General features: G+C 44.5%; 1 long non-coding RNA gene across 1 annotated transcript; it reads left to right on the forward strand.

The window, feature by feature from the left end:
* The first annotated feature begins 17,677 nt into the window (after nt 1-17,677).
* Nucleotides 17,678-52,641, forward strand: LOC141074862 (uncharacterized). Its single transcript, XR_012227228.1, has 3 exons — nt 17,678-17,860; nt 35,828-35,987; nt 52,364-52,641. It is a non-coding gene; the product is annotated as an uncharacterized lncRNA (long non-coding RNA).
* Nucleotides 52,642-72,089: the final 19,448 nt, after the last annotated feature.

A 72,089-nucleotide genomic window follows, 5' to 3' on the forward strand; every position in this document is an offset into this window, starting at 1 on the left:
GTAGCATGCATGTAGTATGTATGTAGCATGCATGTAGTATGTATGTAGCATGCATGTAGTATGTATGTGGTATGTATGTAGCATGTAGTATGTATGTAGCATGCATGTAGTATATATGTGTTATGTATGTAGCATGCATGTAGTATGTATGTAGTATGTATGTAGTATGTATGTAGTATGTATGTAGCATGCATGTAGTATGTATGTAGTATATATGTGGTATGTATGTAGTATGTATGTAGTATGTATGTAGTATGTATGTAGCATGCAGTATGTATGTAGCATGTATGTAGTATGTATGTAGTATGTAGTATGTATGTAGCATGTAGTATGTATGTAGCATGCATGTAGTATATATGTAGTATGTAGCATGTAGTATGTATGTAGCATGCATGTAGTATGTATGTAGTATGTATGTAGTATATATGTAGTATGTATGTAGCATGTAGTATGTATGTAGCATGCATGTAGTATATATGTAGTATGTATGTAGCATGTAGTATGTATGTAGCATGCATGTAGTATATATGTGTTATGTATGTAGCATGCATGTAGTATGTATGTAGTGTGTATGTAGCATGCATGTGGTATGTATGTAGTATGTACGTAGTATGCAGTATGTATGTAAGCATGCATGTAGTATGTATGTAGTATGTATGTAGCATGCATGTAGTATGTATGTAGTATATATGTGGTATGTATGTAGTATGTATGTAGTATGTATGTAGCATGTATGTAGCATGCATGTAGTATGTATGTAGTATGTATGTAGCATGTATGTAGCATGCATGTAGTATATATGTAGTATGTATGTAGCATGTAGTATGTATGTAGCATGCATGTAGTATGTATGTAGTATGTATGTAGTATTTTTTTTTTTTCTTTTTTTTAACATTTAACACATTAGCCGGATGATGGGACTACTACTGTCCCATCATTGGCTAATGTGTCAATCACTGTCATGGTAGCAGGCATCGCCAGATGGGACTTGTAGTCCCATCGGACGATGCTTGCACAGACCCCCGGACATCAGCACAGCCCCCCGGCAGGCCGGCACAGCCCCCCGGCAGGCCGGTACAGACCCCCACAGGGTGCACAGACCACCGGCAGGCCGGCACAGCCCCCCGGCAGGCCGGGACAGACCCCCACAGGGTGCACAGACCACCGGCAGGCCGGCACAGCCCCCCGGCAGGCCGGTACAGACCCCGGGCAGTCCACACAGCCCCCCGGAAGGCCCGAAATGATGGCGCATCATGATGCGCACACACCGCGCATCATGATGACGTCATTTCGGCTGTCAATCAACTTTGAACTTCCGATTCCGATGCCGATTTCCGATATTGAAAAAATATCGGAAGTCGGTATCGGAATTCCGATACAGCAAGTATCGGCCGATACCCGATACTTGCGGTATCGGAATGCTCAACACTAGTGACCACTCTTACAGTACACAGCTCTATAGTGTGACCGCTCTTACAGTACAGATCTCTATAGTGTGACCGCTCTTACAGTACAGAGCTCTATAGTGTGACCGCTCTTACAGTACACAGCTCTATAGTGTGACCGCTCTTACAGTACACAGCTCTATAGTGTGACCGCTCTTACAGTACAGAGCTCTATAGTGTGACCGCTCTTACAGCACAGAGCTCCATAGTGTGACCGCTCTTACAGTACAGAGCACTATAGTGTGACCGCTCTTACAGTACACAGCTCTATAGTGTGACCGCTCTTACAGTACACAGCTCTATAGTGTGACCGCTCTTACAGTACAGAGCTCTATAGTGTGACCCCTCTTACAGTACAGAGCTCTATAGTGTGACCGCTCTTACAGTACAGAGCTCTATAGTGTGACCGCTCTTACAGTACAGAGCTCTATAGTGTGACCGCTCTTACAGCACACAGCTCTATAGTGTGACCGCTCTTACAGTACAGAGCTCTATAGTGTGACCGCTCTTACAGTACAGAGCTCTATAGTGTGACCCCTCTTACAGTACAGAGCTCTATAGTGTGACCCCTCTTACAGTACAGAGCTCTATAGTGTGACCGCTCTTACAGTACCTAGCTCTATAGTGTGACCGCTCTTACAGTACAGAGCTCTATAGTGTGGCCGCTCTTACAGTACAGAGCTCTATAGTGTGGCCGCTCTTACAGTAAAGAGCTCTATAGTGTGACCGCTCTTACAGTACAGAGCTCTATAGTGTGGCCGCTCTTACAGTACAGAGCTCTATAGTGTGACCGCTCTTACAGTACAGAGCTTTATGGTGTGACCGCTCTTACAGTACAGAGCTCTATAGTGTGACCGCTCTTACAGTACAGAGCTCTATAGTGTGACCGCTCTTACAGTACAGAGCTCTATAGTGTGACCGCTCTTACAGTACACAGCTCTATAGTGTGACCGTTCTTACAGTACACAGCTTTATAGTGTGACCTCTCTTACAGTACACAGCTCTATAGTGTGACCGTTCTTACAGTACAGAGCTCTATAGTGTGACCGCTCTTACAGTACACAGCTCTATAGTGTGACCGCTCTTACAGTACAGAGCTCTATAGTGTGACCGCTCTTACAGTACAGAGCTCTATAGTGTGACCGCTCTTACAGTACAGAGCTCTATAGTGTGACCGCTCTTACAGTACAGAGCTCTATAGTGTGGCCGCTCTTACAGTACAGAGCTCTATAGTGTGGCCGCTCTTACAGTACAGAGCTCTATAGTGTGACCGCTCTTACAGTACAGAGCTATATGGTGTGACCGCTCTTACAGTACACAGCTCTATAGTGTGACCGCTCTTACAGTACAGAGCTCTATAGTGTGACCGCTCTTACAGTACACAGCTTTATAGTGTGACCTCTCTTACAGTACACAGCTCTATAGTGTGACCGTTCTTACAGTACACAGCTTTATAGTGTGACCTCTCTTACAGTACACAGCTCTATAGTGTGACCGTTCTTACAGTACAGAGCTCTATAGTGTGACCGCTCTTACAGTACAGAGCTCTATAGTGTGACCGCTCTTACAGCACACAGCTCTATAGTGTGACCGCTCTTACAGTACAGAGCTCTATAGTGTGACCCCTCTTACAGTACACAGCTCTATAGTGTGACCGCTCTTACAGTACAGAGCTCTATAGTGTGACCGCTCTTACAGTAAAGAGCTCTATAGTGTGACCGCTCTTACAGTACAGAGCTCTATAGTGTGGCCGCTCTTACAGTACAGAGCTCTATAGTGTGACCGCTCTTACAGTACAGAGCTCTATGGTGTGACCCCTCTTACAGTACAGAGCTCTATAGTGTGACCGCTCTTACAGTACAGAGCTCTATAGTGTGACCGCTCTTACAGCACACAGCTCTATAGTGTGACCGCTCTTACAGTACAGAGCTCTATAGTGTGACCGCTCTTACAGTACAGAGCTCTATAGTGTGACCCCTCTTACAGTACAGAGCTCTATAGTGTGACCCCTCTTACAGTACAGAGCTCTATAGTGTGACCGCTCTTACAGTACCTAGCTCTATAGTGTGACCGCTCTTACAGTAAAGAGCTCTATAGTGTGACCGCTCTTACAGTACAGAGCTCTATAGTGTGGCCGCTCTTACAGTACAGAGCTCTATAGTGTGACTGCTCTTACAGTACAGAGCTCTATAGTGTGACCGCTCTTACAGTACAGAGCTCTATAGTGTGACCGCTCTTACAGTACAGAGCTCTATAGTGTGACCGCTCTTACAGTACACAGCTCTATAGTGTGACCGTTCTTACAGTACACAGCTCTATAGTGTGACCGCTCTTACAGTACACAGCTCTATAGTGTGACCGTTCTTACAGTACACAGCTTTATAGTGTGACCTCTCTTACAGTACAGAGCTCTACAGTGTGACCGCTCTTACAGTACACAGCTCTATAGTGTGACCGCTCTTACAGTACAGAGCTCTATAGTGTGGCCGCTCTTACAGTACAGAGGTCTATAGTGTGACCGCTCTTATAGTACCTAGCTCTATAGTGTGACCGCTCTTACAGTACACAGCTCTATAGTGTGACCGCTCTTACAGTACACAGCTCTATAGTGGGACCGCTCTTACAGTACAGAGCTCTATAGTGTGACCGCTCTTACAGTACAGAGCTCTATAGTGTGGCCGCTCTTACAGTAAAGAGCTCTATAGTGTGACCGCTCTTACAGTACAGAGCTCTATAGTGTGACCGCTCTTACAGTACAAAGCTCTATAGTGTGACCGCTCTTACAGTACAGAGCTCTATAGTGTGGCCGCTCTTACAGTACAGAGCTCTATAGTGTGACCGCTCTTACAGTACAGAGCTCTATAGTGTGGCCGCTCTTACAGTACAGAGCTCTATAGTGTGGCCGCTCTTACAGTACAGAGCTCTATAGTGTGACCGCTCTTATAGTACCTAGCTCTATAGTGTGACCGCTCTTACAGTACAGAGCTCTATAGTGTGACCACTCTTACAGTACACAGCTCTATAGTGTGACCGCTCTTACAGTACAGAGCTCTATAGTGTGACAGCTCTTACGGTACACAGCTCTATAGTGTGACCGCTCTTACAGTACACAGCTCTATAGTGTGACCGCTCTTACAGTACACAGCTCTATAGTGTGACCGCTCTTACAGTACAGAGCTCTATATTGTGACCGCTCTTACAGTACAGTGCTCTATAGTGTGACCGCTCTTACAGTACAGAGCTCTATAGTGTGACAGCTCTTACGGTACACAGCTCTATAGTGTGACCGCTCTTACGGTACAGAGCTCTATAGTGTGACCGCTCTTACAGTACAGAGCTCTATAGTGTGACCGCTCTTACAGTACACAGCTCTATAGTGTGACCGCTCTTACTGTACACAGCTCTATAGTGTGACTGCTCTTACAGTACAGAGATCTATAGTGTGACCGCTCTTACAGTACAGAGCTCTATAGTGTGACCGCTCTTACAGTACAGAGCTCTATAGTGTGACAGCTCTTACGGTACACAGCTCTATAGTGTGACCGCTCTTACAGTACAGAGCTCTATAGTGTGACCGCTCTTACGGTACAGAGCTCTATAGTGTGACCGCTCTTACGGTACAGAGCTCTATAGTGTGACCGCTCTTACAGTACAGAGCTCTATAGTGTGACCGCTCTTACAGTACAGAGCTCTATAGTGTGACCGCTCTTACAGTACAGAGCTCTATAGTGTGGCCGCTCTTACAGTACAGAGCTCTATAGTGTGGCCGCTCTTACAGTACAGAGCTCTATAGTGTGACCGCTCTTACAGTACAGAGCTCTATAGTGTGACCGCTCTTACAGTACAGAGCTCTATGGTGTGACCCCTCTTACAGTACAGAGCTCTATAGTGTGACCGCTCTTACAGTACAGAGCTCTATAGTGTGACCGCTCTTACAGTACAGAGCTCTATAGTGTGACCGCTCTTACAGCACAGAGCTCTATAGTGTGACCGCTCTTACAGTACAGAGCTCTATAGTGTGACCGCTCTTACAGTACAGAGCTCTATAGTGTGACCCCTCTTACAGTACAGAGCTCTATAGTGTGACCCCTCTTGCAGTACAGAGCTCTATAGTGTGACCGCTCTTACAGTACCTAGCTCTATAGTGTGACCGCTCTTACAGTAAAGAGCTCTATAGTGTGACCGCTCTTACAGTACAGAGCTCTATAGTGTGGCCGCTCTTACAGTACAGAGCTCTATAGTGTGACCGCTCTTACAGTACAGAGCTCTATAGTGTGACCGCTCTTACAGTACAGAGCTCTATAGTGTGACCGCTCTTACAGTACAGAGCTCTATAGTGTGACCGCTCTTACAGTACAGAGCTCTATAGTGTGACCGCTCTTACAGTACACAGCTCTATAGTGTGACCGTTCTTACAGTACACAGCTCTATAGTGTGACCGCTCTTACAGTACACAGCTCTATAGTGTGACCGCTCTTACAGTACACAGCTTTATAGTGTGACCTCTCTTACAGTACAGAGCTCTACAGTGTGACCGCTCTTACAGTACACAGCTCTATAGTGTGACCGCTCTTACAGTACAGAGCTCTATAGTGTGGCCGCTCTTACAGTACAGAGGTCTATAGTGTGACCGCTCTTATAGTACCTAGCTCTATAGTGTGACCGCTCTTACAGTACACAGCTCTATAGTGTGACCGCTCTTACAGTACACAGCTCTATAGTGTGACCGCTCTTACAGTACACAGCTCTATAGTGTGACAACTCTTACAGTACAGAGCTCTATAGTGTGGCCGCTCTTACAGTAAAGAGCTCTATAGTGTGACCGCTCTTACAGTACAGAGCTCTATAGTGTGACCGCTCTTACAGTACAGAGCTCTATAGTGTGACCGCTCTTACAGTACAGAGCTCTATAGTGTGGCCGCTCTTACAGTACAGAGCTCTATAGTGTGACCGCTCTTACAGTACAGAGCTCTATAGTGTGACCGCTCTTACAGTACAGAGCTCTATAGTGTGACCGCTCTTACAGTACAGAGCTCTATAGTGTGACCGCTCTTACAGTACACAGCTCTATAGTGTGACCGCTCTTACAGTACAGAGCTCTATATTGTGACCGCTCTTACAGTACAGTGCTCTATAGTGTGACCGCTCTTACAGTACAGAGCTCTATAGTGTGACAGCTCTTACGGTACACAGCTCTATAGTGTGACCGCTCTTACGGTACAGAGCTCTATAGTGTGACCGCTCTTACAGTACAGAGCTCTATAGTGTGACCGCTCTTACAGTACACAGCTCTATAGTGTGACCGCTCTTACTGTACACAGCTCTATAGTGTGACTGCTCTTACTGTACACAGCTCTATAGTGTGACCGCTCTTACAGTACAGAGCTCTATAGTGTGACCGCTCTTACAGTACAGAGCTCTATAGTGTGACAGCTCTTACGGTACACAGCTCTATAGTGTGACCGCTCTTACAGTACAGAGCTCTATAGTGTGACCGCTCTTACGGTACAGAGCTCTATAGTGTGACCGCTCTTACGGTACAGAGCTCTATAGTGTGACCGCTCTTACGGTACAGAGCTCTATAGTGTGACCGCTCTTACAGTACAGAGCTCTATAGTGTGACCGCTCTTACAGTACAGAGCTCTATAGTGTGACCGCTCTTACAGTACAGAGCTCTATAGTGTGACCGCTCTTACAGTACAGAGCTCTATAGTGTGGCCGCTCTTACAGTACAGAGCTCTATAGTGTGGCCGCTCTTACAGTACAGAGCTCTATAGTGTGACCGCTCTTACAGTACAGAGCTATATGGTGTGACCGCTCTTACAGTACACAGCTCTATAGTGTGACCGCTCTTACAGTACAGAGCTCTATAGTGTGACCGCTCTTACAGTACACAGCTTTATAGTGTGACCTCTCTTACAGTACACAGCTCTATAGTGTGACCGTTCTTACAGTACACAGCTTTATAGTGTGACCTCTCTTACAGTACACAGCTCTATAGTGTGACCGTTCTTACAGTACAGAGCTCTATAGTGTGACCGCTCTTACAGTACAGAGCTCTATAGTGTGACCGCTCTTACAGCACACAGCTCTATAGTGTGACCGCTCTTACAGTACAGAGCTCTATAGTGTGACCCCTCTTACAGTACACAGCTCTATAGTGTGACCGCTCTTACAGTACAGAGCTCTATAGTGTGACCGCTCTTACAGTAAAGAGCTCTATAGTGTGACCGCTCTTACAGTACAGAGCTCTATAGTGTGGCCGCTCTTACAGTACAGAGCTCTATAGTGTGACCGCTCTTACAGTACAGAGCTCTATGGTGTGACCCCTCTTACAGTACAGAGCTCTATAGTGTGACCGCTCTTACAGTACAGAGCTCTATAGTGTGACCGCTCTTACAGTACAGAGCTCTATAGTGTGACCGCTCTTACAGCACAGAGCTCTATAGTGTGACCGCTCTTACAGTACAGAGCTCTATAGTGTGACCGCTCTTACAGTACAGAGCTCTATAGTGTGACCCCTCTTACAGTACAGAGCTCTATAGTGTGACCCCTCTTGCAGTACAGAGCTCTATAGTGTGACCGCTCTTACAGTACTTAGCTCTATAGTGTGACCGCTCTTACAGTAAAGAGCTCTATAGTGTGACCGCTCTTACAGTACAGAGCTCTATAGTGTGGCCGCTCTTACAGTACAGAGCTCTATAGTGTGACTGCTCTTACAGTACAGAGCTCTATAGTGTGACCGCTCTTACAGTACAGAGCTCTGTAGTGTGACCGCTCTTACAGTACAGAGCTCTATAGTGTGACCGCTCTTACAGTACAGAGCTCTATAGTGTGACCGCTCTTACAGTACACAGCTCTATAGTGTGACCGTTCTTACAGTACACAGCTCTATAGTGTGACCGCTCTTACAGTACACAGCTCTATAGTGTGACCGCTCTTACAGTACACAGCTTTATAGTGTGACCTCTCTTACAGTACAGAGCTCTACAGTGTGACCGCTCTTACAGTACACAGCTCTATAGTGTGACCGCTCTTACAGTACAGAGCTCTATAGTGTGGCCGCTCTTACAGTACAGAGGTCTATAGTGTGACCGCTCTTATAGTACCTAGCTCTATAGTGTGACCGCTCTTACAGTACACAGCTCTATAGTGTGACCGCTCTTACAGTACACAGCTCTATAGTGTGACCGCTCTTACAGTACACAGCTCTATAGTGTGACAACTCTTACAGTACAGAGCTCTATAGTGTGGCCGCTCTTACAGTAAAGAGCTCTATAGTGTGACCGCTCTTACAGTACAGAGCTCTATAGTGTGACCGCTCTTACAGTACAGAGCTCTATAGTGTGACCGCTCTTACAGTACAGAGCTCTATAGTGTGGCCGCTCTTACAGTACAGAGCTCTATAGTGTGACCGCTCTTACAGTACAGAGCTCTATAGTGTGACCGCTCTTACAGTACAGAGCTCTATAGTGTGACCGCTCTTACAGTACAGAGCTCTATAGTGTGACCGCTCTTACAGTACACAGCTCTATAGTGTGACCGTTCTTACAGTACAGAGCTCTATAGTGTGACCGCTCTTACAGTACAGAGCTCTATAGTGTGGCCGCTCTTACAGTACAGAGCTCTATAGTGTGGCCGCTCTTACAGTACAGAGCTCTATAGTGTGACCGCTCTTATAGTACCTAGCTCTATAGTGTGACCGCTCTTACAGTACAGAGCTCTATAGTGTGACCGCTCTTACAGTACAGAGCTCTATAGTGTGACCGCTCTTACAGTACAGAGCTCTATAGTGTGACCGCTCTTACAGTACAGAGCTCTATAGTGTGATCGCTCTTACAGTACAGAGCTCTATAGTGTGACCGCTCTTACAGTACAGAGCTCTATAGTGTGACCGCTCTTACAGTACAGAGCTCTATAGTGTGACCGCTCTTACAGTACAGAGCTCTATAGTGTGACAGCTCTTACGGTACACAGCTCTATAGTGTGACCGCTCTTACAGTACAGAGATCTATAGTGTGACCGGTCTTACAGTACAGAGCTCTATAGTGTGACCGCTCTTACAGTACACAGCTCTATAGTGTGACCGCTCTTACAGTACACAGCTCTATAGTGTGACCGCTCTTACAGTACAGAGCTCTATATTGTGACCGCTCTTACAGTACAGTGCTCTATAGTGTGACCGCTCTTACAGTACAGAGCTCTATAGTGTGACAGCTCTTACGGTACACAGCTCTATAGTGTGACCGCTCTTACAGTACAGAGCTCTATAGTGTGACCGCTCTTACAGTACAGAGCTCTATAGTGTGACCGCTCTTACAGTACACAGCTCTATAGTGTGACCGCTCTTACTGTACACAGCTCTATAGTGTGACTGCTCTTACAGTACAGAGATCTATAGTGTGACCGCTCTTACAGTACAGAGCTCTATAGTGTGACCGCTCTTACAGTACAGAGCTCTATAGTGTGACAGCTCTTACGGTACACAGCTCTATAGTGTGACCGCTCTTACAGTACAGAGCTCTATAGTGTGACCGCTCTTACGGTACAGAGCTCTATAGTGTGACCGCTCTTACGGTACAGAGCTCTATAGTGTGACCGCTCTTACAGTACAGAGCTCTATAGTGTGAACGCTCTTACAGTACACAGCTCTATATTGTGAATGCTCTTACAGTGCACAGCTCTATAGTGTGACCGCTCTTACAGTACACAGCTCTATAGTGTGACCGCTCTAACAGTACAGAGCTCTATAGTGTGACCGCTCTTACAGTACAGAGCTCTATAGTGTGACCGCTCTTACGGTACACAGCTCTATAGTGTAACATAGTAACGTAGTTATTAAGGTTGAAGGGAGACTTTAAGTTCATCTAGTTCAACCCATATCCTATCCTAACTTGCCCTAACATGTTGATCCAGAGGAAGGCAAAAAAAACCCATGTGGCAAACAGTAAGCTTCACATTGGGGAAAAAAATTCCTTCCTGACTCCACATACGGCAATCAGACTAGCTCCCTGGATCAACGCAATATTAAGGAAACTAGTGTATATACCCTGTAATATTATACTTTTCAAGAAAGGCATCCAGTCCCTTCTTAAATTTTAGTAGGGAATCACTCATTACAACACCGCTCTTACAGTACACAGCTCTATAGTGTGACCGCTCTTACAGTACAGAGCTCTATAGTGTGACCGCTCTTACAGTATAAAGCTCTATAGTGTGACCGCTCTTACGGTACACAGCTCTATAGTGTGACCGCTCTTACAGTACACAGCTCTATAGTGTGACCGCTCTTACAGTACAGAGCTCTATAGTGTGACCGCTCTTACAGTACAGCGCTCTGTAGTGTGACCGCTCTTACAGTACACCGCTCTGTAGTGTGACCGCTCTTACAGTACACCGCTCTGTAGTGTGACCGCTCTTACAGTACACAGCTCCATAGTGTGACCGCTCTTACAGTACACAGCTCCATAGTGTGACCGCTCTTACAGTACAGGGCTCTATAGTGTGACCGCTCTTACAGTACACAGCTCTATAGTGTGACCGCTCTTACAGTACAGAGCTCTATAGTGTGACCGCTCTTACAGTACAGAGCTCTATAGTGTGACCGCTCTTACAGTACAGAGCTCTATTGTGTGACCGCTCTTACAGTACACAGCTCTATAGTGTGACCGCTCTTACAGTACACAGCTCTATAGTGTGACCGCTCTTACAGTACACAGCTCTATAGTGTGACCGCTCTTACAGTACAGAGCTCCATAGTGTGACCGCTCTTACAGTACAGAGCTCCATAGTGTGACCGCTCTTACAGTACAGAGCTCCATAGTGTGACCGCTCTTACAGTACAGAGCGCTATAGTGTGACCGCTCTTACAGTACAGAGCTCTATAGTGTGACCGCTCTTACAGTACAGAGCTCTATAGTGTGACCGCTCTTACAGTACAGAGCGCTATAGTGTGACCGCTCTTACAGTACAGAGCTCTATAGTGTGACCGCTCTTACAGTACAGAGCTCTATAGTGTGACCGCTCTTACAGTACACAACTCTATAGTGTGACCGCTCTTACAGTACAGAGCTCTATAGTGTGACCGCTCTTACAGCACACAGCTCTATAGTGTGACCGCTCTTACAGTACACAGCTCTATAGTGTGACCGCTCTTACAGTACAGAGCTCTATAATGTGACCGCTCTTACAGTACACAGCTCTATAGTGTGACCGCTTTTACAGTACAGAGCTCTATAGTGTGACCGCTCTTACAGTACACAGCTCTATAGTGTGATCGCTCTTACAGTACAGAGCTCTATAGTGTGACCGCTCTTACAGTACAGAGCTCTATAGTGTGACCGCTCTTACAGTACAGAGCTCTATAGTGTGACCGCTCTTACAGTACAGAGCTCTATAGTGTGATCGCTCTTACAGTACAGAGCTCTATAGTGTGACCGCTCTTACAGTACACAGCTCTATAGTGTGACCGCTCTTACAGTACAGAGCTCTATAGTGTGACAGCTCTTACGGTACCCAGCTCTATAGTGTGACCGCTCTTACAGTACAGAGATCTATAGTGTGACCGCTCTTACAGTACAGAGCTCTATAGTGTGACCGCTCTTACAGTACAGAGCTCTATAGTGTGACCGCTCTTACAGTACACAGCTCTATAGTGTGACCGCTCTTACAGTACACAGCTCTATAGTGTGACCGCTCTTACAGTACAGAGCTCTATATTGTGACCGCTCTTACAGTACAGTGCTCTATAGTGTGACCGCTCTTACAGTACACAGCTCTATAGTGTGACCGCTCTTACAGTACACAGCTCTATAGTGTGACCGCTCTTACTGTACACAGCTCTATAGTGTGACTGCTCTTACAGTACAGAGATCTATAGTGTGACCGCTCTTACAGTACAGAGCTCTATAGTGTGACCGCTCTTACAGTACAGAGCTCTATAGTGTGACAGCTCTTACAGTACACAGCTCTATAGTGTGACCGCTCTTACAGTACAGAGCTCTATAGTGTGACCGCTCTTACAGTACAGAGCTCTATAGTGTGACCGCTCTTACTGTACACAGCTCTATAGTGTGACCGCTCTTACAGTACAGAGCTCTATAGTGTGGCCGCTCTTACAATACAGAGCTCTATAGTGTGACCGCTCTTACAGTACAGAGCTCTATAGTGTGACCGCTCTTACAGTACAGAGCTCTATAGTGTGACCGCTCTTACGGTACAGAGCTCTATAGTGTGACCGCTCTTACGGTACAGAGCTCTATAGTGTGAACGCTCTTACAGTACACAGCTCTATAGTGTGAATGCTCTTACAGTGCACAGCTCTATAGTGTGACCGCTCTTACAGTACACAGCTCTATAGTGTGACCGCTCTAACAGTACAGAGCTCTATAGTGTGACCGCTCTTACAGTACAGAGCTCTATAGTGTGACCGCTCTTACAGTACAGAGCTCTATAGTGTAACATAGTAACATAGTTATTAAGGTTGAAGGGAGACTTTAAGTTCATCTAGTTCAACCCATATCCTATCCTAACTTGCCCTAACATGTTGATCCAGAGGAAGGCAAAAAAAACCCATGTGGCAAACAGTAAGCTTCACATTGGGGAAAAAAATTCCTTCCTGACTCCACATACGGCAATCAGACTAGCTCCCTGGATCAACGCAATATTAAGGAAACTAGTGTATATACCCTGTAATATTATACTTTTCAAGAAAGGCATCCAGTCCCTTCTTAAATTTTAGTAGGGAATCACTCATTACAACACCGCTCTTACAGTACACAGCTCTATAGTGTGACCGCTCTTACAGTACAGAGCTCTATAATGTGACCGCTCTTACAGTACACAGCTCTATAGTGTGACCGCTTTTACAGTACAGAGCTCTATAGTGTGACCGCTCTTACAGTACAGAGCTCTATAGTGTGACCGCTCTTACAGTACACAGCTCTATAGTGTGACCGCTCTTACAGTACACAGCTCTATAGTGTGACCGCTCTTACAGTACAGAGCTCTATAGTGTGACCGCTCTTACAGTATAAAGCTCTATAGTGTGACCGCTCTTACGGTACACAGCTCTATAGTGTGACCGCTCTTACGGTACACAGCTCTATAGTGTGACCGCTCTTACAGTACAGAGCTCTATAGTGTGACCGCTCTTACAGTACAGCGCTCTATAGTGTGACCGCTCTTACAGTACACCGCTCTGTAGTGTGACCGCTCTTACAGTACACAGCTCTATAGTGTGACCGCTCTTACAGTACACAGCTCCATAGTGTGACCGCTCTTACAGTACACGGCTCCATAGTGTGACCGCTCTTACAGTACAGGGCTCTATAGTGTGACCGCTCTTACAGTACACAGCTCTATAGTGTGACCGCTCTTACAGTACAGAGCTCTATAGTGTGACCGCTCTTACAGTACAGAGCTCTATAGTGTGACCGCTCTTACAGTACAGAGCTCTATAGTGTGACCGCTCTTACAGTACAGAGCTCTATAGTGTGACCGCTCTTACAGTACAGAGCTCTATAGTGTGACCGCTCTTACAGTACACAGCTCTATAGTGTGACCGCTCTTACAGTACAGAGCTCCATAGTGTGACCGCTCTTACAGTACAGAGCTCCATAGTGTGACCGCTCTTACAGTACAGAGCTCCATAGTGTGACCGCTCTTACAGTACAGAGCTCCATAGTGTGACCGCTCTTACAGTACAGAGCTCTATAGTGTGACCGCTCTTACAGTACACAACTCTATAGTGTGACCGCTCTTACAGTACAGAGCGCTATAGTGTGACCGCTCTTACAGTACAGAGCTCTATAGTGTGACCGCTCTTACAGTACACAACTCTATAGTGTGACCGCTCTTACAGTACAGAGCTCTATAGTGTGACCGCTCTTACAGCACACAGCTCTATAGTGTGACCGCTCTTACAGTACACAGCTCTATAGTGTGACCGCTCTTACAGTACAGAGCTCTATAATGTGACCGCTCTTACAGTACACAGCTCTATAGTGTGACCGCTCTTACAGTACAGAGCTCTATAGTGTGACCGCTCTTACAGTACACAGCTCTATAGTGTGACCGCTCTTACAGTACAGAGCTCTATAGTGTGACCGCTCTTACAGTACACAGTTCTATAGTGTGACACCTCTTACAGTACAGAGCTCTATAGTGTGACCGCTCTTACATTACACAGCTCTGTAGTGTGACCGCTCTTACAGTACAGAGCTCTATAGTGTGACCGCTCTTACAGTACAGAGCTCTATAGTGTGACCGCTCTTATAGCACAGAGCTCTAGTGTGACCGCTCTTACAGTACAGAGCTCTAAAGTGTGACCGCTCTTACAGTACAGAGCTCTATAGTGTGACCGCTCTTACTGTACACAGCTCTATAGTGTGACCGCTCTTACAGTACAGAGCTCTATAGTGTGACCGCTCTTACAGTACACAGCTCTATAGTGTGACCGCTCTTACAGTACACAGCTATATAGTGTGACCGCTCTTACAGTACACAGCTCTATAGTGTGACCGCTCTTACAGTACAGAGCTCTATAGTGTGACCGCTCTTACAGTACACAGCTCTATAGTGTGACCGCTCTTACAGTACACAGCTCTTACTGTAGAGAATACAGAGTGTTTCTTCTTTGAGCGCAGATGTGATGAGACCATTCCATCCTCTGATCATTAATATAATAATAACTATGAAATTTTTCTCTATATTATGATTATCAGCTTTCTGTGAAAAGCCGCGAAGAATTTGCCATAAATTAGCCACCTGTGGGCATTCGTGAGGCCTGTTCTTGCTATAACATTTTTTGTATTGTGTGGGGACTGTCTTGGATGAGAATACCTTGCTAAAACCTCTTAGATGCCGCAGTCGATTTTCTCTTCAGCATGTAAGTGGTTAACATTGTATTCTGTGCTCTCTTCCTTTGCATTGTGCCACAATCTTCCTTTACATTTCCCTTTGGTGTCAGTAGAGTATATAATATATGTTATACATGCTGCTGTTCATATTGACAGACCCCGACATGAGGATGAGCCCCTTCTATAACCGTCCCCCTGTCTGACTTCTGACACAGTGAGCTAAATAGGATAGGAGAATTAGTGTATTAAACATTTCCAAAAATCAATATGAAATTACTTTTTTTCTTTCAGCGAGTGTATATTTCTATCGATGCCCCGGAATGCCATATCTTCCTTACAATGTGATACTTCAGGGTTTGGCTCTGATTTCGTTATTATCAGCAGTTTATAATTTCAAAAAATTTCACACAAAGAAGACCAAATATGCCGCCATTACGGCTGGAATTATATCCATAGGTTTCCATATTGCAGGTAAGACAATACGATTTCCACCCGGTTATATGCTACTGCTCTGACCATTTCACCCTATTACCAATCGATTATCTACCATAGCGCCTCACCGTTCCCGGGACAGTCCCGATTTTGAGATTCTGCCCCGCTGCCACGGCTGGGATCTACCCATCCTGCACTGTAATGAGAAGCAGCAACCACATCCCCTCTAGCTCCAGGTCATGCCCCTTCATCATTAGACCACGCCCATCTAACCTTCAGGCCACGCCCCTATGAAGACCAGTTAAGCAATGTTCACACTAGTCATTTTTGCAGTTTTTTTTTCTGCAGCGAAACCTGATCCCTTGGCAGGAAAGCAGCTGCTGCAAAAATGCAGGTTTTGCTGTGTTTTTGTTACTTTTTTTTCTTGCAGTTTTGTCATGCTACATTTGTCTCTTGTGCATGCTGATAAAGTTTAGTGCAAAAAAAAAATCTTATTCTATTTAATCAGGTTTTGGCACAAAAAAACACAGCAAAACCTGATGCCTGTGTTTTTGGTGCAGATTTTCACCCATTACTTTCAATGGGTGAAAAACGCTTGAAAAAAGTTGAAAGAAGTGACCTGCTCCATTCTGTAAAAAGAATGCAGCAAAGCACAAAATCCTGCTGAGAAAGAAACCAAGCTGCATGCATGAGATTTCTGAAATTTCATAGACTTTGCTAGTACTGTAAAATGCAGCTGAAAATTTGCATAAAAAATGCATAAGTAAAACGCCCAGTGTGAACATAGCCTTACACTCCAGAGCGCCCCACATCCAGCGATTGTGTCCTCCTGCGAGTGAGCTAGCTAGAATCAGCAGGTAGAGCGCTATTTGCGAGGAGAGGAGCGTGTGTGCATTGAAATGGTATCTCGCACATGCGCTGTAGTTTTTTGTCTTTGCCCGCAGTTGGGCAAAGCATACTGCGCATGCGCGAGATGCCATTTCAATGCACACACACGAGATAGAACAAAACAATATAAAATAGCAATCAATTAGAAGACAAAGTTGAATAGTTGATATCATAGGTGTAACACACAGGGTCCACCGGTATTTTAGTATAAGGGGGTGTCACAATCCCATCACTTACACGGGTATGTCAGCGGACGGAGGTATGTGACGCACTGCCAGCACACGGCTATCACAGGCACAGTGGGGGCTTATCTTAGTTATCCCGCCGCTGGCACCATGTGACAAAAATATACAGAAAGCTAATCTTGCCCTAACCATTTATCGCAGGGGGTTATTTTGGATGCCCCACCACTGCTAACAACCTTCCAAGAACTGTGGGGATTTATGGATATCCCACTTTCTCAGTTCCACTTTGGAACTCGCAGCTCTCCGGTGCCCCCCTTTACCCTCAGGTCAGTCAGGGAACTACACCTGGGATAATTGGTCGCCGGCCGGCTGCTTCAATGAGGTCTGGCCACCAGGCACGCTGCAGTGAGGGAGTTATCAGTGCTTTGGCCGCAGCCACCCAATTAGCTTATCAAATCCCTTTCCGTCACAGCCAGCTGTACCCCGGGCCCAAATCACATTTCGCTGCCACCAGCTACGATTTACTTAATCAATAAGTTAATTAAGAGGGTCCGTAGCAAACCCCCAAATTAGTAGCGATTATCTAAAGGCGCTGAAGTTCGTTTCTTAGAGCATGGAGACAAATTGATAATTTTATGATTTATTCCCAAAAAAGGAGGGCAGAGATTACATAGATAAAAAAGTTGTTACAAAGTTGAGACATTAAATATGTACAAGGCAAATATAAACTAACAGTAATGAAAGCAGAAAGTACACTTACAGTTGCTCAATTGTCCTTAGGCAAGCCATGTGCTAGGGGGGATGGGCAGCCAGCCACACATCCCCGGACATCAGGTATTTTCAGCATGAAAACTCCAGCTTAACTAACATTCCTAGCTTCACAGGAAATGGCTGGTGTCCTGTTTCAGATGCAGGCAGACCAGCACACACACAGCTGCTAAGGAGGGAGAAACAAAAGGAGGGGGGCTGCAGCTATGTGGCAAGCAGCTTTCTCATAGAATGGAAAATTCGGGAAGGTTCCAGCAAAATCATGCCTTAAACTACATTACAGGTGGGGAGCAAAATATGGCGTCAGATTGAGGAACGTGCAAGTGCAACAGATGAGTAAATAGTCCCATATAGAGATAAGTTTGAAAGAAGACAATAGCACTCAGTGCCTAGTGCTCAATAATCTGAGGTAAATGTCAAAAAATAACTAAACATGTAAGAAATGTTGAGCAATTAAGACACTGAGCGGTACAGTCAACAACAGGTCAAGTACAAAAAGTTAGAAAAGATGGTGTATGTCTCTTAAAGGGAGCGAAAATATCTCTAAGGGCACCAAAGCTTGCCCTTACCCATGATCTCCACTTTAGGACTCAGTGTATGCAGCCCCAAAGGTGGACCCTGTGTGTTACACCTGTCATATTAACTATTCAACTTTGTCTTCTAATTGATTGTTATTATTTTATACTAGCTGAAGAGCCTGGCGTTACCTGGGCAGAGTAACCAACTGTGGTTAGTTATAACAAATTATAATGATTATATTGCACAGAAAAACCGTGTATCTAATCCTATCCTGTGTGATACTGACTGCTGAGACGTGTATCTATTCCTATCCTGTGTGATACTGACTGCTGAGCTGTGTATCTAATCCTATCCTGTGCGATACTGTCTGCTGAGCCGTGTATCTAATCCTATCCTGTAGAGATGAGCGAAACGGGTCGAAAAATTTCAAAAGTCGCCGACTTTTGGCAAAGTCGGGTTTCATGAAACGAAACCCGACCCTAGGATGAGGTCGGCCACGAGGTCGGCGACTTACGCGCCAAAGTCGCGTTTCAAAAGTTTGTTTTGCGCTCTTTTTCAGCCAATCAGGATCCACGGACACTGTGGGCAACGTGATGACATAGGCACGGGTCACCACCATCTTTCAGAAGGGCATGCAAGTGATTGGCTTGCTTTGGTGGGCGTCACAGGGTATAAAAGGGCGTGCACGCCGACCGCCATCTTACTTCTGCCGATCTCAGTATAGGGAGAGGTTGCTGCTGATTCTGTAGGGAGAGCGTTAGGCAGGGAAGAAGACAAAAAAACTGCTTCTGCTGCTAGCGATTTGGCCTGCACAACACACCAGTCACTGTGTGTGCCGTGCAAGGGGAGGCTATATTGTGGTGTATCAGTGGTGTTGGTTGTTGGGCTGCCTTTTAAGGCTTCCTGACAGGCTGGCATTGCTGTTTACCCACTGCTCTGCAAACTGCTTTTTTAAAAGCAACCCAATCTCCCTTATCCTCTAGTCACTTTGGTCACAGCAGTGCCATCGAGCCTGTGACAGAGCGCTCAGATATCAGTGGGCCTCACACAATCCAAAAGTGTCCAGTGTCCACAAGTGTCTGCAGAAATTCAAAATCTCCCTTATCCTCTAGTCACTTTGGTCACAGCTGTGCCATCGAGCCTGTGACATAGCGCTCAGATATTCAGTGGGCCTCACACAATCCAAAAGTGTCCAGTGTCCACAAGTGTCTGCAGAAATTCAAAATCTCCCTTATCCTCTAGTCACTTTGGTCACAGCTGTGCCATCGAGCCTGTCACATAGCGCTCAGATATTCATTGGGCCTCACACAATCCAAAAGTGTCCAGTGTCCACTAGTGTGAGAAGAAATTCAAAATCTCACTTATCCTCTAGTCACTTTGCTCACAGCAGTGCCATCGAGCCTGTCACATAGCGCTCAGATATTCATTGGGCCTCACACAATCCAAAAGTGTCCAATGTCCACTAGTGTGAGAAGAAATTCAAAATCTCACTTATCCTCTAGTCACTTTGGTCACAGCTGTGCCATCGAGCCTGTCACATAGCGCTCAGATATTCATTGGGTCTCACACAATCCAAAAGTGTCCAGTGTCCACAAGTGTCTGCAGAAATTCAAAATCTCCCTTATCCTCTAGTCACTTTGGTCACAGCTGTGCCATCGAGCCTGTCACATAGCGCTCAGATATTCATTGGGTCTCACACAATCCAAAAGTGTCCAGTGTCCACAAGTGTCTGCAGAAATTCAAAATCTCCCTTATCCTCTAGTCACTTTGGTCACAGCTGTGCCATCGAGCCTGTGACATAGCGCTCAGATATTCAGTGGGCCTCACACAATCTAAAAGTGTCCAGTGTCCACAAGTGTCTGCAGAAATTCAAAATCTCCCTTATCCTCTAGTCACTTTGGTCACAGATGTGCCATCGAGCCTGTCACATAGCGCTCAGATATTCATTGGGCCTCACACAATCCAAAAGTGTCCAGTGTCCACTAGTGTGAGAAGAAATTCAAAATCTCACTTATCCTCTAGTCACTTTGCTCACAGCAGTGCCATCGAGCCTGTCACATAGTGCTCAGATATTCATTGGGCCTCACACAATCCAAAAGTGTCCAGTGTCCACTAGTGTGAGAAGAAATTCAAAATCTCACTTATCCTCTAGTCACTTTGGTCACAGCAGTGCCATCGAGCCTGTCACATAGCGCTCAGATATTCATTGGGCCTCAAACAATCCAAAAGTGTCCAGTGTCCACAAGTGTCTGCTGAAATTCAAAATCTCACTTATCCTCTAGTCACTTTGGTCACAGCTGCGCCACCGAGCCTGTCACATAGCGCTCAGATATTCATTGGGCCTCACACAATCCAAAAGTGTCCAGTGTCCACTAGTGTGAGAAGAAATTCAAAATCTCACTTATCCTCTAGTCACTTTGCTCACAGCAGTGCCATCGAGCCTGTCACATAGCGCTCAGATATTCATTGGGCCTCACACAATCCAAAAGTGTCCAGTGTCCACTAGTGTGAGAAGAAATTCAAAATCTCACTTATCCTCTAGTCACTTTGGTCACAGCAGTGCCATCGAGCCTGTCACATAGTGCTCAGATATTCATTGGGCCTCACACAATCCAAAAGTGTCCAGTGTCCACAAGTGTCTGCTGAAATTCAAAATCTCACTTATCCTCTAGTCACTTTGGTCACAGCTGTGCCATCGAGCCTGTCACATAGCGCTCAGATATTCATTGGGCCTCACACAATCCAAAAGTGTCCAGTGTCCACTAGTGTGAGAAGAAATTCAAAATCTCACTTATCCTCTAGTCACTTTGCTCACAGCAGTGCCATCGAGCCTGTCACATAGCGCTCAGATATTCATTGGGCCTCACACAATCCAAAAGTGTCCAGTGTCCACTAGTGTGAGAAGAAATTCAAAATCTCACTTATCCTCTAGTCATTTTGTTCACAGCAGTGCCATCGAGCCTGTCACATAGCGCTCAGATATTCATTGGGCCTCACACAATCCAAAAGTGTCCAGTGTCCACTAGTGTGAGAAGAAATTCAAAATCTCCCCTGTCCTATAGACAGCTTGTACCTTGTTTTACATTACTATATAGTTTGTTGGATTTTGTCTACATTTTTACCAAAAATGAAGAAGGCTGGTGGAAGAGGCCGTGGAATTGGGCGGGGGTTGCCAGCTGGTAATGATGGTGTTGGTGGTGGATCTGATGGTAGTGGCAAGAGCAAAATAGGACCGAATGCAGGAGGTGTTGAGCCTGCGTCATCGTCTGGCTCCATAAGGCTTCGAAGGCTTAGTTTTCTAAGAGTTGGCAAACCGCTTTTAAAGCCAGAGCGTCAGGAAAAAGTTTTGTCTTACATTGCTGACTCAGCCTCCAGCTCTATCGCCTCCTCTTCTTCAGTTGTAAAAAGTAAAAGCACTGAGTCGTCATTGGAGGCTCATGTTCATGAACCACACCTTTCCTTGTGTCCTTCACCCCAACCAAGATTGAAGGATGACGCAGGCCATACTACTGATTACTCCATGGAGCTGTTTTCACATACCATGCCTGGATTATCAAGTGAAATGGTGAATTACCCAGGCCAAGATGAATCTGACATGGAGTGCACTGATGCACAGCCGCTGATGGATGATTCTGCTGGTACATTCACTCAGAGCACTACATTGTCCTCGCAGTGTACAGAGCCAGATTCTGACCCTGATGAGACTCAGGTGCCCCTTCCCGCACACTATACCACCATACACGGTGACACAGAGGAAGGTGCACATGACATTGAAGAGGAGGTGATGGATGACCCAGTTGTTGACCCAGATTGGCATCCATTGTGGGAAGAGGGTGCTGCTTCCAATAGCTCAGATGAGGAGCATCCACAGCAGACATCGACATCGCAACAGCTGTTATCCGGCAGGCCCAGAGCACTCCAAAGACAGGTTCCAAAAATCAAAAGAGTTGCTGGACAGCTTGTCCAGAGGGTCAAAACATCACAGCGTGCTAGGCCACAAAATGTCTGCCAAAGTAGGAAGAGTGCAGTGTGGCACTTTTTTGAACAAAATCCTCATGATCAGGCCAAGGTTATCTGTAAGAAGTGCGCAAAGACCTTTAGCCGAGGGAAAAATCTGAAAAATTTGAATACCAGTTGCATGCTTAGACATTTAACCAGCATGCACTTGCAAGCGTGGACACAACACCAAACCTCAAGTGCCACATGTGCAACTGATCACAACGAAGGTAGTCAGCAACGCTACATTGTTTCCCCCACTGTAAGCCCACTGGTTAGCACAGCAGCAAATGTTGAGGTGTCGTTGCAAGGCCACAGCAGTCAGGGAATCCCACTGTTATATCAACGAAAGACTGATTATAGGCCATCAGAAAGAACACCAACTCCATCACCATCATCAACCCTCTCTCAGTCCGCCCTGTCCACCGCTACTTCCACCATATGCACCTCTCAAGTCCAGCTCACCCTCCCAGACACTATGAGTAGGTCAAGAAAGTACTCAGTCTCTCATCCGCGTACACTGGGTTTGAACGCCCACATTGCCAAACTAATCTCGTTTGAGATGATGCCCTTTCGGTTGGTGGAAAGCGCAGCTTTCCGCAAACTCATGACCTATGCAGTACCACGCTATGACCTACCCAGTCGCCACTTCTCTCGCAAAGCCATCCCAGCCCTCCACCATCATGTGAAAGACCGCATTGTCCATGCACTCAAGCAGTCAGTGAGCGGAAAGGTGCACCTCACAACTGATGCATGGTCCAGTCGCCATGGCCAGGGCCGTTACGTGTCCATCACTGCGCACTGGGTTAATGTGGTGGATGCAGGGTCCACAGGGGACAGCGGTGGTGGGACAGTGCTGCCTAGCCCACGGTATAGTAAACAGTTGGCTGTAGGCGTTCGACCCTCCTCCTCCTCCTCCTCCTCCAGAAGCGAAAGCTCGTCCACAGAGCGCAGTCGTACGAGCACTCCATCTGCAGCTGCCACTGTTGCACACGATGTGTCCCCCTATCGAGCAGCTAGTGGAAAGCGTCAGCAGGCTGTGTTGCAGATGATGTGTTTGGGCGACAGGCACACCGCCGAGGTGCTGGCCGAGTACTTTCAGCGACAAACTGAGTCATGGCTGGGCAGTGTACATCTTGAGGCAGGCAAGGTAGTTAGTGATAACGGCCGTAATTTTGTGGCAGCCATAGCCCTTTCAAAACTCAGACACATACCTTGCTTGGCTCACACCTTGAACCTGGTGGTGCAGTGCTTCCTCAAAAATTATCCGGAGTTAACAGCCCTGCTCCAGAAGGTGCGAAGACTGTGCGCGCACATCCGCCGGTCGCCTGTACACTCCGTTCGTATGCAGAAGCTGCAGCGATTGCTCCACCTTCCCAACCACCGCCTCATTATCGACATTGCAACAAGGTGGAACTCCACCCTGCACATGGTGGAGCGGCTGTGCGAGCAGAGGAAGGCCATAATGCATTTGTGGGAGGATACACAGCCAGGCACTTTGAGAGCAGACATGGAGTTGACCGGTGTGCAGTGGTCGAAGCTGAAAGACCTTTGTAAAGTCCTTCAGTGTTTTGAGGAATGCACACGGCTGGTAAGTGCAGATGACGCCATCCTAAGCATGAGCATCCCACTTATGCGTCTGCTCATGCAAACTTTGACGCACCTTAAGGAGCAGGCGTCTGCAGCCAATGTTGATGAGGAGGAAGAGGAGGAGGGAATCCTTGATGACATTCAGCCATTGTCTGCTCAGGGACCTCTCCTGGACGAGGTGGAGGAAGAAGAGGAGGAGGAGGAGGAGGAGGATGATGGGGATGATTACTTAGGGGAGGAGGATGCATCTCGTGGGGCAAGTGAAAATGTTGGCGTGGCAAGGTCTGGTACAGGGTTTGTGCGTGACTGGAGGGATGTGGATTTGCCAGAAAGTGCTCCTCCAACCAGCACTCGCAGTGCATCATTGACACCGGGAACATTGGCCCACATGTCAGATTATGCCTTGCAGATCCTAAAAAGGGACCCCCGCATTGCCAAAATGATGAACGATGACGACTACTGGTTGGCCAGAATCCTGGATCCACGCTATAAAGGCAAATTACAAAACATCATGCCACACGAGAACCTTGACCTAATATTGGCTAATAAACAAGCAACTCTGGTAAATCGGTTGCTTGAGGCATTCCCAGCACACAGCAGCGGTGATGGTTCTCACACGAGCCGTACGGGCCGGGGTCAGCTTGGCAGAGGTGTTCGTGGTGCACACAGCAGAAGTGGCGTTGGAGACAGGGGTTTCATGACAATGTTGTGGACTGATTTTTCAAGTACCGCTCACACATCTGGTAATACTGCATCAATGGAAAGTGACAGGAGACAGCAGTTGTCAACTATGGTTACAAACTACTTTTCCTCCCATATCAATGTTCTCCCACACAGGTCATTCCTCTTTGACTATTGGGCCGCTAAACTGGACACCTGGCCTGAATTGGCCCAATATGCCTTACAGGAGCTCGCTTGCCCTGCTGCAAGTGTGCTATCGGAAAGAGTCTTCAGTGCAGCTGGATCAATCCTGACAGAAAAAAGGACCCGTCTGTCAACCCAAAATGTGGATGATCTAACCTTCATTAAAATGAACCACGCATGGGTTTCCAAGGATTTTGTCCCACCTTCCCCTGATGAAACATAGGGTGACAGAAAAATGGCTTGCTTTGGTCCACCTCTTCCTGGGACTTGACCTATTTCACCTTTTGCATCAGCTGAATGTCCAACATCAACATATGCCACTTTCTAAAACTCCCTAACTGTGCTGCCTCCCCCCCCCATGGCCGGGGTCACCACCTAGCGCATGACACCGTGCGAGTGCCGTTGCCCTGGACAGGTGGGTAGGCCGACTCTTGGGCGCGGGCACTGGCACAGGGTCCCTCATAGTGCAATCAAGTGTCTCTGACGGTGGTGGTGCACACCCGCCGTCAGACACACCGCCGTACTATGAGGGGCCCAGTGCCAGTACCGACGCCCACGAGTGGGCCCCCCTTGCTTGGGCAGGGCCCCAGCATTTGCAATCTTTACCTCTCCCTGCTCCTCCGCTGTGTAGTCTGGGCCGTCAAATCCATACTGGGCCTGACACCGTTTGAGCCTGCCTCCTGATGTATAGACATATATTTTGAATGTGTACGCTATCCATACATGTTATCCGGGGATACGGTACCCTTTCTCACCTTTGTGCAATCACGTGCAATCCATACTGGGCCTGACACCGTCTGAGCCTGCCTCCTGCTGTATAGACATATATTTTGAATGTGTACACTATGCTATCCATACATGTTATCTGGGGATACGGTACCCTTTCTCACCTTTGTGCAATCACGTGTAATCCATACTGGGCCTGAGAACGGCTGGCGAGCTGTTAAGCAAGCTACAGCACCTGTGGTTTGCACACGTAAGTTTTTCATTTTTTCAGGAATGACGGTTAGGCCTAATTCCGGAACTGCGGTTGACCTGCACTTACTGGGAAATCATCGTTCGCGGGTAATAATTGTAATCACAGATCCCCATCACTAACGTTGTTCAGCGGGTTATCTGCACCTGTAAGCGACAAACGCTGGCCTTTTCAGTGTAGCGCACATGCAGCCACGGACATGTAAGGGCATGACACACCAGTTATTGGCCAATCTCATGTGCCAGAGCCTCACGTGTCCCTCTAGTAAGCCGGACTCGGACCGCGGGGCATGACGGAGTCTCGTTCGTTAACGGAATTAAGCTTGCAATGTGTGCATCTGTTCTGTAGCTTGCATGGTTGAGGTTTCCCAGGTGGAGTCGAATTAAACCGTAGGCTCCACTCCTGGTGGTGCCCTTCTGAACATTCCTTTAAGGTTCAGCTTTGCAACCATACTGCCCACGTAAAACAAACACTTTGCCTTCATGAACGCTGTTTGGAGGGTCATGACTCATGGGAATAACGCCGCCCAATCAGTTAACCTGCTAGAGAGATCCTTCGTTGCTCCCAAGCATGACATCACACTCCCTAGGAGGAAGGTAATGCCACTGTGGCGACCGTACTCCTGGGGGCGACACAAGTGCACTGATGCCCAGCCACTGCTCGATGAATCTGCTGGTACATTGACCCAGACCACTACATTCCCCTCGCACGCTACACGGCCTGAATCTGACCCTGATGAAACTCAGGTTACCCTTCCCATATACAGTTCCATCTTACACGGTGACAAAGAGGAAGCTGCAGATGAAAGTGCAGGTTCGGCCCACCCGCCGTCAGACACACCACCGTACTATCAGGGGCCCTGTGCCAGTGCCGTCGCCAACGAGTGGGCCACCCCTGAAATAGATGGGCCTCGTCATGAGATGTAAAAAGTGAAGTATTTTTCATTGTACTATACCGCTATTTCTCTGCCGTATCGGAGCATGATGAGTTGTGGTATGTGTTAAAGGGGCGCTCTTTCGCCCAGGGCACATGAAAACCTGCAGCCAGCCCCCCCCCCACAACTTTAGCCAAATAACCCCCATTTTTCAGTGCGTAACATGTATTATGAAGTTAATTAAGGTTGACAAGCTTAAGTAAGAAGAATTGATGCTTTTGGCATTCAAATGGGCACTGTAGGTGTGTTTCCTGTCCTCCTCTCACTGCCGACTTTTATTCCCCATTGACTTACATTGGGTTTCGTGTTTCGGGACGACCCCGACTTTTCCCTATAATCGGACGATCTTGCTCGACCCGACTTTTGGAAAAGTCGGGTTTCACGAAACGAAACGCGACCCTAAAAAACCAAAAGTCGCTCAACTCTACTATCCTGGGTGATACTGTCTGCTGAGCCGTGTATCTAATCCTATCCTGTGTGATACTGACTGCTGAGCCGTGTATCTAATCCTATTCTGTGTGATACTGTCTGCTGAGCCATGTATCTAATCTTATCCTGTGGATACTGTCTGCTGAGCCATGTATCTAATCCTATCCTGTGTGATACTTTCTGCTGAGTCATGTATCTAATCCTCTCCTGTGTGATACTGACTGCTGAGCCGTGTATCTAATCCTATTCTGTGTGATACTGTCTGCTGAGCCATGTATCTAATCCTCTCCTGTGTGATACTGACTGCTGAGCCATGTATCTAATCCTATCCTGTGTGATACTGTCTGCTGAGCTGTGTATCTAATCCTATCCTGTGTGATACTGACTGCTGAGCCATGTATCAAATCCTATCCTGTGTGATACTGATTGCTGAGCTGTGTATCTAATCCTATTCTGTGTGATACTGTCTGCTGAGCTGTGTATCTAATCCTCTCCTGTGTGATACTGACTGCTGAGCCGTGTATCTAATCCTCTCCTGTGTGATACTGTCTGCTGAGCCGTGTATCTAATCCTCTCCTGTGTGATATTGACTGCTGAGCTGTGTATCTAATCCTCTCCTGTGTGATACTGACTGCTGAGCCATGTATCTAATCCTCTCCTGTGTGATACTGACTGCTGAGCCATGTATCTAATCCTCTCCTGTGTGATACTGACTGCTGAGCTGTGTATATAATCCTCTCCTGTGTGATACTGACTGCTGAGCCATGTATCTAATCCTCTCCTGTGTGATACTGACTGCTGAGCCGTGTATCTAATCCTATCCTGTGTGATACTGACTGCTGAGCCGTGTATCTAATCCTCTCCTGTGTGATACTGATTGCTGAGCTGTGTATCTAATCCTATCCTGTGTGATACTGTCTGCTGAGCCGTGTATCTAATCCTATCCTGTGTGATACTGACTGCTGAGCCGTGTATCTAATCCTATCCTGTGTGATACTGATTGCTGAGCTGTGTATCTAATCCTCTCCTGTGTGATACTGACTGCTGAGCCATGTATCTAATCCTATCCTGTGTGATATTGGGCTCCCCCCCTGCAGTCTGTGTCAGAGGGTGGTCTGTGTTGGCACGGTAATAAATTGTGTTATTTCCAGCTTTACAGAAGGACGATAACACCATAGAAATGATAAGAATAATCGGCCTCAGTTACCACAACTGTCTATAAAGAAAACTGTTGCTGATAGCGACCAATCACAGCTCATTTTCCATCTTATCAACAGCTCTGGGACAGCGTGGCGAGTTTAGAGTGGCGACTTTTGTGTTTCGACTTTTATGTGACAAGGTTGGTGTATGTGTGGTGAAATGTGTGCTGAGAGTGGTATATGTGGTGAAGCACGTGGTAGTGTGTGGCGCATTTTGTGTGTGTGTGTTCATATCCCCATGCGTGGTGAGTATCCCTTGTCAGGGCCCCACCTTAGTAACTGTACGGTATATACTCTTTGGCGCCATCGCTCTCATTCTTTACGTCCCCCTTGTTCACATCTGGCAGCTGTCAATTTGCCTCCAACACTTTTCCTTTCACTTTTTCCCCATTATGTAGATAGGGGCAAAATTGTTTGGTGAATTGGAACGTGCGGGGTTAAAATTTCGCCTCACAACATAGCCTATGACGCCCTCAGGGTCCAGACGTGTGACTGTGCAAAATTTTGTGGCTGTAGCTGCGACAGTGCGGATGCCTATACCGGACATACATACACACATTGAGCTTTATATATTAGATTGTTTTGTTCTATGTGGTTTTTTTTTATAAATTATACTATTTTTATCTGGAACTTTTTGTGCTCTTCTTCTTCTCCTTGTGTGGTTATGTATTGTGAGAGTGTCCTGAGTTATTATTGCCCCCCTTACCACTTGGTTTAGGGTGTGATGGATTAAGAATATGGTTTCTGCTCTCAAGTTTGTGTTTCTAGGGTTAATGGTGGTGGCCGGCGCGGTTTGGGAGGGGGGACTGAGAGATGGTATAAAAGTCCAGGAAGTGACAGGGCCAGTCAGTGTGTGCGTAGCAGTGCGTGAAGTAGCAGGCCTAGGTCTGGTTTGCTATTTAGCTCCGCTGCATCCTGCAGGCGGTGTCAGCTACAGTTCTGCCTTTGGCTTGTGTATCTAACTCTGGTATATCCTGATTTGTCCTGCTATGATCCCTGACTTGCCCCGTGTCTGTTTTTTCCTTCTGTCTGTCCTCACTCAGTGTTTCCCTGTAAGTTTGTTGACTCCCTGGTTTTGACTCGGCTTTCATTCGGACCTGTTTCTGTCTTTTGTCTTTGTCTTATCCGCTTCCGACCATTGCTGATCCCCTGGCTTGTTTCTGACCACGTGTATTGCTGTGACCTCTGGTACTTCTGCTCCTGACTGTTTCTGACTCGGCACATCTGACCACTCTTTCGCCACCTGTTGCTGCTTGTGCTGCTGCTCAGTGTTGCTAACGCTGTGTGCAACATCTCCTCCCTCACCAGCACCCCCTGGTGGAGGTTGCGCTATACTGCACTGCAGCAGCATGACACTCAGCTTGTGAAGCTACTGGGAAAGATGAACTCAGACTACATGGGGTGGAAGGTATTGCAATCTGAATATACTGCTAGTGGTGAAGACTCCCTAGGACTAGAGAAGCCAGTGAGAGGGACATTCTACCTATACCGAGAACCAGGGTTGAAGTTGTATCCGGTACCTGTGGCAAAGATGACAACCCATTGGGTCTTATCCTCTACATCTGCCTGTAAATACTGCTATTCACCAAGTAAACGTTTGGTTGTTTTTATGAACCTCATGTCTCCTGGATTTATTGCTGTCCTGGTTCCAGAAGAGGAATTCCTGGACTCAGAAGAAGAAGAGGTCTGCAGCCCTAAAGCAAGTGTGATGCCCCTCACACACAGCAGCACACCGGGACTGAAAACGAGATGTCTGTAGGATGCCAAAGCGAATGGGAACAGAAGCTCGCCCACTACTACTTCACTTGGGCATCTTACACATGGATTACTATGTGGGACAGAACGACGGACAGGTGAGGGATAGGGCTGTTTTTTTATTTTAGTTTTATTTTAGGAGACCGTGGCTTCAGTGGAATGAGTGATGACGTAATAAGTATGGCATAATTTAGATTAATTAAAGGAATCTATGTCATTCTTTCAGTTAACCCCTTAGTGACTGCCGATATGCCTTTTAACGGCGGTCATTAAGGGTACTTATTCCTCAGCGTCACTTTTTAACGGCGCTGAGGAATAAGAGAATAGCGCCACCAATTTGGGGCATTGCCATGGTACCCTGAGGTCATGTGATGACCCCAGGGTACGGTAGCTTATGAGATCCAGCAATAATCTGGGTCTCACAGGGTGAGTCAGTGAGTGTCAGTGAGACACTGACTGCTCACATGCACTTCTGTATATGAGTACAACAGTGTATGAAACCAGTGATCAAAGTAAAAATTATACATGTCCCACAGTGAAAAAGTGTAAAAAAAAGGTAAAAGTTTAAAAAACAAAATAGCGCACACAAATCACTAAAATGCCTTTTGCCACTCAAAACACAGCATTTCTAATAAAACAATAATAAACAAAAAAAAGAACACATAATTGGAGTCACCGCATCCGTAATGACCCACCTTTATAAAATTGGCACAATATTTATTCTGTTTGGCAAATGCCGTAATAAAAATAATAAAAAAAACATGCCAAAAATGTCACTTTTCATCATAGTGACTCACAAAAAAGTGAATAAAAAGTGATCAAAAAGTCATGTGAAAAAATATGATATAAATGAAAACGCCAAACCACTAAAATATTGTTTTTAGTGGGTAAAAGTAGCAAGTCATAAAAAAAACTATAAATCTGGTATTGCTGTAATCGTACCGACCCAACAAACAAATCGGTCTTATCACTTTTACTGCACGGTGAACGGCGCAAAAAAAAAATAGAATAAAAACAATAACTGAATTGCTGGTTTTTGTTCATTCTGCATCTGAAAAATTTAAATAAAAAGCGGTCAAAAAATATTATGTACCACAAACAGGCACCAAAAAAATCTGCAACTGTTTGCCGAAAAATTAAAAAGTTACAGTTCTCAGAATATGGCGACCAAAAAAAAAAAAATTATAAAAAAAACATTTTTATTATGTGACAGCAGCAAAACCTAAAATAAACTATATAAACTTGGTATCGCTGTAATCGCGCCAACCCAAAGAATAAAGTCACCTCATCACTTATACTGCACGGTGAACAGTGCAAAAATAAATATAAGAACTATTCTTGCACTGCTGTCTATTTGTTCATTCTATCTCCCAAAACTTGAAATAAGGGTCGGCTCATATTTATCCTGCCCTCTGCGCTGAGCGCTTGCGTTGGGATTTCCGTGTAAATTCCCCAAAACCGCAATTCATGCAAAACCCCAGACAGAACCACTCACTTATGAGGCAGATGGAGTCACTTTGGACTGAATCATAGAATCATAGAATCATAGAATCGTAGAGTTGGAAGGGACCTCCTGGGCCATCTGGTCCAACCCCCTGCTCAAAGCAGGATTCGCTAAATCATCCCAGTCAGATGTCTGTCCAGCCTCTGTTTGAAGACTTCCATTGAAGGAGAACTCACCACTTCTCGTGGCAGCCTGTTCCACTCATTGATCACTCTAACTGTCAAAAAGTTTTTTCTAATATCTAATCTGTGTCTCCTCCCATTCAGTTTCATCCCATTGCTTCTAGTCTTTCCTTGTGCAAATGAGAATAAAGTTGATCCTTCTACAATGTGACAGCCCTTTAGATATTTGTAGACAGCTATTAAGTCTCCTCTCAGTCTTCTCTTTTGCAAACTAAACATTCCCAAATCCTGCAACCTTTCCTCATAAGACAGGGTTTGCAGACCGGTCACCATTCTGGTCGCTCTTTTCTGAACTTGCTCCAGTTTGTTGATGTCTTTTTTAAAATGTGGTGCCCAAAACTGGACACAATATTCCAGATGAGGTCTGACCAAAGAGGAGTAGAGGGAAATAATGACTTCACGTGATCTAGACTGTATGCTTCTGTTAATACATCCTAGAATTGCATTTGCCTTTTTTGCTGCTGCATCACACTGTTGACTCATATTCAGTCTGTGATCTATTAGTATACCCAAGTCTTTTTCACATGTGCTGTCACTTAGCCCTATTCCTCCCATTCTATATATGCTTTTTCCATTTTTATTGCCCAGATGTAGTACTTTGCATTTCTCCCTGTTAAAAACCATTCTGTTAGTTGCTGCCCACTTCTCCAGTTTATTTAAATCTTTTTGAATCCTCTCTCTCTCTTCTCTAGTATTAGCTATCCCTCCTAGCTTTGTGTCATCAGCAAATTTAATCAGTTTACCCTCAATTCCTTCATCTAAATCGTTGATAAAGATGTTGAACAATACAGGGCCCAGGACAGAGTCTCAGCAGTGTCCCATCATTTTAGGCGTCTTTTAGCGCACAAGTGTGGGCGACCACAGATCCGTGCATGCCTAAAAATTTGGAGACCACCTGAGCAGACGTTAAATGGAGTAAGAAGTGTCTCCATCTGCCTCATGGTGGATGGTTCCCTCGAGGGTTTCATCTGAATCGCAACCCCGAGATAAGTGCTCAGCGTAGAACACAAGAATGTGATCCAGCCTTATTCTGGAAGCGTTTGAATAATATTATGTACCCCAAAACGTTACAAACCCCCCTAATTTATCCCACGCAAAAACCAGCCCCCAATCAGGTCCGTCATCTGTCACTGGAACTATAGGGGGTTACTATGTTACTGGAACAACAAAGACTCTGGAAAAGAGACATGGCTCCCACCCCTTCAAATAAAATCCAGTGAATTTTGCGCCCCAAAATCTAAATGCCCCCCTCCTGAGCCCCACTGTGCCTAAACCACATGTTTGGCATTATTGTAATGGAGAGAAGGCACTTAGTTTACGGGTGCGTATCGCCAGAAGCACAAGCTGGGCACAATGTGACGCTACACTGTATGGGACACAATATATTGGGCTCTACACTGTATGGGGGCTCTACACTGTATGGGGGCTCTACACTGTATGGGGGCACAATATATGGGGGCTCTACACTGTATGGGGGCACAATGTATGGGGCGATACAATATATGGGGGCTCTACACTGTACTGGGGCACAATGTATGGGGTGCTACAATATATAGGGGCTCTACACTGTATGGGGGCACAATATATGGGGGCGCTACAGTATATGGGGGCTCTACACTGCATGGGGGCACAATATATGGGGGCTCTACACTGTATGGGGGCACAATATATGGGGGCGCTACAATATATGGGGGCTCTACACTGTATGGGGGCACAATATATGGGGACTCTACACTGTATGGGGGCACAATGTATGGGGTGCTACAATATATAGTGGCTCTACACTATGTGGGGGCACAATGTATGGGGTGCTACAATATATGGGGGCTCTACACTGTATGGGGGCACAATGTATGGGGGCTCTACACTGTATGGGGACACAATATATTATGGGGTCTCTACACTGTACACAATGTATGGGTACTAGACTGGAAGATTTGAAATTCTCCTGAATAGAGCACGGCGTGGATGTTACAAAATGGTCATTGTAGCTGTAGATGAATTCATTGAGAGGTGCAGTTTCTGTAATGGGGTCACTTTTGGGTTTTTTTCTGCTGTTCTGGCACCTTCGGGGCTTTGCAAATGTCGTTTGCAAACTATTCTAGCAAAATCTGTGCTCCAAAAGCCAAATAGCGCTCCTTCCTTCTCAGCCATGACATGTGGCCTAACAGGAATTTCTGACAACATATGGGGCAGAAATTGTGCAATAAATTCTGGGGTCTAGTGTCACCTATTAACCCTTTTAACCCTTGCGTGCCTGACAAATTTGCAGCAAATACAAAAATTAAATTTTTACAACTAAAATTTCATATTTCCACATCTCAATGTCATAAAATTCTGTGAGGTACCTATGGGTTCAAAATACTCAATACATCGCTAGATAAATTCCTTGAGGGGTCTAGTTTCCAAAATGAGGTTACTTGTTGGGTGCTTCTGCTGTTTTCACATGCGACATAGCATTCACAATCTCTCCCAGGCAAATAGCCCTGCCATGTACCCAAGCAGAAGTTTTTGACCCCATATGGGTTATAGTCGCATTTGGGACAAATTGCACAACAAATTATGGGGTCCATTTTCTCCTATTATCCATTGTGAAAATTACAAATTTGGGGCTAAAACAATGAAAAAAAAATGAAAATGTTCAATATGACTACCTAATGTTATCAAATTCTGTGTAGTACCTGTGGGTTCAAAATGCTCACTGTACCCCTGGATAAAGTCCTTGAGGGGTGCAGTTTCCAAATTGAGGTCACCTATGTTTTTTTCTACTGTTTAGGCACATCAGGGGCTCTCCAAACACAACATGACACCAGTAGATCATTCCATCAAAGTTTGCATTCCAAAACGTCACTTCCTCCTTTCCAAGCCCTGCCATGCACCAGTGGTTTTCCTCAACATATGGGCTGTCGGCGTACTCAGCAGAAATTGCATTACAAATTTCTTGGACCACTTTCTCTTGTTACACTTTTGAATATGAAAAAATGTACATTTTTGTGGATAAAATGTGATTTTTTTTTACTTTACTTTCACAGCTCTAATTTATAAACTTCTGTGAAGCACCTGGGGTTTCAAGGTGTTCATGGCACATCTAGATAAGTTCCTTAAGGGTTCTAGTTTCGAAAATTGAGGGGTTTCCACTGTCTAGACATATCACGGGCTCTCCAAACGCGACATGGCGTCTGCTCTCGATTCCAGCTGTTTTTGCCTTCAAAAGGTCAAACGGTGCTCCTTCCCTTCCGAGACCTGCCGTGCGCCCAAACAGTAGTATTCCCTCACATATGGGGTAGTGGCATGCTCAGTATAAAATGTACAAAACATTTTGGAGTTCATTTTCTCCTGTTACCCTTGTGAAAATAAGAAATTGATGGACTAAAAGTACATATTTTTTGCTCAGTTTCTCACAATAAACTCCCAGGATCTTTCTCAAGGCACTGCTTGCGTGAAATCTTTCATAGGAGTTCACCAAGCGATACTGAGCAGCGGTAGCACTTGGTGCTCAGTATCTCTGCTGAATGGCAGGCTGTATAGTCGCATCAAGCAACAAAGCAGCCTGCCATCTAGATGTAGCAGAGGTGCTTCTCACAATATTAGAATATCATCAAAGAGTTAATTTATTCCAGTTCTTCAATATAAAAAGTGACTCTCCTCTATTCTATATAGCCATTACACACAGAGTGATCTATGTCACGGGTTTATTTCTGGTAATGTTGATTATTATGGCTTACAGCCAATGAAAACCCAAAAGTCATTATCTCAGTAAATTAGAATACTTTATAACACCAGCTTGAAAAAATGATCCCCCATATTGACATTTTTCTTTGACCCAGAGCCTTACTAGAGTTTTGTGTATGTGTCATTATATGTAGAATATCACTCAGGGACGCCATGCTCTGATGTTGCGTTACCTATATATTGTCTGGGGTGGGGAACCTCTTTTCTGACAAGGGCCATTAGGATATGTATACCATCCTCCATGGGCCGTACAAATTGTGTGCTAACTGTGCCCACAAAGTCCGTCCTGATGCTGACACTGGTGTCAGGACGTGAACTTTCATTGCATGTGTCAGTAGTGAACACACTCTGTGCATGATCACTGAGCAAGAAGAAATGAATGGGATGGCAGCCATCAAAATACAGCTGCCGGCCCAAGTACTGCGGTCCCCAGGAATCACTTCGGGGGCCGGATAAAAGCTCATCAAGTGCCCTAAATGGCCCGCGGACCTGAGGATCCCCACCCTTGGTCTAAGTATTTGATAACTTTTTATAAATATTCTGACTTTGTTATTTCTGTGCTTTTTGCAGGTTGTGTCATTGTTGCCTATAGATATTCTTACTATAGTGAATGTCACTATGTTCTACTCATCTGTGAAGTGTATTTTACTCTTATCAACTGTGGAGTAGCGGCGTTGATTTGTCTTGGCCTCCTCATTGTCCTCCTAGTAAAATGCTTCTTCTCCAGCAGGTAACTTATTCTGACATTTTATTAGCACATTCTAGCAAGTTCCAATTTCTATTTTCCGTTCACAATGAAGATGCCTCTCCTCTTACTTGATGTCGTACAATATAATATTCCATCTTTTGACCTGTCTAACACATAGTATATGACATCTGAGAGTAAAATGATGTAAATACTTATGTCCCCCAAAAAATTGAGAAAAGTATTCAAGGTGTGATACCTTTATTGGCTAACCAGAGAAATTATATTTGCAAGCTTTCAGGGCTCAGAAGGCCCCTTCATCAGGCTAGATTACAAGTGAATTACTGAGAAGAGACCGCAACATTTAAATAGGAATTATAACAGGACATGAGGTGATGCTAGCTAGAGACAGGCCAAGGAAATCAAATTAAGGTTTTTGTTACACATGCAGATGACGACCAAGTGTTCTATTAGGGATCTGAAGACCTTCTTGTGGAGGTGTGAACTGTGTCCATGTAATGAGTCATGAATCCAGGTGTCAAATTCAGTCCTATTGTTAGTCCTTGGTCGTCATCTGCATGTGCTGATTAAGATCGGCAGTGCTAGGATTTATTTTACTCCTTTTGCAAGAGCACAAACTCCTCAGCAATGATATTTTAACACCAAGGGGGAAAGATGGAGATCGCAGGATGGATATTTATTATACTATGTCCAGTACAGCGCCCAGATACTATTACCATACAGTACTCATATACTACCATACAGTGCCCAGATACTATTACCATACAGTACTCATATACTACCATACAGTGCCCAGATACTATTACCATACAGTACCCATATACAACATACAGTGCCCAGATACTATTACCGTACAGTACCCATATACTACCATACAGTGCCCAGATACTATTACCATACAGTACCCATATACTACCATACAGTGCCCGGATACTATTACCATAAAGTACCCATAAACTACCATACAGTGCCCAGATACTATTACCGTACAGTACCCATATACAACATACAGTGCCCAGATACTATTACCATACAGTACCCATATACTACCATACAGTGCACAGATACTATTACCATACAGTACCCATATGCTACCATACAGTGCACAGATACTATTACCATATAGTACTCATATGCTACCATACAGTGCCCAGATAATATTACCATACAGTACCCATATACTACCATACAGTGATCAGATACTATTACCTTACAGTACCCATATACTACCATACAATGTCCAGATACTATTACCATACAGTACCCATATACTACCATACAGTGCCCAGATACTATTACCATACAGTACCCATATACTATCATACAGTGTCCAGATACTATTACCATACAGTACCCATATACTACCATACAGTGCCCAGATACTATTACCAAACAGTACCCCTATACTACAATACAGTGCCCAGATACTATTACCATACAGTACCCATATACTACCATACAGTGCCCAGATTCTATTACCATACAGTACCCATATACTACCATACAGTGCCCAGATACTATTACCATACAGTACTCCTATACTACCATACAGTGCCCAGATACTATTACCATACAGTACCCCTATACTACCATACAGTGCCCAGATACTATTACCATACAGTACCTATATACTACCATACAGTGCCCAGATACTATTACCATACAGTACCCATATGCTACCATACAGTGCCCAGATACTATTACAATACAGTACTCATATACTACCATACAGTGCCCAGATACTCTTACCATACAGTACCCATATACTACCATACAGTGCCCAGATTCTATTACCATACAGTACCCATATACTACCATACAGTGCCCAGATACTATTACCATACAGCACTCCTATACTACCATACAGTGCCCAGATACTATTACCATACAGTACCCCTATACTACCATACAGTGCCCAGATACTATTACCATACAGTACCCATATGCTACCATACAGTGCCCAGATACTATTACCATACAGTACTCATATACAACCATACAGTGCCCAGATACTATTACCATACAGTACCCATATACTACCATACAGTGCCCAGATTCTATTACCATACAGTACCCATATGCTACCATACAGTGCCCAGATACTATTACCATACAGTACTCCTATACTACCATACAGTGCCCAGATACTATTACCATACTGTACCCCTATACTACCATACAGTGCCCAGATACTATTACCATACAGTACCCATATGCTACCATACAGTGCCCAGATACTATTACCATACAGTACTCATATGCTACCATACAGTGCCCAGATACTATTACCATACAGTACTCCTGTACTACCATACAGTGCCCAGATACTATTACCATACAGTACCCATATAGTACCATACAGTGCTCAGATACTATTACCATACAGTACTCATATACTACCATACAGTGCCCAGATACTATTACCATACAGTACCCATATACTACCATACAGTGCCCAGATACTATTACCATACAGTACCCATATACTACCATACAGTGCCCAGATACTATTACCATACAGTACTCATATACTACCATACAGTGCCCAGATACTATTACCATACAGTACTCCTATACTACCATACAGTGCCCAGATACTATTACCATACAGTACCCATATACTACCATACAGTGCCCAGATACTATTACCATACAGTACCCATATGCTACCATACAGTGCCCAGATACTATTACCATACAGTACCCATATACTACCATACAGTGCCCAGATTCTATTACCATACAGTACCCATATACTACCATACAGTGCCCAGATACTATTACCATACAGTACTCCTATACTACTATACAGTGCCCAGATACTATTACCATACAGTACCCCTATACTACCATACAGTGCCCAGATACTATTACCATACAGTACCCATATGCTACCATACAGTGCCCAGATACTATTACAATACAGTACTCATATACTACCATACAGTGCCCAGATACTATTACCATACAGTACTCATATACTACCATACAGTGCCCAGATTCTATTACCATACAGCACTCCTATACTACCATACAGTGCCCAGATACTATTACAATACAGTACTCATATACTACCATACAGTGCCCAGATACTCTTACCATACAGTACCCATATACTACCATACAGTGCCCAGATTCTATTACCATACAGTACCCATATACTACCATACAGTGCCCAGATACTATTACCATACAGCACTCCTATACTACCATACAGTGCCCAGATACTATTACCATACAGTACCCCTATACTACCATACAGTGCCCAGATACTATTACCATACAGTACCCATATGCTACCATACAGTGCCCAGATACTATTACCATACAGTACTCATATACAACCATACAGTGCCCAGATACTATTACCATACAGTACCCATATACTACCATACAGTGCCCAGATTCTATTACCATACAGTACCCATATGCTACCATACAGTGCCCAGATACTATTACCATACAGTACTCCTATACTACCATACAGTGCCCAGATACTATTACCATACTGTACCCCTATACTACCATACAGTGCCCAGATACTATTACCATACAGTACCCATATGCTACCATACAGTGCCCAGATACTATTACCATACAGTACTCATATACTACCATACAGTGCCCAGATACTATTACCATACAGTACTCCTATACTACCATACAGTGCCCAGATACTATTACCATACTGTACCCCTATACTACCATACAGTTCACAGATACTATTACCATACAGTACTCCTATACTACCATACAGTGCTCAGATACTATTACCATACAGTACTCATATACTACCATACAGTGCCCAGATACTATTACCATACAGTAGCCATATACTACCATACAGTGCCCAGATACTATTACCATACAGTACCCATATACTACCATACAGTGCCCAGATACTATTACCATACAGTACCCCTATACTACCATACAGTGCTCAGATACTATTACCATATAGTACCCATATACTACCATACAGTGCTCAGATACTATTACCATATAGTACCCATATACTACCATACAGTGCCCAGATACTATTACCATACAGTACCCATATGCTACCATACAGTGCCCAGATACTATTACCATACAGTACCCATATACTACCATACAGTGCCCAGACACTATTACCATACAGTACCCATATACTACCATACAGTGCCCACATACTATTACCATATAGTACTCATATGCTACCCTACAGTGCCCAAATACTATTACCATGCAGTACCCATATACTACCATACAGTGCCCAGATACTATTACCATATAGTACTCATATGCTACCATACAGTGGCCAGATAATATTACCATACAATACCCATATGCTATCATACAGTGCTCAGATACTATTACGATACAGTACTCCTATACTACCATACAGTGCCCAGATACTATTACCATGCAGTACCCCTATACTACCATACAGTGCCCAGATACTATTACGATACAGTACCCATATACTACCATACAGTGCCCAGATACTATTACGATACAGTACTCCTATACTACCATACAGTGCCCAGATACTATTACCATGCAGTACCCCTATACTACCATACAGTGCCCAGATACTATTACGATGCAGTACCCATATGCTATCACACAGTGCTCAGATACTATTACGATACAGTACTCCTATACTACCATACAGTGCCCAGATACTATTACCATGCAGTACCCCTATACTACCATACAGTGCCCAGATACTATTACGATACAGTACCCATATGCTATCACACAGTGCTCAGATACTATTACCATACAGTACTCCTATACTACCATACAGTGCCTAGATACTATTACCATACAGTACCCATATACTACCATACAGTGCTCAGATACTATTACCATACAGTACTCATATACAACCATACAGTGCCCAGATACTATTACCATACAGTACCCATATACTACCATACAGTGCCCAGATTCTATTACCATACAGTACCCATATACTACCATACAGTGCCCAGATACTATTACCAAACAGTACTCCTATACTACCATACAGTGCCCAGATACTATTACCATACTGTACCCCTATACTACCATACAGTGCCCAGATACTATTACCATACAGTACCCATATGCTACCATACAGTGCCCAGATTCTATTACCATACAGTACCCATATACTACCATACAGTGCCCAGATACTATTACCATACAGTACCCATATTCTACCATACAGTGCCCAGATACTATTACCATACAGTACCCATATACTACCATACAGTGCTCAGACACTATTACCATACAGTACCCATATACTACCATACAGTGCCCAGATACTATTACCATACAGTACCCATATACTACCATACAGTGCCCAGATACTATTACCATACAGTACCCATATACTACCATACAGTGCCCAGATACTATTACCATACAGTACCCATATACTACCATACAGTGCCCAGATACTATTACCATACAGTACTCATATACTACCATACAGTGCCCAGATACTATTACCATACAGTAACCATATACTACCATACAGTGCCCAGATACTATTACCATACAGTACTCATATACTACCATACAGTGCCCAGATACTATTACCATACAGTACCCATATACTACCATACAGTGCCCAGATACTATTACCATACAGTACTCATATACTACCATACAGTGCCCAGATACTATTACCATACAGTACTCATATACTACCATATAGTGCCCAGATGCTATTACCATACAGTACCCATATTCTACCGTACAGTGCCCAGATACTATTACCATACAGTACTCATATACTACCATACAGTGCCCAGATACTATTACCATACAGTACCCATATACTACCATACAGTGCCCAGATACTATTACCATACAGTACTCATATTCTACCATACAGTGCCCAGATACTATTACCATACAGTACTCATATACTACCATACAGTGCCCAGATACTATTACCATACAGTACCCATATACTATCATACAGTGCCCAGATACTATTACCATATAGTACCCATATGATACCATACAGTGCCCAGATACTATTACCATACAGTACTCATATACTACCATACAGTGCCCAGATAGTATTACCATACAGTACCCATATACTATCATACAATGCCCAGATACTATTACCATACAGTGCCCATATACTATCATACAGTGCCCAGATACTATTACCATACAGTACCCATATACTACCATACAGTGCCCAGATAGTATTACCATACAGTACCCATATACTATCATACAATGCCCAGATACTATTACCATACAGTACCCATATACTAACATACAATGCCCAGATACTATTACCATACAGTACCCATATACTACCATACAGTGCCCAGATAGTATTACCATACAGTACCCATATACTATCATACAGTGTCCAGATACTATTACCATACAGTACCCATATACTACCATACAGTGCCCAGATACTATTACCAAACAGTACCCCTATACTACAATACAGTGCCCAGATACTATTACCATACAGTACCCATATACTACCATACAGTGCCCAGATTCTATTACCATACAGTACCCATATACTACCATACAGTGCCCAGATACTATTACCATACAGTACTCCTATACTACCATACAGTGCCCAGATACTATTACCATACAGTACCCCTATACTACCATACAGTGCCCAGATACTATTACCATACAGTACCTATATACTACCATACAGTGCCCAGATAATATTACCATACAGTACCCATATGCTACCATACAGTGCCCAGATACTATTACAATACAGTACTCATATACTACCATACAGTGCCCAGATACTCTTACCATACAGTACCCATATACTACCATACAGTGCCCAGATTCTATTACCATACAGTACCCATATACTACCATACAGTGCCCAGATACTATTACCATACAGCACTCCTATACTACCATACAGTGCCCAGATACTATTACCATACAGTACCCCTATACTACCATACAGTGCCCAGATACTATTACCATACAGTACCCATATGCTACCATACAGTGCCCAGATACTATTACCATACAGTACTCATATACAACCATACAGTGCCCAGATACTATTACCATACAGTACCCATATACTACCATACAGTGCCCAGATTCTATTACCATACAGTACCCATATGCTACCATACAGTGCCCAGATACTATTACCATACAGTACTCCTATACTACCATACAGTGCCCAGATACTATTACCATACTGTACCCCTATACTACCATACAGTGCCCAGATACTATTACCATACAGTACCCATATGCTACCATACAGTGCCCAGATACTATTACCATACAGTACTCATATGCTACCATACAGTGCCCAGATACTATTACCATACAGTACCCATATAGTACCATACAGTGCTCAGATACTATTACCATACAGTGCCCAGATACTATTACCATACAGTACCCATATACTACCATACAGTGCCCAGATACTATTACCATACAGTACTCATATACTACCATACAGTGCCCAGATACTATTACCATACAGTACTCCTATACTACCATACAGTGCCCAGATACTATTACCATAGAGTACCCATATACTACCATACAGTGCTCAGATACTATTACCATACAGTACTCATATACAACCATACAGTGCCCAGATACTATTACCATACAGTACCCATATACTACCATACAGTGCCCAGATTCTATTACCATACAGTACCCATATACTACCATACAGTGCCCAGATACTATTACCATACAGTACTCCTATACTACCATACAGTGCCCAGATACTATTACCATACTGTACCCCTATACTACCATACAGTGCCCAGATACTATTACCATACAGTACCCATATGCTACCATACAGTGCCCAGATACTATTACCATACAGTACCCATATACTGCCATACAGTGCCCAGATTCTATTACCATACAGTACCCATATACTACCATACAGTGCCCAGATACTATTACCATACAGTACTCCTATACTACCATACAGTGCCCAGATACTATTACCATACAGTACCCCTATACTACCATACAGTGCCCAGATACTATTAACATACAGTACCCATATGCTACCATACAGTGCCCAGATACTATTACAATACAGTACTCATATACTACCATACAGTGCCCAGATACTATTACCATACAGTACTCATATACTACCATACAGTGCCCAGATTCTATTACCATACAGTACCCATATACTACCATACAGTGCCCAGATACTATTACCATACAGCACTCCTATACTACCATACAGTGCCCAGATACTATTACCATACAGTACCCCTATACTACCATACAGTGCCCAGATACTATTACCATACAGTACCCATATGCTACCATACAGTGCCCAGATACTATTACCATACAGTACTCATACACAACCATACAGTGCCCAGATACTATTACCATACAGTACCCATATACTACCATACAGTGCCCAGATACTATTAACATACAGTACCCATATACTACCATACAGTGCCCAGATACTATTACCATACAGTACCCATATACTACCATACAGTGCCCAGATTCTATTACCATACAGTACCCATATGCTACCACACAGTGCCCAGATACTATTACCATACAGTACTCCTATACTACCATACAGTGCCCAGATACTATTACCATACTGTACCCCTATACTACCATACAGTGCCCAGATACTATTACCATACAGTACCCATATGCTACCATACAGTGCCCAGATACTATTACCATACAGTACTCATATACTACCATACAGTGCCCAGATACTATTACCATACAGTACTCCTATACTACCATACAGTGCCCAGATACTATTACCATACAGTACCCATATAGTACCATACAGTGCTCAGATACTATTACCATACAGTACTCATATACTACCATACAGTGCCCAGATACTATTACCATACAGTACCCATATACTACCATACAGTGCCCAGATTCTATTACCATACAGTACCCATATACTACCATACAGTGCCCAGATACTATTACCATACAGTACCCATATACTACCATACATTGCCCAGATACTATTACCATACAGTACTCATATACTACCATACAGTGCCCAGATACTATTACCATACAGTACTCCTATACTACCATACAGTGCCCAGATACTATTACCATACAGTACCCATATACTACCATACAGTGCTCATATACTATTACCATACAGTACTCATATACAACCATACAGTGCCCAGATACTATTACCATACAGTACCCATATACTACCATACAGTGCCCAGATTCTATTACCATACAGTACCCATATACTACCATACAGTGCCCAGATACTATTACCATACAGTACTCCTATACTACCATACAGTGCCCAGATACTATTACCATACTGTACCCCTATACTACCATACAGTGCCCAGATACTATTACCATACAGTACCCATATGCTACCATACAGTGCCCAGATACTATTACCATACAGTACCCATATACTACCATACAGTTCCCAGATACTATTACCATACAGTACTCATATACTACCATACAGTTCCCAGATACTATTACCATACAGTACTCCTATACTACCATACAGTGCTCAGATACTATTACCATACAGTACTCATATACTACCATACAGTGCCCAGATACTATTACCATACAGTAGCCATATACTACCATACAGTGCCCAGATACTATTACCATACAGTACCCATATACTACCATACAGTGCCCAGATACTATTACCATACAGTACCCCTATACTACCATACAGTGCTCAGATACTATTACCATATAGTACCCATATACTACCATACAGTGCTCAGATACTATTACCATATAGTACCCCTATACTACCATACAGTGCTCAGATACTATTACCATATAGTACCCATATACTACCATACAGTGCTCAGATACTATTACCATATAGTACCCCTATACTACCATACAGTGCCCAGATACTATTACCATATAGTACCCATATACTACCATACAGTGCCCAGATACTATTACCATACAGTACCCATATGCTACCATACAGTGCCCAGATACTATTACCATACAGTACCCATATACTACCATACAGTGCCCAGACACTATTACCATACAGTACCCATATACTACCATACAGTGCCCACATACTATTACCATATAGTACTCATATGCTACCCTACAGTGCCCAGATACTACCATACAGTGCCCAAATACTATTACCATGCAGTACCCATATACTACCATACAGTGCCCAGATACTATTACCATATAGTACTCATATGCTACCATACAGTGGCCAGATAATATTACCATACAATACCCATATGCTATCATACAGTGCTCAGATACTATTACGATACAGTACTCCTATACTACCATACAGTGCCCAGATACTATTACCATGCAGTACCCCTATACTACCATACAGTGCCCAGATACTATTACGATACAGTACCCATATACTACCATACAGTGCCCAGATACTATTACGATACAGTACTCCTATACTACCATACAGTGCCCAGATACTATTACCATGCAGTACCCCTATACTACCATACAGTGCCCAGATACTATTACGATACAGTACCCATATGCTATCACACAGTGCTCAGATACTATTACGATACAGTACTCCTATACTACCATACAGTGCCCAGATACTATTACCATGCAGTACCCCTATACTACCATACAGTGCCCAGATACTATTACGATACAGTACCCATATACTACCATACAGTGCCCAGATACTATTACGATACAGTACTCCTATACTACCATACAGTGCCCAGATACTATTACCATGCAGTACCCCTATACTACCATACAGTGCCCAGATACTATTACGATACAGTACCCATATGCTATCACACAGTGCTCAGATACTATTACGATACAGTACTCCTATACTACCATACAGTGCCCAGATACTATTACCATGCAGTACCCCTATACTACCATACAGTGCCCAGATACTATTACGATACAGTACCCATATGCTATCACACAGTGCTCAGATACTATTACCATACAGTACTCCTATACTACCATACAGTGCCCAGATACTATTACCATACAGTACCCATATACTACCATACAGTGCTCAGATACTATTACCATACAGTACTCATATACAACCATACAGTGCCCAGATACTATTACCATACAGTACCCATATACTACCATACAGTGCCCAGATTCTATTACCATACAGTACCCATATACTACCATACAGTGCCCAGATACTATTAGCATACAGTACTCCTATACTACCATACAGTGCCCAGATACTATTACCATACTGTACACCTATACTACCATACAGTGCCCAGATACTATTACCATACAGTACCCATATGCTACCATACAGTGCCCAGATTCTATTACCATACAGTACCCATATACTACCATACAGTGCCCAGATACTATTACCATACAGTACCCATATTCTACCATACAGTGCCCAGATACTATTACCATACAGTACCCATATACTACCATACAGTGCTCAGACACTATTACCATACAGTACCCATATACTACCATACAGTGCCCAGATACTATTACCATACAGTACCCATATACTACCATACAGTGCCCAGATACTATTACCATACAGTACCCATATACTACCATACAGTGCCCAGATACTATTACCATACAGTACCCATATACTACCATACAGTGCCCAGATACTATTACCATACAGTACTCATATACTACCATACAGTGCCCAGATACTATTACCATACAGTACCCATATACTACCATACAGTGCCCAGATACTATTACCATACAGTACTCATATACTACCATACAGTGCCCAGATACTATTACCATACAGTACCCATATACTACCATACAGTGCCCAGATACTATTACCATACAGTACTCATATACTACCATACAGTGCCCAGATACTATTACCATACAGTACTCATATACTACCATATAGTGCCCAGATGCTATTACCATACAGTACCCATATTCTACCGTACAGTGCCCAGATACTATTACCATACAGTACTCATATACTACCATACAGTGCCCAGATACTATTACCATACAGTACCCATATACTACCATACAGTGCCCAGATACTATTACCATACAGTACTCATATTCTACCATACAGTGCCCAGATACTATTACCATACAGTACTCATATACTACCATACAGTGCCCAGATACTATTACCATACAGTACCCATATACTATCATACAGTGCCCAGATACTATTACCATATAGTACCCATATGATACCATACAGTGCCCAGATACTATTACCATACAGTACTCATATACTACCATACAGTGCCCAGATACTATTACCATACAGTACCCATATACTACCATACAGTGCCCAGATAGTATTACCATACAGTACCCATATTCTACCATACAGTGCCCAGATACTATTACCATACACTACTCATATACTACCATACAGTGCCCAGATACTATTACCATACAGTACCCATATACTACCATACAGTGCCCAGATACTATTACCATACAGTACCCATATACTACCATACAGTGCCCAGATAGTATTACCATACAGTACCCATATACTATCATACAATGCCCAGATACTATTACCATACAGTACCCATATTCTACCATACAGTGCCCAGATACTATTACCATACAGTACCCATATACTATCATACAGTGCCCAGATACTATTACCATACAGTACCCATATACTACCATACAGTGCCCAGATAGTATTACCATACAGTACCCATATACTATCATACAATGCCCAGATACTATTACCATACAGTGCCCATATACTATCATACAGTGCCCAGATACTATTACCATACAGTACCCATATACTACCATACAGTGCCCAGATAGTATTACCATACAGTACCCATATACTATCATACAATGCCCAGATACTATTACCATACAGTACCCATATACTAACATACAATGCCCAGATACTATTACCATACAGTACCCATATACTACCATACAGTGCCCATATACTATCATACAATGCCCAGATACTATTACCATACAGTGCCCATATACTATCATACAGTGCCCAGATACTATTACCATACAGTACCCATATACTACCATACAGTGCCCAGATAGTATTACCATACAGTACCCATATACTATCATACAAAGCCCAGATACTATTACCATACAGTACCCATATTCTACCATACAGTGCCCAGATACTATTACCATACAGTACCCATATACTACCATACAGTGCCCAGATACTTTTACCATACAGTACCCATATACTACCATACAGTGCCCAGATAGTATTACCATACAGTACCCATATACTATCATACAATGCCCAGATACTATTACCATACAGTACCCATATACTATCATACAGTGCCCAGATACTATTACCATACAGTACCCATATACTACCATACAGTGCCCAGATACTATTACCATACAGTACCCCTATACTACCATACAGTGCCCAGATACTATTACCATATAGTACCCCTATACTACCATACAGTGCCCAGATACTATTACCATACAGTACCCATATACTACCATACAGTGCCCAGATACTATTACCATACAGTACCCATATACTACAATACAGTGCCCAGATACTATTACCATACAGTACCCATATACTACCATACAGTGCCCAGATACTATTACCATACAGTACCCATATACTACCATACAGTGCCCAGATACTATTACCATACAGTACCCCTATACTACCATACAGTGCCCAGATACTATTACCATACAGTACCCATATACTACCATACAGTGCCCAGATACTATTACCATACAGTACCCATATACTTCCATACAGTGCCCAGATACTATTACCATACAGTACCCCTATACTACCATACAGTGCCCAGATACTATTACCATACAGTACCCATATACTACAATACAGTGCCCAGATACTATTACCATACAGTACCCCTATACTACCATACAGTGCCCAGATACTATTACCATATAGTACCCCTATACTACCATACAGTGCCCAGATACTATTACCATACAGTACCCATATACTACCATACAGTGCCCAGATACTATTACCATACAGTACCCATATACTACAATACAGTGCCCAGATACTATTACCATACAGTACCCATATGCTACCATACAGTGCCCAGATACTATTACCATACAGTACCCCTATACTACCATACAGTGCCCAGATACTATTACCATACAGTACCCATATACTATCATACAGTGCCCAGATACTATTACCATACAGTACCCCTATACTACCATACAGTGCCCAGATACTATTACCATATAGTACCCCTATACTACCATACAGTGCCCAGATACTATTACCATACAGTACCCATATACTACCATACAGTGCCCAGATACTATTACCATACAGTACCCATATACTACAATACAGTGCCCAGATACTATTACCATACAGTACCCATATACTACCATACAGTGCCCAGATACTATTACCATACAGTACCCATATACTACCATACAGTGCCCAGATACTATTACCATACAGTACCCCTATACTACCATACAGTGCCCAGATACTATTACCATACAGTACTCATATACTACCATACAGTGCCCAGATACTATTACCATACAGTACCCATATACTACAATACAGTGCCCAGATACTATTACCATACAGTACCCATATACTACCATACAGTGCCCAGATACTATTACCATACAGTACCCATATACTACCATACAGTGCCCAGATACTATTACCATACAGTACCCCAATACTACCATACAGTGCCCAGATACTATTACCATACAGTACCCCTATACTACCATACAGTGCCCAGATACTATTACCATACAGTACCCATATACTACCATACAGTGCCCAGATACTATTACCATACAGTACCCATATACTACCATACAGTGCCCAGATAATATTACCATACAGTACCCCTATACTACCATACAGTGCCCAGATACTTTTACCATACAGTACCCATATACAACATACAGTGCCCAGATTCTATTACCATACAGTACCCATATACTACCATACAGTGCCCAGATACTATTACCATACAGTACCCATATACTACCATACAGTGCCCAGATACTATTACCATACAGTACTCATATACTACCATACAGTGCCCAGATACTATTACCATACAGTACCCCTATACTACCATACAGTGCCCAGATACTATTACCATACAGTACCCATATACTACAATACAGTGCCCAGATACTATTACCATACAGTACCCATATACTACAATACAGTGCCCAGATACTATTACCATACAGTACCCCTATACTACCATACAGTGCCCAGATACTATTACCATACAGTACCCATATACTACCATACAGTGCCCAGATAATATTACCATACAGTACCCCTATACTACCATACAGTGCCCAGATACTATTACCATACAGTACCCATATACAACATACAGTGCCCAGATTCTATTACCATACAGTACCCATATACTACCATACAGTGCCCAGATACTATTACCATACAGTACTCATATACTATCATACAGTGCCCAGATACTTTTACCATACAGTACCCCTGTACTACCATACAGTGCCCAGATACTATTACCATACAGTACCCCTATACTACCATACAGTGCCCAGATACTATTACCATACAGTACCCATATACTACCATACAGTGCCCAGATACTATTACCATACAGTACCCATATACTACAATACAGTGCCCAGATACTATTACCATACAGTACCCCTATACTACCATACAGTGCCCAGATACTATTACCATACAGTACCCATATACTACCATACAGTGCCCAGATACTATTACCATACAGTACCCCTATACTACCATACAGTGCCCAGATACTATTACCATACAGTACCCATATACTACCATACAGTGCCCAGATACTATTACCATACAGTACTCCTATACTACCATACAGTGCCCAGATACTATTACCATACAGTACTCCTATACTACCATACAGTGCCCAGATACTATTACCATACAGTACTCCTATACTACTATACAGTGCCCAGATACTATTACCATACAGTACCCCTATACTACCATACAGTGCCCAGATACTATTACCATACAGTACCCCTATACTACCATACAGTGCCCAGATACTATTACCATACTGTACCCCTATACTACCATACAGTGCCCAGATACTATTACCATACAGTACCCCTATACTACCATACAGTGCCCAGATACTATTACCATACAGTACCCATATACTACCATACAGTGCCCAGATACTATTACCATACAGTACCCATATACTACCATACAGTGCCCAGATACTATTACCATACAGTATCCAGATACTACCATGCGGTGCATAGATAAGTATTCACATGCTAATCCCAAATATCGCCATGTTTATCATCATACATCGAGGACGGGAAGGAATAACTTGTGTCCTGATGATTCCTCTGTTCTCTTTTTCTAGTGATCCCGCACCAGCAGGCAATGCCTGACCTCGTCCCCTTTTGGCAGCGCTCACAATTATGCTGTTAGTCTTTGGAAACAATCAGCAAGTTTGTGGTCAGACTCGTCCCGCACAGCTTTGCTCTTATAAAGCCGCTGGATGCTCCGCAGTGAGTGCAGCTCTGGAGCATACACCAGGATGGGTTACCTGACAATTACTGGTTTCGTTGCTTTGTGATCGGTGTTTGTGTGTAATGAACATTTCTGATGCTTTTATAATAAACATCTCGTCGTAGTTTCTCTGCGGCTCTGTCCGCGCTACATGTTACACTGATCCTCCATCATCCGCCTGTCCGTCTGCTTCATCCGAGGTGACAGACCCCCGTGACCGGGGTCTGTATCAACCCCACTTCAGATGTGCGCTCCATGATCAGTAATAGGTCGCTCAGTGCAAATAGGCGGCCATTGTTCTCTGCAGCACGTTTACACAGGACGATGTGCTGCCGAGAACCGTCAGACTAGGGCTCATTCCGCGGGTGATCGGCAGCCGGTTTACACTGCACCATTATCAGGAAACGAGCGATCCTGGGAGCCGATAATCAGGCAGGATCAATGTCATAGGAATTAATATACAAAGTGGAAGATGCAGCGCCTCCAGCAGCACAGAGTATTTCAGCCGAGGAATGTGCTATTAGCGACTCTACACCTAGGCGTCATGGCCTTCAATACAGAATCACAGCAAGCTTCATTCCTGACATGACACCAGGTAAGGAAATAAAATCTGAATTTCAGAGAAATGGATTTTGGAGCCTCCAGGGAGAGAGCGGCAGGTGATTAGCAGAGGGCAGGCGCGCTTCTCCGACATGAAAGATACAAGTTGTCAGCCGCACAGCTTCTCCCTCCGGGATATTTTCTCTCATAGTCATATTCTCATTCTTCTGTGGACAGAAGAGACAAAAAGCCAAAGTGTAAGAACGAGATCAGCGGCGCCTCTCATCAGAGGGAACAAGACCAGAGACGAGCCGGCTGCCGGGAAACTATGGCTGACACATTACAGATACAAGTGCTCCTGACAAAATTAGAATATCATCAAAAAGTGAATTTATTTCAGTTCTTCAATACAAAAAGTGACTCTCCTCTATTCTCTAGAGTCATTACACACAGCATGATCTATTTCACCGGTTTATTTCTGGTAATGTTGATGATTATGGCTTACAGCCAATGAGAACCCAAAAGTCATTATCTCAGTGAATTAGAATAATTAACAATAAACCCCTGTAAAGGCTCCTAAGTGTTTATAAAGATCCCGTAGTCTCTTTCAGTAGCTCCACAATCATGGGGAAGACTGCTGATCTGATAGAAGTCCAGAAGGCAGTCACTGACACACTCCACAAGGAGGGGAAGCCACAAAAGGTCATTGCTAAAGAAGCCGGCTGTTCACAGAGCGCTGCATCCAAGAATATTAATGGGAAGTGGAGTGGAAGGAAAAAGTGTGGTAGAAAAAGGTGCACAAGCAACCGGGATAACCGCAGCCTGGAAAGGATTGTTAAGAAAAGGCCATTCAGTAATGTGGGGGAGATTCACAAGGAGCGGACTGCTGCTGGAGTCATTGCTTCACACCACACACAGACGTGTCCAGGACATGGGCTACAAGTGTCACATTGCTTGACAGGGCCGTATTTAGAGTTTGTGCTGCCCTAGACACTTTTCGTGCTGCCTCCCCCATTGGCGAGTATGACTAATGCAGACACTGTCGTCAGTGACTTAGGCTACTGTCAAATCAGTGATTGTTGCCATTCGCGGCAGATCCAGAAGTTTTTCCGCATCCTGTGGGACTTGCGATCATGTGCGGCACTTGCGGTTTTGCCGCCATCCGGCAAATGGTGTACTTGCAGCAATGGAAAAAATCGCTGCTAGCATTGTTTCTTTGTTTCACTGCAAGTGCAAAACCGCATGTGCCGCACATGTCCGCAAGTCCCATAGGGAATGAATGAGGCCGTAAGTGATCCGTTACGTGGCAGATGCGGAAAAACTGGCGGATCTGCCGTGAATGGCAAAATACGCTGCAACACACATCAGACCGGACCGCCCCGGGTGAGTATAATATAACGTGTTTTTCTTATCTTTCAGGTTAGATTGGGGGCTTATCTACAGCATTACAGAATGCATTACAGAATGCTGTAGATAAGCCCCTAAAGGCGATGGCCGCATCTTATAGCGGCAAAACGAGGTGACAGGTTCCCTTTAATAGCGTCATATCAATGAATAAATATTATTCTTAATATTATGTCACAATACCAGGATCTGAGGATCTTCTGTTTCGAGGTCACGAGCTCTCTGATGCGATGTTGCTGCATGTCTCGCTGTCTTCCTCTTTTGCAGTGTGGTGGACAAGAGAGCATTAACTGGTTAACAGCAAGAAGTCTGGTGTCTGTACTAACTGAACTAGAAACTCTCCCCATCCCATGTCCAGCAGACACTGCAGGATTATTAGATGGTTTTTATTCTTCTATTACCGCCCAGTCTCTGACTAAGGCTTTATTCATACGTCCGTGTTTAAACACATACTTGAAAAAATGGTATCGGTGCCATTGGTGTATGGTCAGTGTGTCAGATTTTACAATAAGGGTATGTGCACACGTTGTGGATTTGCCTGTTCAATTGTCTGCATGGATTCTGCATCTCTTGGCAGCAAACGCATGAGAAAATCCACGCGGATTTGGTGCGTTTTTGATTCGAATTTGTATGCGTTTTTGTAACCTAAATAAAGATCTATTATTAAACAAAAAAAAAAGAATTGTGATATCATTTCTTTGTCTAACCTCTTATTTTACATACTTCAGTGAAGAATATTTAGATATATAGAGAGAAAGGAAGAACAGAGAGAGAAAGAAAGAGAGGAAAGAAAGATCAGAGAACGAAAGAAAGAGGGGAAAGAAAGATAGACCAGAGAGAAAGAAAGAGGGGAAAGAAAAAACAAAGAGAGAGAGAAAGAACAGAGAGAGAAAGAAAGAGGGCAAAGAAAAAACAGAGAGAGAAAGAAAGAACAGAGAGAGAAAGAAAGAGGGGAAAGAAAGAACAGAGAGAGAAAGAAAGAGGGGAAAGAAAGAACAGGGTGAGAAAGAAAGAAAGAACAGAGAGAAAAAGAAGACTATAGAGAGAAAGAAAGAACAGAGAGAGAAAGAAAGAGGGGAAAGAAAGAACAGAGAGAGAAAGAAAGAGGGGAAAGAAAGAAGAACAGAGAGAGAAAAAAGAAAGAAAGAACAGAAAGAGAAAGGGAGAAAGAAAGAGAGGGGAAAAGAAAGAAACAGAGAGAGATAGAATGAAAGATTAAAGAAGGAAAGAAAGAACAGAGAGAGACAGAAACAGAAAAAGAAAGAAAGATTCTATAAAGATACTATAGCAGCCCGCCTCCCATTGTAATGCCCACCTGAGCCTCCCGATGCAGGACATATCATGATCCGCTCACATGGCCGGCATCCCCGATTCCAAGGCGATCCCGCTGTCCATGCTGTCTGAGGAGGACACGGTGATGGATCTGAAGCATTCCCTGTAGTGCCTCCATGGTTCCGTCACAATCTACTCCCTAAACTACCTCATTTCTGGCCAGCTTCCAGCACGTCACTACCGCTGGAACATCACGTGCAAGTTTTAAAGTGCTCCTCGGGGCTCCGCTGTGTACTCCTGTGTCCACGGGAAAAGTAAGCTCCCAGCCAGGGCAGCGGTGCAGACTCTCAAAATCGGGACTGTCCCGTTGGATCCGGGACTGTTGGAAGGTATGAATGCTCCCCACCATACACCGACCTCGTACACGCACGGCTCCGCACACCTCATACACACACGGCTCCGCTTTGTATGCCTCGCATACACACAGCTCCACTCAGAACACACATGGCTCCATTCCGTAAACCTCGTACACATGCGGCTCTGCTCCATATACCTCGTACTCATGCAACTCTGCTCCGTACACCCCATACAAACACGGCTCCGCTCCGCTCCATGTACACACGGCTCAGCTCGGTACACTTTGAACACACAGGGCTCCGTTCTGTACACCTCGTACACATGCGGCTCCACTCCGCACACCTCGTACACACGTGGCTCCGTTCCGTACACCTTATAAACACACGGCTCCGCTGCGTACATCTTGTACACATGCGGTTCAGCTCCGCACACCTCGTACACATGCAGCTCAACTCCGTACACCAAGTACAAATGCGGCTCCGCTCCATACAAACGCGGCTCCGCTTTGCGCACCTCATACACACACAGCTCTGCTACATCCACACTGTAAACCCCACAGCGAAACTTCCCCTCATCCAGCACCATGACAACCAGCACAGCAGAGTCCTGCACACACTGAGGCTCCTGATCATGTGACCCCTGACTCCTCACCTCCTGTGACCTCATCAAAGGTCCTGTGCGCACAGAGCAGCCATGTATGAGAGCAACCCAAGCAGATGTAGGAGAGAATATGCCACCCCCTATCTTCAGGGACGCACCGCCGCTTGAGGCAAAGAACTCACCTTGCCTCATGGTAGGTGTGCCTCTGCATGTTACTGTCTATGTCTGTGTGTCAGCAGGGAGGAGGGAGAGTTGGCACCAGCACCACATGTACTGACAGTCTTCAGGGATGATTATGCATGCACCGCCGAACTAAAAAAGAAAAAAAAACACCGCTCAGGTGCCGCCCACCGCAGAGTCCCACTCTAGGCACGTGCCCTCAAGTGCCTAGCGGCAAATATGGCCCTGTACCTTGTGTCAGCCACTCATGACCAATAGACAACACTGAAGCATCTTACCTGGGCCAAGGAGAAGAAGAACAGGACTATGGTCAGTGGTCCCAGAGTCTGGAGGAAGAGTGGAGAGGCCACAATCCAAGCTGCTGGAGGTCTAGTGTGAAGTCTCCACCATCAGTGATGGTTTGGGGAGCCATGTCATCTGCTGGTGTAGGTCCACTGTGTTTATCAAGACCAAAGTCAGCGCAGCCGTCTACCAGGACATGTTAGAGCTCTTCATGCTTCCCTCTGCCGACAAGCTTTTAGGAGATGGAAATGTCATTCTCCAGCAGGACTTGGCCCCTGTCCACACGGCCAAAAGTACCAATACCTGGTGTACACGCAACAGTATCACTGGGCTTGATTGGCAGCAAACTCGCCTGATCTTAACCCCATAGAGAATCTATGGAGTATTGTCAGGAGGAAGATGAGAGACACCAGACCCTACAATGCAGACGAGCTGAAGGCTGCTATCAAAGCAACCTGGGCTTCCATAACCCCTCAGTGGGTCGCCCTCCCAGGGCTATGGGGTACTCAGTACCGGGCCAGTCTCTCAGATGGGAAGGTCACAGTAGTGGTGACCCGGTCCGTGGCCCTGGGCGCCCAAGTAAAAGGGAGATTGAATGGTGGAATGTAGGTGATTAGATGAATAGTTCGTGACGCCATCTGTGGTGTTCGGCAAGGGAGATGTTAAGCCGACGCTGCATGCAGATCCTCTGGGACTGGTGTTATGGCGCAGCAGAGATGTTATAGCTCCCCACAGGTGGAGCTGTAGTCCCAGGGCAGTGTAGATGTAGAGGCAAAGGGAAGGCGTAGGTGAGGCAATGTCGGGCACCACGATGTAGCAGTGCCGGGTGTGTTGGCGCAGGAATAAGTGGAGGACGCCAGAGCATGTAGTTCCAAAGCTTTACTCACAGTCTGTTGTGCAAACAGGTGCCTGCCTCTGTGTTGTGTCCTCCGGGTCAGGGACTCAGTCAGCCTCCAGGCCAGATGGAATACATCTTTCCAACACTCCGCCAACATGTGCCTTTCTGATCGTCTCCTCTTATAGCACCTATAAATGAAGTACTCCTAGTACTGAGTTACACTGGAGTTCCTCCTGTCCAATGTTCTTATGAACTCTCCTTGTATGGCAGACAGCTGTAGCCTGCTTCGGGGACTCCTTGCTTCCTAGTCCCAGCTCACTTCTTTGATGCTGTTGTGCCCCCAAGTCTGATGTGGGAATAAAGCATTGTTAACTTCTACTCCTCCGGTGTCTGCTGCAGGATCATTAGTATCCATACAACCTCAGGGACCGGGCCCCGGCCTTGCGCTTAGAACTTCTAGGAAGGGTTCTCCTCTAACCCACGTCCTCTGTTCTCTTTTACTCCTCACGTTCCGTACTAATCCTTTCTTTCTATGGAAAAATCAGGTTTCCTTTCCTGTGCCAGCAGACCCAGGTCACTGTGGCACAGTGCAGCACTTCCTTCATCCATCCCTCTCCCGGGGATCTTCTCTGTCTCACTCGCTGTCCTTCTGCATCCTCACTCACTCTCAGTGACTGACTGACTGAATGCCGAATCACTGAATGACTGAATCCTAAACTCTTCCCGCTCTTTGTAATATAAACTAACTCCACCCACTTCCCAGCACGTTTCGTGTTCCAAGCAGGGAGCCACCAATGGGTGCTTTGCTATACTCCAAGCAGGGAGCCGCCGAAGGTGCCTTGCTACACTACTTTGTGGTGTGGGGTGCAGGTGTTGGAGCGTGGTTGGGAGTCTCCACCTTACCTGGATGGTGGGGCACCACACCTCATGAGGAGGTGCAGTACCTCTGTGGTGACTGAGCCTCAGGGGCACCACATACCCCCCTGTTAAACACAGCACGTCAGCGGGCTGCAAGTTAAACAAAGTTGTATAGGAACATACAAAATTTTTATATTGCATAACGAACATTCCTTATACTAAACTTCCCAATGTGGGAGGCACTGTTTCTTGAACGTTACAAACAAGTTAACTACCTATCTATCTTTAAAGTTATGCTACCTAATTCAAAGTGCTATAGCAACAGATTCACTATCAACTTGAGCAATACATTTGCTAGTAAAACATTTCATTTCTGTTTATCTTTCACATTTTTATTTGACTCTCACATATTTATTGCAGGGGGCATTTATGCACACTTTATCCAAGTACAGTTTATCAAAGTACTGGCAGTTATAACATGGATGAATGTGACACGCATCTCTATTCTCTTCATACAGGTAACCAGCTTTTCCAATCTCTGCTCTGAATCCACTCCTGTGTCTCCATTCAATGTCAGCAAGCAGTTAATCCTGAATGCTATCTCTGTGTTTTCAACTCTGCAAGCTTCTATATGGTAACCAGCTTTTCCAATCTCTGCTCTGAATCCACTCCTGTGTCTCCATTCAATGTCAGCAAGCAGTTAATCCTGAATGCTATCTCTGTGTTTTCAACTCTGCAAGCTTCTATATGGTAACCAGCTTTTCCAATCTCTGCTCTGAATCCACTCCTGTGTCTCCATTCAATGTCAGCAAGCAGTTAATCCTGAATGCTATCTCTGTGTTTTCAACTCTGCAAGCTTCTATATGGTATATAGTTTTTTTCAACTTACTCTGCTTGTCCCCTTATGTTGTGAGGTCAAGAAACTTTTCAAAGTGCTTTATGATCCATGTAGTGCTGGACATGTGTTTATTTGACCACAACATTTTATTGGGTCCTGGTGTCTCAATTTAGTGTGATTGATTAACGAGAAGAGAGAGCCAAAAAAAAAAAAAAAGTTCTAAGTCTTATCCTCCTATATATTCCGACATAGCTTGGGGATAGCATTTATGCAGGGGGCATTTATGCACACTTTATCCAAGTACAGTTTATCAAAGTACTGGCAGTTATAACATGGCAGTTAGACAGGGCAGGAGACAGGTAAGACATTTAAATACATCTACTCCCTGTACATTTGGAGTACAACAAATATATACCATATGCATTTGTGTAATTTTAATCCTGGCCGCTGCATTCACACAGATCTACCGCCCTGGCATTAACTCTCTACACTCCATCCACATTGGCCCCTCGCTTCTTTCCTCTCCTATGTATAGCACTCACGCTCTTTTCACGTTGTTAAACTGCACAGATCCAGTCAGTCCCACCATTCAACATCAGAGACGCTCTCACAAATCACTTAACCATCTGCTCACTCTTTCTATCCTCCTTCTCCTAGTCGCAGGAGACATTGCTCCCAACCCTGGTCCCCCATGTTATAGAAAGTCAAACCTCCCGACTGCTACACTCAGAAACCCCTCTAATCTTATTAATATTCCCTGCATGCCATCTGTCTCTCTTAATTGTGCACTTTGGAATTCTCGCTCAGTGTGTAACAAACTCTCCTTCATTCATGACTTTTTCCTTTCTAATTCTCTTAACCTCCTGGCTCTTACTGAAACCTGGATCCAGCAGTCAGACACTACCGCTGCTGCTGCTCTTTCATACGGGGGGCTTCACTTCTCTCATACCCCAAGATCAGACAATAGAGCTGGTGGAGGCGTTGGTCTGCTCCTATCACCAAAATGTACCTTTCAGGTTATCCCTCAAGTACCCTCACTTGTCTTCCCTTCTTTTGAGGTCCATGCCGTCAGACTCTACACCCCCTTCTCCATGCAAGTGGCGGTGGTGTATCGTCCTCCCGGCCCCTCCCATCAGTTCCTGGATCATTTTGCCACTTGGCTTCCACATTTTCTCTCCTGTGACATCCCTACCCTCATCATGGGTGATTTCAACATCCCCATTGCTCTTCCCCTCTCACCATCTGCTACTCACCTTTTATCTCTAACCTCCTCATTTGGCCTTTCGCAGCTTACTAATTCTCCAACGCATGAAGACGGAAACTCCCTCGACTTGGTCTTCTGTCGGCTTTGTGCAGTGGATGATTTTGCAAACTCCCCTCTCCCGCTCTCTGACCACAATCTTCTTTCATTCTCTATCAAGAACTGCCAGGCTGCTCAGGTCACCCCCACTGTCCATACTTATAGAAACATACAGGCCATTAACACCCAGAAACTTATGAAGAACTTGCAGTCTTCATTGGCCCCTATCTCCTCCCTCTCCTGTCCTGATTCTGCATTGAAGCATTACAATGTAACACTTCAAACTGCCCTGGATGAATTTGCACCCCCTATAAATAGAACACCACAACGCAGACGGCGACAACCCTGGCACACGGTGCAAACACGTTTCCTGCAGCGGTGCTCCAGGTGCGCCGAACGTCTGTGGAGAAAATCCAATCTACCCGAAGATTTCATCTATTTTAAGTTTATGCTTAGAACATACAACACTGCCCTTCACCTCTCCAAACAAACCTATTTCAACACCCTCATCACCTCACTGTCCAATAACCCGAAACGTCTCTTTGACACTTTTCATTCTCTACTCAATCCAAGAGTACAGGCCCCAACTACGGAGCTCCGAGCTACGATCTGGCCAATTACTTCAAAGAAAAAATTGACCAGATCCGACAGGAAATTATCTCCCAATCACCTCATACCATGCACTGTCCTCCCTCCCCCACTGCATCGAACTCACTCTCTGATTTTGAACCAGTCACAGAAGAAGAAGTAAGCAGGCTCCTTGCATCTTCTCGCCCAACTACTTGCACCAGTGACCCATTTCCGTCACAGCTCCTTCAGTCCCTTTCCCCTGCTGTCACCCCTCACCTAACTAAAATATTTAACCTCTCTCTCTCTTCTGGTATTTTTCCCTTCTCATTTAAGCATGCCATCATACACCCACTACTTAAAAAACCATCCCTCGACCAAAATTGTGCCGCTAACTATAGACCTGTCTCTAATCTTCCCTTCATCTCTAAACTCCTGGAACGCCTGGTCCACTCCCGTCTTATCCGCTATCTCTCAGAAAACTCTCTTCTCGACCCTCTCCAATCCGGTTTCCGCTCTTTACACTCCACTGAAACTGCCCTCACTAAAATCTCTAATGATCTGCTAACAGCTAAATCAAATGGTCACTACTCCATGCTAATTCTCTTGGATCTCTCTGCAGCATTCGACACTGTGGATCATCAGCTCCTCCTCACTATGCTCCGTTCCATTGGCCTCAAGGATACCGTTCTCTCCTGGTTCTCCTCCTATCTCTCCGACTGCTCCTTTACTGTATCTTTTGCCAGTTCCTCCTCCTCTCATCTTCCCCTTACTGTTGGGGTCCCCCAAGGATCGGTTCTAGGTCCCCTCCTCTTCTCTTTGTACACTGCCCCTATTGGTCAAACAATCAGTAGATTTGATTTCCAGTACCATCTCTATGCTGATGACACCCAATTATACGCTTCTTCTCCTGACATCACGCCAGCCTTTCTAGAAAACACCGGCGATTGTCTAAACGCTGTGTCTAACATCATGTCCTCACTATATCTGAAACTGAACCTGTCAAAGACTGAACTCCTGGTGTTTCCTCCCTCTACTAATGTACCTATACCCGACATTGCCATTTCTGTGTGTGGTTCCACTATTACTCCCCAGCAACAGGCCCGCTGTCTTGGGGTCATACTTGATTCCGAGCTTTCCTTTGCCCCCCACATTCGATCACTGGCTCGCTCTTGTCATCTGCACCTCAAAAACATTTCTAGAATTCGACCTTTTCTTACCTTTGACTCTGCAAAAACTCTTACTGTTTCTCTTATTCATTCTTGTCTCGACTACTGTAACTCTCTTCTAATCGGTCTCCCTCTTACCAAACTCTCCCCCCTCCAATCTGTCTTGAATGCTGCAGCCAGGATCATATTCCTCACCAATCGTTACACCGATGCCTCTACCTTGTGCCAGTCATTACACTGGCTACCCATCCACTCCAGAATTCAGTATAAACTTATTACCCTCACCCACAAAGCCCTCCATGGCTCAGCACCACCCTACATCTCCTCCCTTTTTTCAGTATACCACCCTACCCGTGCCCTCCGTTCTGCTGATGACCTGAGATTAGCATCCTCAATAGTCAGAACCTCCCACTCCCGTCTCCAAGACTTTACACGTGCCGCGCCAATTCTTTGGAATGCACTTCCCAGGTCAATACGATTAGTCCCCAATCCCCACAATTTTAAGCGTGTCCTGAAAACGCATTTATTCAGACTGGCCTATCGCCTCAACACATTAACCTAACCTATCCCTGTGTGGCAGAGCCAAAAGTTTTACCATAACCAGGTTCCCCGCATCATGTTCCCATATGCTTTATGCCTCCATTAGTCCTCTGTGTCTGTACTGTTACACACTTAACATTATGACTGGTCCATACAATCAGGGTAACTGTTACCACCCACCTTTCGTGTCTCCCTCTTTCCTCATAGACTGTAAGCTTGCGAGCAGGGCCCTCTTTCCTCTTGGTATTTGTTATAATCTACTGTATGTGATTATTGTTATGCTGTAATGTCTATTGTCTGTACAAATCCCCTCTGAAATGTAAAGTGCTGCGGAATATGTCGGCGCTATAAAAATAAAATTTATTATTATTATTATTATTATTATTTATTCAAACTCTGTAACACATTCACTATATTTCTTTCTCAATTAGACCTTATAAAATATGTCATTAATACTTTCACTACACACTATCACTGTCTAGCTTCTTATTCAAAAATATTAAGCATTATTAATAATTGCAAAGAGTAGACACTGGTCTGGCCATCATGTCTTGAAATGTCCTTATTATGAGGTAATCCTTGTTCAAGGGGAGGTTCCTATGTAAAACCAAGAGAGAGCACCTAAAGATGTGCAAACTATTTACATTTACAGTTCTGGATCACTCAGCGTCCATGATCTCCACAGTTCAAGTGTAAAGGCTGCCAATGGAACTAGGCAACAACTGGATCAACAGATAATCAGAAATAGAAAAATATTAGAAAAAAACTGAAAAAAGAGGCACAATGGTGCAAATACCCTCCTGGGCAACAAAGTTAGTTCACTGTAAATTACTAGTGGTGATCCCCTCCTGGGGTTCTGGAAGCTGATTGATTGGGCTGCATCCAGGGGAGATGCTCTGGGTGTCAAGATTGGTTGAGGAATTGCTGATTCTCATCTGGCATGGCTGCTGCCTGAGGTACAGCAAGGGTGGTGATATCAACGGTTGCTGGTGGTGTCTCTGATACCAGGAGTTCAGTATGAGTAGCAGCTGGTACTAATGGATACTGTTCCTCCTTTGCGGGTGGTACTGCTGCTCTGGTGCGTGGCCTGACATCTAGGGACACCGCGGCCTGTTGGCGTTGGTAGGCGGCTACACGGGGGCTTTGTGGCCAAGGGATTTCGATATCCCCAAGCAGCCTGGACTCCTCCAAGCCCTGAAGGTGTCGAATCGTGTGCGCCTGACCCAGTCGGACCCTTCTCAGTAGGGACCTCTTCCACCTCCCCATTTCCGACAGTCTGGTGCCCCCGGATGGCTCGTCCAACATCCCCATTTCAAGCTCCCGCAGGCCAGCCTCCGACAATGTAAATTCAGGGGGTAGCCATTAGGAGGGCCCGCATCTATACCTGGTGCCTCCCGGTGGCGTTGTCTCGGGTTCGGTACAGGCACGATGTGGTTCCCGGTGGCGATGGTCATGGCTTCCCGGGTAGATACCGGAGATGGCAGTAGGACAACTGGTGGCTCCCGGACTGCGGGGGTCTCCGGTGTGACATGCGCAGCCGCGTCAGGTCCAGGCGGGAGCTCCTCTTCCTCCGCTTTGGCTCCCTTGGCAGCATGCAGCGGCGGGGAGATGCCCACAGACGCTGCCGGGGTCATTGCAACCGTCTCAGGTGCTACAGGGTCTTCCTGGGGGAGATCTGCTGCAGCGGTGACAGGTACCGGTGTTACGGGTACTGCAGGTGTGGGCCCCTCCTGGGCGCGCTGCAGGTTCAATGTCCATAACGCTTCCTGCCTCAGTTGCAGGCAGCACATCAGCTGGGCTATCTCGTCCTCCAGCTGTTGGCGGTTCATCCCGGAGACGGGGTTGGAGCCTTCAGCCATGGCGCCGGGGAGATTCAACTCAACCTCCGCGCGCTCCACAGGCCTCCTCCCTTCTCCTTCCAAGATGGCGTTCTGGCGTTCTTCCTGCCTGGGCTCTTTTCCCGCCACTGGCCTCCGCTCCTCCTTCTGGGGGCGGCGTCTTCTTCGAACTCCTCCATACCAGGCCAGTATACGAACCCCTCGGGGGGTGGGACATGTTGCTGTCACATAGAAGTTCAGACAGGGGAGGCCCAGGACAGTTCGCGGTCTTTTCTTAGGACCACTCATGTTCACGCCCTTCTTCACCGCGCCAGTGGCCATTTTTAGCATTCATTTTACAGTCTACTTTATTAAATTGGGTCTACTGCACATTTTCAAAAACTTTGAGTCTTAGGCACACAGAACCCGATGGCATTGGGTTTCGTCATCCTGTTCATGACGCCAAGTTTGGGTCGCCCTCCCAGGGCTATGGGGTACTCAGTACCGGGCCAGTCTCTCAGATGGGAAGGTCACAGCAGCGGTGACCCAGTCCGTGGCCCTGGGCGCCCAAGTAAAAGGGAGATTGAGTGGTGGAATGTAGGTGATTAGATGAATAGTTCGTGACGCCATCTGTGGTGTTCGGCAAGGGAGATGTTAAGCCGACGCTGCATGCAGATCCTCTGGGACTGGTGGTATGGCGCAGCAAAGATGTTATAGCTCCCCACAGGTGGAGCTGTAGTCCCAGGGCAGCGTAGATGTAGAGGCAAAGGGAAGGCGTAGGTGAGGCAATGTCGGGTGTGTTGGCACAGGAATAAGTGGAGGACACCAGAGCATGTAGTTCCAAAGCTTTACTCACAGTCTGTTGTGCAAACAGGTGCCTGCCTCTGTGCCATGTCCTCTGGGTCAGGGACTCAGTCAACATCCAGGCCAGATGGAATACTCCTTTCCAACACTCCGCCAACATGTGCCTTTCTGAACGTCTCCTCTTATAGCGCCTATAAATGAAGTACTCCTAGTACTGAGTTACACTGTAGTTCCTCCTGTCCAATGTTCTTATGAACTTTCCTTGTACAGCAGACAGCTGTAGCCTGCTTCAGGGACTCCTTGTTTCCTAGTCCCGGCTCACTTCTCTGATGCTGTTGTGCCTCCAAGTCTGAAGTGTTGTTAACTTCTACTCCTCCGGTGTCTGCTGCAGGATCATTAGTATCCATACAACCTCGGGGACCGGGCCCCGGCCATGTGCTGTAAACTTCTAGGAAGGGTTCTCCTCTAACCCACGTCCTCTGTTCTCTTTTACTCCTCACGTTCCGTACTAATCCTTTCTTTCTATGGAAAAATCAGGTTTCCTTTCTATGTCTCTTTCCTGTGCCAGCAGACCCTGGTCACTGTGGCCTAATGCAGCACTTCCTTCATCCATCCCTCTCCCGGGGATCTTCTCTGTCTCACTCGCTGTCCTTCTGCATCCTCACTCACTCTCAGTGACTGACTGACTGAATGCCGAATCACTGAATGACTGAATCCTAAACTCTTCCCGCTCTTTGTAATATAAACTAACTCCACCCACTTCCCAGCACATTTCGTGTTCCAAGCAGGGAGCCACCAATGGGTGCTTTGCTATACTCCAAGCAGGGAGCCGCCGAAGGTGCCTTGCTACACTACTTTGTGGTGTGTGGTGCAGGTGTTGGAGCGTGGTTGGGAGTCTCCACCTCACCTGGATGGTCGGGCACCGCACCTCAGGAGTAGGTGCAGTACCTCTGTGGTGACTGAGCCTCAGGGGCACCACATCAGCAGTGCCCCAGGCTGATCGCCTCCATGCCACGCCACATTGATGCAGTAATTGATGCAGTAGGAGCCCCGACCAAGTATTGAGTACATTTACTGATCATACATTTCAGTAGGACAACATTTCAGATTTTACAATCATTTTTCAAACTGGTGTTATAAAGTATTCTAATTTACTGAGATAATGACTTTTGGGTTTTCATTGTGGCTTACAGCCAATCATCAACATTAACAGAAATAAACCCGTGACATAGATCACTCTGTGTGTAATGACTCTATAGAATATAGGAGAGTCACTTTTTGTGTTGACGAACTGAAATAAATTCACTTTTTGATGATATTCTAATTTAGGAAGAAGCACTTGTACATGTTGTCTATACAGGAGGCTCCGGATACTTTGTCTCATTTACTGTTAATATCAGGTTTATACTTTTGTCACATCCAGAGCTGCATTCATAATTCTGACATTTGTTAGGATCTGATATCTCACCACTACTACCTGCTAATTCCCCATACATAGTGCAGCTGCTGTGGAACTACGACTCTCATCATGTATTAGGGCTGTACACTGGGATCACCAGCAGTGAAAGGGAGGCTGGTTGTGGCCCCTTTATGAAGAAAAATAAATTGAGCCCCGTTCACTAAGTGTCCATCATGCGGCATACGGTGTTTTCATTCTTTTTCATACAAAAAAAATGTTCTTGACCAAATTTTTTGGTCACCAAAAATGTGAAATTGAAAGAAATGTGTGGTTTTATATCTTCTTTATTCCCAATGGGAGACGAAAGGAAGAATAAAGCATTAAAGCAGAGCGTCACCGTGTGTCCATGACACTTATGTGTGTAGTGGGTTAGGTAAGAAAACGATTAATGATTTACTATTCTAGACAAACTCTCCACCCCTCCATCTCTCCTCCATCTCTTCACCCCTTCACTCCTCTACCTCTGTACTTCTTCATATCTTGACCCTTCCACCCCAAGTGTAAGTGTAAGTTCTTTCTCACTTCCCCAGTTATAATTAATCCCATATGTCCAATGTGAGGGTGTTATGTCCTCTTTTTGGAGATGTTTTTATGGATAAGATAAGAGATATGTATCATAGAGGTGGTCGTCCTCAGTGATGTAAGCCCAGAAGTCAGCTCCTGTACATATAGTGCTGAGAGTGTTAGTAGGGTGTGTCAACATCTGGGTTTAGGAGCAGTCAGAGAGATGGGTGGGACTGACTGATCACATATCCCCACCCCAGGGTGTGGAATGGCAGATACAAGGAAGTCCAGCTGTATCATTATGACACAGGTTGTGGAGGTGAGATGTCTCTAGTGATGTCGCGTGTGATGTCTCCAGACTAGGGTTGTGTACTAGATTCTAAGGAGTGTACCAGACCAATACAAAAGTGCCATTGTTTGGAGTTTACTTTGTTTTTTTGTTTATCTGCACTGAAAGGCCTTTCATTTCCTTTGTTTAAGGCATGGTTTATGGAGTGTAAATGACCCAGCCCGGATGTTTTATCTAAACTGCTTCCCGTGCCTACCCAAAACACGTCTGAGTAGAAACTTTACAATACTGTATATATAAAACCATATATATATCAAGGCACATTAATGCAGATTAAGTCTTACTTTGCTTACTAAGTAAGCTGAACAATGCATTCCTATGTGTGCGGAATGCCTGTGATTCCGCACAAAGAATGAGCCTGCTGCGTATTTTTCCACAATGCGATTTTGCGGCTGAAAAATACGCAGCATTAGCACAGCATGTGCGGAATGCCATTGAACTCAATGGGTTGCTTATTTTATGCATTTTCGCAGCGAAAAAACGCATAAAATCCACGGCAATTCCGCATGTGTGCACACAGCCTAAGAGAAACCCATGGTTGAAATTGTATTCTAATTGTATGCTAATGAGTTGCAGGTGCAGTGGGCGGGCGCTGCGCTAAGGCTACTTTCACACATCAGGTTTTTTCCGACAGACAGGATCCGACTATTTTTAGAAAAACCCGATCTGGCATAAATTTTGGAGAACTGAAGAAACGGATCTGTTTTTCTGCCGGATCCGTCTAGCAGGTTTATATCTGTTTCCTGGAGGCTGGTCAATTGGATCTGAGCATGCGCAGACTTAAAAAAAACGGATCCGGTGGCAGGATCCATCTTTTTCCGGATCCGGCGCCCATAGGCTTCCATTATAGAAAACAATGGGAAGCGCAGGATCCGGCGCTGTCGGGTTTTTTGCCGCAGACAAAAAACGTTACTAGAGATGTTTTTTCCAGACGCCGGAATGAAACATTTAGCCGGAAGAAACAGAAGACCATGCGGCACAATCCGGCGATATTACAATTCAATGAGAGAATACTGGATCCGTGGCAGCTTTCGCCGGATCCTGCCTGTCGGAAAAAACCTGATGTGTGAAAGTAGCCTTACAGCGTTCTGTGTTTCTTTGGAGCCAGACTGATACATTTTGTTACGTTTCCTGCAGTCAGGTTTCAGCACCTCGGACAGGTCACATAGTTCATTACTGTTTTACATTTAGCAACACTTTGCAGAGATTATTTTTAAAGCGAACCTGTCGTCAGGATTTTGCTAAGTAAACTACATCCATTGTCAGGTCGGTGGGATTACACTGAATAAAATGATATCTGGGATGAAGAAATCCATCCAAGAAATCCGCCCACTGCACCTGCAACTCATTAGCATACAATTAGCATACAACTTCAACCATGGATTTCCCTAAAACAGCAAAATTGATTTCTACAAGGTAAGGATTCAATGACATGAAAGCGTCTTTACACACAGCCCATTAGTTAGGGGTCTAAAATCCCGGTGACAGGTTCTCGTGGTAAGAAGGTGGAGACAGTGGCGCCAGCGCTGATTGGGCACTAGGGTCACGTGTCACCGCAACCGCACAGGAGCCCCGGGGAGGACGAGCGCCGATAAACTCTATAAAACCTGGCTACGTGTAAAACTCTTTGTTTAACAATAATGATGAACTATGTGACCTGTCCGAGGTGCTGAAATCTGACTGCAGGAAATGCAACAAAATGTATCAGTCTGGCTCCACAGAAACAATGAAAACATCAGAGCTTTTATACAGGAGGAGTCCTGTGAACCCTTCATTATCTAATCTGGAGGCCATCATAAATGTAAGGAAATGGAGAGAAGAGAGGAGCCGAGAGAGCGAGCCGGACAGCCGTAAATATAGAGTCACCAATCAGAGACTCATCTCATATGTACAGCTGGTATAACCTGGGCATCTCCTGTGTATAATTATATATGGACAGCTGGTATAACCTGGGTATCTCCTGTATATAACTATATATGTACAGCTGGTATAACCTGGGCATCTCCTGTGTATAATTATATATGGACAGCTGGTATAACCTGGGCATCTCCTGTGTATAATTATATATGCACAGCTGGTATAACCTGGGCATCTCCTGTGTATAATTATATATGGACAGCTGGTATAACCTGGGCATCTCCTGTATATTATTATATATGTACAGCTGGTATAACCTGGGTATCTCCTCTATATAATTATATATGTACAGCTGGTATATCCTGGGCATCTCCTGTGTATAATTATATATGGACAGCTGGTGTAACCTGGGCATCTCCTGTGTATAATTATATATGGACAGCTGGTATAACCTGGGTATCTCCTCTATATAATTATATATGTACAGCTGGTATAACCTGGGCATCTCCTGTGTATAATTATATATGGACAGCTGGTATAACCTGGGCATCTCCTGTATATTATTATATATGTACAGCTGGTATAACCTGGGTATCTCCTCTATATAATTATATATGTACAGCTGGTATATCCTGGGCATCTCCTGTGTATAATTATATATGGACAGCTGGTGTAACCTGGGCATCTCCTGTGTATAATTATATATGGACAGCTGGTATAACCTGGGTATCTCCTCTATATAATTATATATGTACAGCTGGTATATCCTGGGCATCTCCTGTGTATAATTATATATGGACAGCTGGTATAACCTGGGTATCTCCTGTATATAATTATATATGTACAGCTGGTATAACCTAGGCATCTCCTGTATATAATTATATATGTACAGCCGGTATAACCTGGGCATCTCCTGTGTATAATTATATATGTACAGCTGGTATAACCCGGGCATCTCCTGTATATAATTATATATGTACAGCCGGTATAACCTGGGCATCTCCTGTGTATAATTATATATGTACAGCTGGTATAACCCGGGCATCTCCTGTGTATAATTATATATGTACAGCTGGTATAGCCTGGGCATCTCCTGTATATAATTATATATGTACAGCTGGTATAACCTGGACATCTCCTGTATATAATTATATATGTATAGCTGGTATAACCTGGACATCTCCTGTATATAATTATATATGTACAGCTGGTATAACCTGGGCATCTCCTGTATATAATTATATATGTACAGCTGGTATAACCTGGGTATCTCCTGTATATAATTATATATGTACAGCTGGTATAACCTGGGCATCTCCTGTGTATAATTATATATGGACAGCTGGTATAACCTGGGTATCTCCTGTATATAATTATATATGTACAGCTGGTATAACCTGGGCATCTCCTGCATATAATTATATATGTACAGCCAGTATAACCTGGGCATCTCCTGTGTATAATTATATATGTACAGCTGGTATAACCAGGGCATCTCCTGTGTATAATTATATATGTACAGCTGGTATAACCCGGGCATCTCCTGTATATAATTATATATGTACAGCTGGTATAACCTGGACATCTCCTGTATATAATTATATATGTATAGCTGGTATAACCTGGACATCTCCTGTATATAATTATATATGTACAGCTGGTATAACCTGGACATCTCCTGTATATAATTATATATGTACAGCTGGTATAACCTGGACATCTCCTGTATATAATTATATATGTACAGCTGGTATAACCTGGGCATCTCCTGTGTATAATTATATATGGACAGCTGGTCTGGTATAACCTGGGTATCTCCTGTATATAATTATATATGTACAGCTGGTATAACCTGGGCATCTCCTGCATATAATTATATATGTACAGCCAGTATAACCTGGGCATCTCCTGTGTATAATTATATATGTACAGCTGGTATAACCTGGGCATCTCCTGTGTATAATTATATATGTACAGCTGGTATAACCCGGGCATCTCCTGTATATAATTATATATGTACAGCTGGTATAACCTGGACATCT

Source organism: Dendrobates tinctorius, unplaced genomic scaffold (genome assembly GCF_039654945.1).
Source record: "Dendrobates tinctorius isolate UK_male_01 unplaced genomic scaffold, ASM3965494v1 ptg000341l, whole genome shotgun sequence".
In the NCBI taxonomy this organism is placed as follows: domain Eukaryota; kingdom Metazoa; phylum Chordata; class Amphibia; order Anura; family Dendrobatidae; genus Dendrobates; species Dendrobates tinctorius.